The 72089-nt window shown below is 38.9% G+C and overlaps 2 protein-coding genes across 4 annotated transcripts in view; one reads left to right on the forward strand and one right to left on the reverse strand.

The window, feature by feature from the left end:
• On the reverse strand, positions 25451–32892 carry LOC109233010 (dihydrolipoyl dehydrogenase 2, chloroplastic-like). 3 transcript variants are annotated; one of them, XR_002069023.1, is made up of 16 exons: positions 32430–32892; positions 31706–31852; positions 30975–31109; positions 30780–30882; positions 29814–29938; positions 29516–29641; positions 29357–29437; positions 28136–28198; positions 27969–28043; positions 27817–27895; positions 27632–27732; positions 27104–27217; positions 26829–26942; positions 26470–26541; positions 26069–26161; positions 25451–25880 (listed from the first exon to the last, which is right to left on the reverse strand). XR_002069023.1 is itself a non-coding variant. In XM_019398738.1 (15 exons), exons 1-15 carry the CDS (start codon positions 32757–32759, stop codon positions 25833–25835), a joined length of 1713 nt encoding a protein of 570 aa, XP_019254283.1. In that variant the 5' UTR covers positions 32760–32892; the 3' UTR covers positions 25451–25832. The 3 variants fall into 3 exon arrangements, 1 of the variants encoding a protein (XP_019254283.1); XR_002069022.1 differs by having other exon boundaries at positions 26069–26218; XM_019398738.1 differs by lacking the exon at positions 26069–26161.
• LOC109233011 overlaps positions 62707–72089 on the forward strand; it is an 11609-nt gene continuing 2226 nt past the window's right edge. Inside the window, exons 1-3 of the mRNA XM_019398739.1 lie at positions 62707–62993; positions 68506–68635; positions 68747–68862. Coding sequence (XP_019254284.1) covers positions 68516–68635; positions 68747–68862 — 236 coding nt within the window. The 5' untranslated portion in view covers positions 62707–62993; positions 68506–68515. The remainder of the gene's footprint in view (positions 62994–68505; positions 68636–68746; positions 68863–72089) is intronic.

Genomic DNA, 72089 nt, shown 5'->3' on the forward strand with positions numbered 1-72089 from the left:
TCTCTTTAGATGGTAGGCGTTAATTATTCCCTAGGTTTATAGGTCTAGGTACTATTATATANTAAAAGAGTAAAAATAAGTTGAAATAGCTATATTAGGCCTAAATAAAATATTTACGTGCTAAATTATAAAAAAATCTTGGGGAGGGTCAAAAATCACACGTCTACAGCGGCCGGCGGCCAAATGCCACTATTTTTACACCAAATACTCCTCTCCACCACCCCATCCCAAATCTCCAATCACCTTTCCTCAAATCCACCCAGAAAGCCTCGAATTTTCCAAACCCTAGCGCCGCCCTGATATTCTCTGGTGGCGGCGCCACCACCAATCAACCCCAAACTAACACCATATGACCTCCAAGCCCCCCTCGTTCCAAATCTGTGGTTCTTTTCCCTCGAATATTCCCCGAGCTCGTTGAATCTTAAGTCGAAGTTGAGACCTAAACTGTCAAAATCTAAAATTCGGCAGATTTGGTGACGATTTGGACCAAAATGGACCTTGGTCATGTGTTTTCGTCTGAGAACGCATGATTGAGACCCCTTTCGGTCAAAATTGAGAGATTGAGGAAGAATTTCAAGTTTGGGCCCATCCGATTCTAGGTATTTTCGGTTTTCTGTTCTTTTCCTGCATTTCTTTTTCCTTCTTTCTTCTTTTAGCTTAAGCTCGTTTTCGTCTCTTTTCTCTCCCCTCTTTGTTATGTGTTTGTTTTCATTGCATGATGCAGACTAATAATAAATCTAGTTCATTTTGTTTTAGGTTTTATTATATAAAACTAATTAGTTCGTCTTACATTTCGTTTAGGTTTGGTTTCATTTTAATTAGTTTTCTGGTTTGCTTTTAGAATTTTGGATAATTCTTGAATTTATGAGTTTTGATATTGGGTTGAGTTAAGTTCTGAAATCATAAGCCCAAAGGGATTCAACCGGTTTGGCAAGCCCAGTTTTTGAAATTGGACCCTTGGGTCAAATTCACCCATGTCCGTTTGGTTTAAGGGTAAAAACAGAGGGTCTGAGGGCTAATTTAGCAAACCCAAGTAAGGGAATCTGATATAACTAATCTAGGAAGCTTCCTAGAAGCTGAAAAACAGCCTTACTTGGCAAGCAAGTCAATAGTTCAGGGATTAAGTAGCAAAAATGAAAATTAGAAAAGGTCTAATGGGCAAAAACTTAGCCTATTTCTGCTGCCCTACTTCCTTGCCTATAAAGGCATCTCTATCTTGCATTTCAAGGCAGAGCTTGAGAGATAAAAAAAACCTGAAACACTTAACGGCAACCTCTCTTGAAGAAATTCTGGAACAGCTTTAAATTCAGGGCAATTTCACGAAATCTAGTGAAAATTCTGCTTAGTTTTTGGTTCTTCTAATCTTATTATCTTAGTTCAAATCATCAGAAAACAAAGGTTTTACTTTCTGGATTGAAAATGGATTGAATCGTGGTTGTTTAAAGCTGGGTTTGAATTTGAATTGGAAATACTGTTTCATTGCTGGGTGCTGGACTGTTTCTGCTGCTGACTCTTTACTGATTTTCCATTTTTGCTCTTTCAATATCCAGGTACATGATTCTCTGAATTTTTCCTTATGTGATGGCCTGATTTGAAGATTGAATGGAAAACAAAAGTTCACAGCATGTTTTCAGTTTCTTTCTGTACAAGCCTAGTTCTATTTTTCTTTTGCATGTTTTTTTTTAGCTTCAGTTCTTTGTCTCCTTAGTTAATGTCTAGATTAGCTGATGGGATTTGTTGTTCCTGCATTCAGTTTGGGGAGTGTTTAAGATATTGTAGATAAAAGACTCATTCTAAAAGCATGTTGTCTTCAGTGTCCTTTAGTTTTGGCGATATCAATCAAGGTTACCTGGTTTGGTAGTAATCTCATGTTAGAGCTAGCTGTAAAGAGGTTAATGTTAAAAGATGACGATGTGTTCTGTTGAAATATACTGTGAGATATCTTCCTTGCCATGAACATTGTGTATTGTAGGAGTGTTTGAAATGAATCTTTTACTTTATAGTTTCAAGGACTGCTTTTAAAAGAGAATTCAGAGTCATGGTGTGGGGTTTTTCTTTTCAGATTTCTTAAAACGCTGTCAATTGTTTGTTTAAATATNATCTGTTGCCTGCACACAACATCGGGCCAATAGTCGGGATGATTTGTGAAGATGAGTAATGTGATCCGGCACTGAAGGCCATTGCATCCATGACCGAAACTGAAGAAAAGCCAATAAACGGTCGCCAAGCCTGATAGTTCCCCATCAGATGGGAGTCTCGGTAGCCAATCTTGCTGTCCTTTCTGCGTTCGGATTATCTCAGGGTGTGATCCGGATGTTTTACTTTATTGTCTTACTTTCCGATGTAAACCCTTCTATCTTCAAAATTGAAAAAGAAAAATCAAAAAATCAAAAAATCAAAAAAAATCAAATGAAATTAATATTTCATTGTCCAGGAATGTCTCTTTTCTTAATCTTGTCATTTTTCTTATTCTCTTTTCAGTTCTGTTAAATGCAGATTTCAATAACATGACATGCTTGCGGACTTCATGCCCAGACCCCAAAACACTGTCAGACTTCGAAATAATGAATCAAGAGTCAAAATGCAAAGAAGATTATGTTTAAAGGAAATAAAACAAAGAGTTGGAACAGTTGAAGGAAAATTGGCTCCAGATTGGAAAGGTCCATACATTACAACAAGACTAATGTCAAAAGAGTGCGTTGTATTTGGGATACATCAAAGGAAATGTCCCTAAAACAACTGTCAATGCAAATGCAGTCAAAAGGTACTCTGTTGGATCCTCTATATATCGTTAGTGTTCTCCGATTGGGATGAAGAAGGCTTCCTTTCTCACTATCCAAACACTATCAACCCGTTGCAAACCCTTTGAGCCGGTTACTTTTCTTCGATTACCCTCTTTGGAACCTGAAAGTGTTAATACAAAAAAAATGAAAAAAATGAAAAAAAAAAAGAGAGAAGAAAAAGAAAAATACAAAAAAAAAGGGAAGAAAAAACAAGAAAATGAAAAAAAAAGACGAAAAAAAAAGAAAAAAAGGAAAGGAAAAAGAGAGAAAAAACAAAACAAAACAGAAAAACAAAAGAAAAATCAAAAACAAAGTTTCCCTGAACTACGTTCGACTTGATTTCGAAAGGATACGTAGGCAGCCTCTCTCTGGGGTTCAGTCACACCAAAATAAAAATCCAAAGTCCCCCAAAAAGTGAAACTGGGGCAGATGTTATAATGGTTCGCCGATTATCCCGCCTGAATGGTTCCAAAGTTGTAATTCAGTCCAAATCCTTTATACCCAAACCCTGTTCAAGTCCTTCCGATCAATCGGTAAGAATGTTCAAGGACCGAAGAATACAGTTACTTGGATCTGATACAACAAAATGAGAGAAATGAAATGAGAGAGTCTTATTGGTGAAAACCCACACGGGCACCATGAGGCGATGGTAAGCAGAGAAATGAAAAATGAGAGAGTCTTGTTAGTGAAAACTCGCAAAGGGCACTATAAGGAGACGGTGAGAGGAGAAATGAGAGGTCAGCTCGTGAAAACTCACAAAGGGCGCCCCTGATTGAAAAGAGGATCCTCACAGCCATCGGCGACGACAAAGTCCTGGCAAGGTTCCTCGAATATTAAAGCAAAGTTGTGATGAATTTCTGAGAGCCGGACGGTTTACACAGATCAGGCATCCAGTCCAAAAGGCATGTCATGTTCATTGAAGTCCGCATGTACTCCAGATAAGTCCTTCTTTCCTTTCCCCGAAAGGGACACTTCTTGTTTTAAACTCATTCTCCATTCCATTGTTTGTTTTCTTTGAATCCCTTTCGGTCTAACACTGTTCCGAAACTAAGATAAAGAAAGGATGGCAAGACTGATTTACAGGGTTCTCATTTGGCGCGAGCAAATGTGAAGAAAGGCACCCAGCCTCGTCACGGGCATCAACTCGACCCCGACTAGCCATGGCAGCCGATGCTTCGAAATCAAAACTCTTGGAAGGAGAAAATCAAATTGAAGCGCCTATAAAGGCAATTGAAGTTGAAAAAGGTTGAGTCCCACGTGGCTAACCGCCTCGGCAAAAAGTTGAAGAAGCCAAGGTACCCCAAATGCTCTGAAATTAAAGTTGGAAGAAAGAAGCCAGAAAAGAAAGGCCTACAAAGGCGAAATAAAGTTGGAAGAGGTTAAGTCCCACGCGACTAGCCGTTGCAGCAAAGTTTGAGGAGCCAAAAGTTCCCCAATGTTCCGAAGAAAGGAAAAGAAAAGAAAAAAAATGATGGAAAAAAAAATCAGAAGGTAAAGGCCTACCAAGGCAAGATAAAGTCAAAAGGTTGAGTTCCACCGACCAATCATCACGACAAAGTCTGGAAAAGCCGGAGCTTCTCCAGAGACAGAAATGCAATCGGTGTTCAGGAAGCAACCAGTTGCAGCTGAAAGGGCCGAGATCAAGTGATCAAAAACAATCAAGGCCACAAAACCAACCACCGTTTCAAACTAACAATTGTTCTTTGTTTGAAAAAAAATTGAAACAGGTGTAATCCGAAGCAACCGCGCAAGAAGCAGGTGCAACCAAAAAGAAAAAAAAGAGATGCGCAAAAGCTAGCAAACAGCTTTGCAGCAATAATCAACCCAAAAGGGAAGTTTCCTCCAAATTCTTTCCTGCATTTTACTAAAAATGAAATGAAAAATTAAAAAAAAAAGAGAGAAAAGAAGAAAATTCAAAAAAACGGTAGTTTAGGACCCCAACCTCTACTTTTATGCTTTTCCAACATTAGGGCTCCAATCCCTGAGTTGAGATTTTTAGACATAGGGCCTCCATTCCCTAGTCGCCTTTTTTGCCAACATTAGGGCTCCAATCCCTGAGTTGAGATTTTTAGACATAGGGCCACCATTCCCTAGTCGCCTTTTTGCCAACATTAGGGCTCCAATCCCTGAGTTGAGATTTTTAGACATAGGGCCTCCATTCCCTAGTCGCCTTTTTTGCCAACATTAGGGCTTCAATCCCTGAGTTGAGATTTTTAGACATAGGGCCTCCATTCCCTAACCTTTTCCCTTCTAGATAGACACAATTCTTATTTTTATTTTCTTTCAAAAAAAAAAGAAAAAAAAAGAGAAAGAGAAAATAAATGAGACAAGAAAAAAGAGAATAAGTTCAGACTTTTGTCACAAATAACTCACGAAATTTTCCTAGTGGAAACTGGGGTAGAAAAATTTCGTTCGTTTGTTTGTTTTGGCACTGAGCAGGTTCGACCTCGAGGCACAGGATCCGAGGTGGCCGAAAGAAGGATCCTTAATCCGGAATAAAGAAAAGACAAAAAAAGAAGTGAATTCAAAATGCTGAAACAGACAAAGATGCAGACTGCTCATGATATGATTGAAGTCACAAGCTCCACATGTCCCGCCTTGATCCAATGCTGAAGAGAGAACCAGCACCTACAGCTTGCGAGCATCAAGATTCAGGTCGGAGTCCACAGCAAAAATCAGCTAAGACTCAAGATCAAGCTTCAAGAGATTTATAGATAGGAATCTTGTAACTCGTAGTTGATAGGCCTAGCTAGCTTAGCTTTTGATTTTCCTTTTTGGTGTAATAAGGAGGTCGGCAAGCAGTAGCAGCAGCAGCAATAGTGAAATCACAGCTTCTCGATAGTCCCAGCTACCAAAACTTCTAGAACTACACTGACCTTATTCCTTTATAGCCAAGGATATGTAGGCAACCTCTGAAGCAAGGTTCGGTGAGACGCTTTTCAAAAATGCTTCTCATGGAGTGTCAAGCAGGCAAAAATCCCTCATCGTTGCTCAGTTTATCTTTGCCCAAAAACCCTTCGTGTCTTCGAGCAAAGAGGGGCAGCTGTGAGCACGTGATTTTTGCCTCGCTTAAATTACTCCTACAGAATTCCCCAAATTAGGATTTTTCTTTTAATTATTTGGTTTTTTAGGATTACTGCATAATTTTCTTGTTTGTTTGCATTCTGTGTGCATGTTTAATTTTGTTTGATTAATGAAAAATACAAAAAAATATGTTGCATTTGCATTTAGGATTTAATTCGATATTTTAGGATTAATTCCAAATTAGGTGTTTTATAAAATCGGAAAAAATCACAAAAAATAGTTATTTTTGCACTTTTAATTCTAATTATGGAATTTTGGTAGTTTTTCTCTTTATATTAGGTTTTTTAACAATTTGTGGTAACTGTTACTTAAAGTTGGTTGATTTAATTTGATTAGGTAATTTGGATTAGGAATTAATTTAGGTTTATTTTAGTTTTAAATTAAAAAAGAAATTAGAAAAAAGGAAGAAATGGAAAAAAAAAAAGGAATTAGATGAAGGAATAAATTTCTGGGCCAAAATTAGTGATTTCCCTCTCAGCCCAAATGAATCCCCGCCCGAATTACCCCAATCCGGCCCAAAATCCTCCCTAGCCCCAAGCCATAGCCCGGTCCAGCCCCATTCTCTACCAAACGACCCAGTTTTGGTTAAATGTGATCTAGGCCGTTGATTTCATTTCATCCAATGGACGAGAACTAATGCTTCATTTGATACATATATGTCCGAACAAACCCCTATCCCCCCCCCCCCCAAAAAAATCAGTCCCTCACACCCTCAGAAGCCCTAAGCAACGCCGCTTTGAACCGCCGCCTACCGCCCGCCGGAAATCGCCCACGGCGGCGGCCTGTGGCCAAATGCCACTGTTTTTACACCAAATACTCCTCTCCACCACCCCATCCCAAATCTCCAATCACCTTTCCTCAAATCCACCCAGAAAGCCTCGAATTTTCCAAACCCTAGCGTCGCCCTGATATTCTCCAGTGGCGGCACCACCACCAATCAACCCCAAACTAACACCATATGACCTCCAAGCCCCCCTAGTTCCAAATCTGTGGTTCTTTTCCCTCGAATATGCCCCGAGCTCGTCGAATCTTAAGTCGAAGTTGAGACCTAAACTGTCAAAATCTAAAATTCGGTAGATTTGGTGACGATTTGGACCAAAATGGACCTTGGTCATGTGTTTTCGTCTGAGAACGCATGATTGAGACCCCTTTCGGTCAAAATCGAGAGATTGAGGAAGAATTTCAATTTTGGGCCCACCCGATTCTAGGTATTTTCGGTTTTCTGTTCTTTTCCTGCATTTCTTTTTCCTTCTTTCTTCTTTTAGCCTAAGCTCGTTTTCGTCTCATTTCTCTCCCCTCTTTGTTATGTGTTTGTTTTCATTGCATGATGCAGACTAATAATAAATCTAGTTTATTTTGTTTTAGGTTTTATTATATAAAACTAATTAGTTCATCTTACATTTCGTTTAGGTTTGGTTTCATTTTAATTAGTTTTCTGGTTTGCTTTTAGAATTTTGGTCAGTTCTTTAATTTATGAGTTTTGATATTGGGTTGAGTTAAGTTCTGAAATCATAAGCCCAAAGGGATTCAACCGGTTTGGCAAGCCCAGTTTTTGAAATTGGACCCTTGGGTCAAATTGACCCATGTCCGTTTGGTTTAAGGGTAAAAACAGAGGGTCTGAGGGCTAATTTAGGAAACCCAAGTAAGGGAATCTGATATAACTAATCTAGGAAGCTTCCTAGAAGCTGAAAAATAGCCTTACTTGGCAAGCAAGTCAATAGCTTAGGGATTAAGTAGCAAAAATAAAAATTGGAAAAGGTCTAATGGGCAAAAACTTAGCCTATTTCTGCTGCCCTACTTCCTTTCCTATAAAGGCATCTCTATCTTGCATTTCAAGGCAGAGCTTGAGAGATAAAAAAAACCTGAAACACTGAACGGCAGTCTCTCTTGAAGAAATTCTGGAACAGCTTTAAATTTAGGGCAATTTCATGAAATCTAGTGAAAATTCTGCTTAGTTGTTGGTTCTTCTAATCTTATTATCTTAGTTCAAATCATCAGAAAACAAAGGTTTTACTTTCTGGATTGAAAATGGATTGAATCGTGGTTGTTTAAAGCTGGGTTTGAATATGAATTGGAAATACTGTTTCATTGCTGGGTGCTGGACTGTTTCTGCTGCTGACTCTTTACTGATTTTCCATTTTTGCTCTTTCAATATTCAGGTACATGATTCTCTTAATTTTTCCTTATGTGATGGCCTGATTTGAAGATTGAATGTAAAACTAAAGTTCACAGCATGTTTTCAGTTTCTTTCTGTACAAGCCTAGTTCTATTTTTCTTTTGCATGTCTTTTTTTAGCTTCAGTTCTTTGTCTCCTCAGTTAATGTCTAGATTAGCTAATGGGATTTGTTGTTCCTGCATTCAATTTGGGGAGTGTTTAAGATACTGTAGATAAAAGACGCATTCGAAAAGCATGTTGTCTTTAGTGTCCTTTAGTTTTGGCGATATCATTCAAGGTTACCTGGTTTGGTACTAATCTCATGTTAGAGCTAGCTGTAAAGAGGCTAATGTTAAAAGATGACGATGTGTTCTGTTGAAAGATACTGTGATATATCTTCCTTGCCATGAACATTGTGTATTGTAGGAGTGTTTGAAATGAATCTTTTACTTTATAGTTTCAAGGACTGCTTTTAAAAGAGAATTCGGAGTCATGGTGTGGGGTTTTTCTTTTCAGATTTCTTAAAACGCTGTCAATTGTTTGTTTAAATATTTTTGGATTGGATTAATGAATGAAATCGGGCTTAGGCGTTTGTTCTACTAGGGAGTCCAAATGTTTGTGTACTTGGTTCTCATGACTTTGAAGAATGTTTGTGTACACGTTTTGGTGTTGGTCTACAAAACAGCATTTGATTCTAATTTAAAGCAATGAGCATGACTATAATTTGGTGCTGGATTTGGCAATTGGGCCTTTAATATTGGCCCAGCGTCTTCTTCACGTCCAGGACGCTTTACAGGCTTCATTTAAGCCTTTGCCCTTTTTGTTTTTGATATGCAAGCTCACAGAAGGCTGATTTGGGCCTCTTGTTAACTGGGCTTTGCGCATAACCAAACGCTGGATCGTTTATTCTACTGATTCTTGAGGTTAAATTATTTGTTTGCCTAGATTAATCTCAAATCGCGTTAAGCTTTTAGCTAATTAACTAGACTTCTTTAATAATTGGGGTGAACCATATTAGATAACACAAATAGCTTATGCCCCCCCCCCCAAAGCTTAGTTTGAATTTCCTTTTAAAAATTGGAATCGAGGTGCGCCGTGCCGAACAAAATCTCAATTGCATGGCCCTCGTTTAATTAATCTTGTCTATCCTTAGAAATCGAGGCATGCCATTTAGCGAATTTTCATGGGCCTCGCAAACTTGAAAACGCGTAGTTGCTTTAGGCGCGTTATTTTAATAATTTGCCTTCCTAAACTCGAGTGCACATTTATGTGACCCAAATCCAAATCTCAACAATGTTATATAAAATGTGTTGCGGACTGCGGGTGCATTTATGTGACGTGGTTCAAGAGATATTTTAAATGACGTTGCAATTTTCCTTAAAAATGAATAAAAGCGGTTAAAGGTTTAAAATTGCACCATAGGCTAAAACATGTATTAAAATCATAGGCCAATTATAATAGTTTAAGCGACCGTGCTAGAACCACGGAATCCGGGGGTGCCTAACACCTTCCCTCGGGTTAACAGAATTTCTTATTCAGAATTTCTGGTTCGCAGACTTCAAAAGGAAAGTGGAAATTTCCTCGATTTGGGATTTAAAATAAACTGGTGACTTGGGACACCAAATAAACTATCCCAAGTGGCGACTCTGATAAATAAATAATCCCATTTCGAATAATGTCACTTAAAGTGGAAAAACTCCCTTATATACTATCCTTCGGGTTGGTGTGTAAAAAAGGAGGTGTGGCAGGTGGCACTCCATCCAGGTTCTATGCCTTCCCATCCAGACCAGATGCAGTAGCCTCAGATGTCGTGATCACAGGTATTATTTCTATCTGCGGTAGGGATGCTTCGGTACCATTTGACCTAGGGTCTATGTATTCATATGTTTCATCTTTTTTACTCATTTTCTGGGTGTTCCTCGTGAGTCAGTGGGTACTCCTGTATATGTGTCCACGCTAGTGGGTGATTCTATTGTTGTAAATCGGATCTACTGGTCCTGTATCGTGACTTTCTGTGGTTATGAACTAGAACGGATCTTCTGTTGTTTGATATCACCGACTTTGAGGTCATCCTAGGCATGGATTGGTTGTCTCCATATCACACCATTCTCGATTGCCATACCAACACTGTTACCTTGGCAATGCCAGAGTTACCTAGATTGGAGTGGAAAGGTCATCTATCAGTGTATCTAGTCAGGTTATCTCTTTTCTGAAGGCTCAACACATGGTCGAGAAGGGTTGTTTGGCTTATCTAGCTTATGTTTGGGATACTACTACAGAGGCTCCGGCGATTGATTCAGTGCTCGTGGTCTGGGAGTTCTCTGATGCGTTTCCTTCTGATCTACCAGGCATGCCACCAGATCGTGATATCTATTTCTGTATTAATTTGGCTCCAGGTACCCAGCCTATCTCTATTCCACCGTACCGCATGGCTCCAAAAGAGTTTAAGGAGTTGAAAGAACAGTTTGAGGAGTTGCTAGCAAAGGGGTTCGTCAGACTGAGTGTGTCGCTTTGGGGTGCACCGGTGTTATTCGTAAAGAAGAAAAATGGGACTATGCGGATGTGCATTAATTACCGCCGGTTGAACAAAGTTACCATTAAGAACAAGTACTCGTTGCCGCGTATTGATGATTTGTTTGACCAGTGCCAAGGTGTTCTCTAAGATCGATTTGAGATCGGGGTACCATCAGTTGAATATTTGTTATTCGAATGTTCTGAAGACGGCTTTCAAGACTAGATATGGCCACTATGAGTTCCTAGTGATGTCCTTCGGCTTGATTAACTCCCCGGCAGCATTTATGGATCTGATGAACCGGTATTCAAATCATATATTGACTCGTTTGTCATTGTCTTCATTGATGACATTTTGATCTACTTGCGTAGCATGGAGGAGCACGAGCAGCATTTGAGAGTGGTGTTTCGAACCTTGCGGGAGCAAAAGCTATATGCTAAGTTCTCCAAGTGTGAGTTTTGGTTAGATTCTGTGGCATTCTTGGGGCATGTTCTATCAGGTGAGGGTATTAAGGTAGATCCCAAGAAGATCGAGGCAGTTCGGAGTTGGCCTCGTCCTACCACAGCGACCGAGATCAGGAGCTTCTTGAGGTTAGTAGGTTATTATCGTTGGTTTGTGGAGAGCTTCTCATCTATTGCAGCACCTTTGACTAGATTAACCTAGAAGGGTGCTCCATTCCGATGGTCCGATGATTGCGAGGCGAGCTTCCAGAAGCTCAAGACCACATTGACCTCAGCACCAGTGTTAGTGTTGCCTTTCGGTTCAGGGATGTATACTGTGTATTGCGACGCTTCACGCATTGGCTTGGGTTGTGTATTGATGCAGGAGGGGCGAGTTATTGCATATGCTTCACGTCAGCTGAAGCCCCATGAGAAGAATTACTCCGTACATGATTTGGAGTTGGCTATGATAGTTCAAGCTCTCAAGATCTGGAGGCATTATTTTTATGGGGTGTCCTGTGAGGTTTACACCGATCATCACAACTTGCAGCATTTGTTCAAGCAGAGGGATCTCAATTTGAGGTAGCGCAGGTAGCTTGAGTTACTTAAAGATTATGATATTACCATTCTTTATCATCCGGTCAACGCGAATGTGGTTGCGAATGCCTTGAGCAGAAAGGTGGAGAGTATGGGTAGTTTGACATTCATTTCAGCAGAGGAGATGCCATTAGCTTTGGACATTCAGTCCTTGGCTAACAGACTTGTGAGGTTGGATATTTCAGAGCCCAGTCAAGTTCTTACATGCGTCGTCACCCAGTCTTCACTATTCGAGCAGATCAAGGCTCGTCAGTACGACGATCCGCACTTGTTGGTTCTCATAGAGACAGTACTACAGGGTGGTGCCAAGGATGTTACTATCGGTGAGGATGGTGTTCTATGACTCCAGGGTCGTCTATGTGTTCCTAATGTTGATGGATTGAGGGAAAAGATTCTAGATGAGGCACACAATTCTCGGTATTTTATTCATTCGGGTGCCAAAAAGATGTATCGCGACCTGAGGCAGCATTATTGGTGGTGGCGGATGAAGAAGGACATAGTTGAGTATGTAGCGAGGTGCCTGAATTGACAGTAGCTTAAGTATGAGCATCAGAGGCCAGGTGGCCTACTACAGCAGATGGTTATACTCGAGTGGAAATGGGAGTGCATCACTATGGACTTCGTAGTTGGGTTGTTGCGGACCTTGAGGAAGTTTCATGCAGTTTGGTTCATTGTCGATAGGTTGACCAAGTTGGCACACTTCATTCCGGTTGTGACAACGTATTCTTCATATAGATTGGCCTAGATTTACATTCAAGAGATTGTTCGGTTGCATGGTGTACCCGCTTCCATCATATCAGATAGAGGCCCTCAGTTCACTTCACATTTCTGGAGAGTAGTACAGAGTGAGTTGGGGACCCGGGTAGAGCTTAGCACAGCCTTTCTACAGCAGACCGACTGGCATTCAGAGCGGATGGTTTAGATCTTGGAGGATATGCTCATAGCATGTGTGATTGACTTCGGCGGGCAGTGGGATTGATTCTTGCCTTTGGCCGGGTTTGCTTATAACAACAGTTACCAGTCCCGCATCGAGATGGCTCCATTTGAGGCTTTATATGGTCGGCGATGTCGTTCACCCATCGGATGGTTTGAGCCCAGCAAGGCTAAGTTATATGGTATTGATTTGGTGAAGGATGCCTCGGAAAAGGTAAAGTTGATTCGGGAGAGACTTCGCACAGCATAGTCCAGACAGAAGAGTTATGTGGATCAGAAGGCGCGTGACTTATCATTCATGTTGGGCGAGAAGGTTCTTTTTAAAGCCTCGTCGATAAAGGGAATCATGAGGTTCGGGAAGAAGGGCAAGTTGAGCCTAAGGTTTATAGGCCCATTTGAGGTGTTGAGGCGAGTTGGGGAGGTTGCTTATGAGCTTGATTTGCCTACCAGTCTATCGGGAGTTCATCCGGTTTCCCACGTGTCTATGCTTCAGAAGTATCATGCTGACAGGTCGCATGTGTTAGACTACAACACGGTTCAGCTAGATGAGAGCCTGGGTTATGAGGAGGAGCCAGTTGCCCGTTCGAGGATGAACGTTTATTTAAGAGGTGGAGAATGTAACGACCCGACCGGTTCTTTTGCTTTCTAGATCCTCGTTCCCCTAATTAAGACTATGTGATTTTACTCTTTCATGGCTTAGGAGGATGGTTAGTTTGGGTTTGGAAGGGTTCTGGTTGAAATCGAAACACTTAGTTCCTTAATATTGGCTTAAAATGGTTAAGTTTAACTTGAGCCAACATCTTGAGTAAACGACCTCGAAACCGGTATTTGACGGTTCCAATAGATTTGTATGATGATTTTGGACTTGGGCGTATGTTCAGATCGGGTTTTGGATGACCCGGGAGCGTTTCAGCGCTTAATATTGAAAGTTGGTGCATTGAAGGTTTTCAAGATCTTTAAATTTGGTTTGAAGTAGGGTTTGGTGTTATTGAGGTCCAATTGGGATTCCGAGCTTCGTAATAGTTCTGTATGGTGATTTAAGACTTGTACGCAAAATTTGGTGTCATTTCGAGTAGTCTAAGTATGATTCGGCGCGTTCGAAGCAAATTGAAAACTTGAAGTTCATAATTTGATTCAATTTGGTTTTGGGGTGCGATTCTTAGTTTCGTTGTTGTTTTACGCGTTTCGAGAGTTCGAGCAGGTCCATATTATGTTTATGGACTTATTGGTGCAATTGGACGGAGTCCCGAGGGGCTCGGGTGCGTTTCAGATCGCCCGGAGCTAAGTTAAAAACAGTAGAACTTTATGTTCTGGTTTGCTTCTTCGCGAACGCAGAGAAGTAACCGCATTCGCGATGAAGGAATGGGATTGGGTAGAAAATTTCCCTAGGAGACCGTGTTCGCAGAGCTCTGTGCCACTGGCCATTTCGTTCACGCTCAGCCCTTCGCGTTCGCGAAGTGAGAGACCAGCTGGGGTGGGAGTCAGTCATCAGCCTTCGCATTCGCTTTGAGGCCATCGCGTTCACGATGGGAAGGTCAGCTAAGCTTTCGCGTTCGCGTGGCCTTTCCCACATTATCGAAGGGCATATTTTCTTGGCTTGGCTTTTTGGGCTTCGCGATCACGGATAGCCTATCACCATCGCGTATAAGGGCCCCTGGGCAGAAATATTTTTTTAAAAACGGGACTTAGACCGATTTTCCTCATTTTCTCACCTGTGTGGTCCGAATTCGGAGCTTTTTGGAGAGGGGTTTCCAACCTAGCTATTAAAGGTAAGTAATTCCAACCTAATATAAGTCTAACACATAGATTATGGGTAAATTTAACATGTAAAATTGTGAAAATTATGGGATTAGTTGAGAAACCTAGGTTTTGATAAAAATATTTAACTACAAAAATAATTATGGAGTTCGGTGAAAATTATATTGAGTTTGTGAAGTTATGGGTAACATTTATCTTCGAAAATTTCCGGAATCCGGACACGTGGGCCCGGGGTGAATTTTAGAAATCTTCCAATTTGGGTTGAGCATTTACTCTAATAGCTAAATTATGAACTTGTGAGTGTATATTGATTAAATTATATAATATTTGGCTAGTTTCGGGTTGTTTAGCACCAAGTTGAGGATTTAGAGCGGATTTGTAGGCCGGAAGCCCGGAAGTGAGCTTTGAGACGAGGTAAGTCTCTTGCCTAACCTTGTAAGAGGAAATTTACCCCATAGGTATTTTAAATTACTTTTGCTTCTAATTGTGGGGGCTACGCACGCACGAGGTGACGAGAGCCCGTGCGTAGCTACTAATTACAATTAAGTACGGGTAGTTTTAGGATCCAATCATGAAATACATGTAATGTTTGCACTCTACTTGTTAATTTAAGTGCCTAAATTATATTGAAACTTGATAAAGGGTTCGTAAGGACCGAATTTCACTTACTTTGAGTTTTGGCGGGTTACTTGACTGTTAATAGAATTGTGCTTCCGTGTGTATTAGTCTTGTAATGGCTTTTAAATCGGATGTTCATAGAGTATTCCCTCTTCTTGTGTAGCTAGCCGCACGCCTCGACAGTATAATAGATGCATCTATGATTTGTGTCGCTCGACCCTCGGCAGTGTACACATTATTCTGGATCGAACCGTATGACCTCGGTATAAATCGTGCGTGTTAATGCTTGGAGTCCGAATACACTTGATATTATTTTTATCAATTGAGAGGTTTTAATTTATTTATTGGTCCTAAATCTATTTGGAGTTAGTATGTGTTAGTTGAAGACTTCTGAAATTTACTGTTAGTTAAAGAATCATTTAATCACTGCTTGCTATTGTGTAATTATTATTATTATTCACATATTGCATGCCTATTTAGCATTCCTGTATTTTATTGTTGGCACATAGTGAGTGTCGATGTCGACCCCTCGCCACTACTTCTTTGAGGTTAGACTGGATACTTACTAGGTATATGTTATTTATGTACTCACGCTACACTTCTGCACTAATCGTGCAGGATCTGAGGTAGGTGTATCTGGCAGTCATTCTGGCACGCACCCCCGCTACCCCGAGGCTTAGTGGTGAGATGCTTTTTGAGTCTGTTCTGCAACACCTGGAGTCTCTCTTTTGTATTTACTTTCTGTCTACTCTATTTCAGACATTAGCTTAGTGTTTTGTATATTCTACTAGTTGCTCATATACTTGTGACTCCGGGTCTTGGAAACATGCTATTAGACGTTTGATGGTTTTTGGATATTTGTATCACTGTACTTGTTCCTTTATGAGCTTACGCTTACTTTATTAAATTTTTCACTTCTTATTTACTTAATAAATGCAAATCAACTATTTTTAAATTTATTAAAGAAATAGATACATGGTTAATTCACCGTTGGCTTGCCCAGCGGCGACGTTAGGTGCTATCACGTCCTATAGGAGAAATTGGGTCGTGACAGGCGAGGACGAGAACGAGCTCCCATTTTGGGTACGAAATGGTGACCAGTCTAGGTTTTAGATTCCCGAAGGAATATTCTAAGGATATTCCCTTTCGTTATACTTTCTAGGGTTTCATGGCCCATGTGCCCGTATAAATAGGAAAAGATGTAGGTAAGAAAAGAGATTTGGACCTTTTGTAAAGAATTTCATCAACGTTCTCTGTACAAGATTCTCACTTTATTGAATAGAAACAAAGCTTGACTTTACACTTTTCTTCTTTTATTCCTCTCTTCTGATCTAAGAAAGATCGGAATATACGATTGTTTATCATCATCCATCATTATCAGAAAGACATCTGGAGAACTCATCATTGTTGGGTTATCTTTGTCTCATCTACAATTTGAAAGTAATTTATTGTCATTTATTTCTCTCTTTTATATTTTCAAGTCATTATTGCTCCATTATTATCCCAAGTTTTCTTCTTTAACGCTATACATTAAATACTCATTGTAAAATACTAGATTTATCCTTGGATATTAATATTGACTATGATTAACCCTATTTTTCTAGTAATCTAATTGTATAAAACCAAAATCTATTCTTTGAGTCATACAGTTTGGCGCATGTGGGCATTTTATAATCAAACTATTAGTTTTCATTCAGATCTACACCATTCTTAGCTTTCTAACCTAGTGCATCTATGAGGTTATCCTTTCTTTTTTCATACGAAGATTCCATGGCAAGTAACCAGGGAAGAAGTGACCAAGGAAAGGGAATTGGAGCAGCAGACAACACCCCGATCAATCTACTGAATGTCATCGACAAAGGGTATGAGACACGGGATGAAGAAACGACCCCTACGCCATCCCCTGGGCTAGGGAAGTCGTCGGTATGCTTCTGTAGCACGACCAAACCCAACAAAAAAAAAAAGCTTCCACGTCCGCGGAGGAAGGGGCACCACCCGCCATAAAAAAACTCCTAGAAGCCTGGCTAACTGATACTTTGGTCAGCGTGAAGAGTAAGCAGGTCCGGTGCACGATCGCAAAAACCCCAAAGACCCATGCAACCCAGCATATGAGTGGGCGGGATGACCAACTAAACTCTCAAACTTCAGTTAATACCCATATGACTGTTGACAGTGCAGGTGATGGCGTCCTCGCCACTGTACTAAAAAGAATGGAAGAGATGGAGAACGAGAACTGGGCGCTCAAGGAGTAGATGAAAGAGCACCAAGAACGGGTAGACAAGATACCAGGTGCCCCCAAGCTAATACCAAAAAGAGATGCCAGCAGGTTCATAGAGCAGCCATACAGGGAAGAGGCAGCCCCACACGACATACAGAAAACCTTCAAGATGCCCCCGTACCTCAAAATTATGACGGGCCAACTGACCCTGAGGACCATGTGACCCATTATGTCACTACTATAAAGGGCAACGACCTCATTAAGGAACAAGTGTCCTCTATCTTGCTAAAGAAGTTCCGCGAAACCCTCACTGGGGGAGCATTGATCTACTGGGAATATAATCAAATCAGATGAAAATGTGGTTCCCTGCAAGATCTATTCAAAATTTCTAACCACTTTCGAAGTTGCTTCCAAGGTGTTGTTGCCAAGGCTCACATAGCTCTCCCGGGTAGGACAGATTTGGCAGCCCAACCTCTTAGCAGCCTTTTCATAAATGAAGTTGTGAGTACTACCTCCATCAAGGAGGATTTGTATTGGTCTCTTTTCACTATATCCTGTCACATGTATTGTCTGGGCCCCTTGCAATCCACTTAAGGAACATAGGGAGATCATAGGAGTATCTTTTTCCACAGTTGACCACTCTTCACTAGAAGGATTTCTTTCAGATTTTGGGCTAGCAACTTCCACACCTTCACCTTCTGAGAATCCCAGATCCATCATAAATACCTACTTAGGTAGGTTACATTTGTGTCCTATAGTATACTTCTCATCACAGAAAGAGCATAGACCTTTGGCTCTCCGAGCCTGCATTTCTGCAGGAGAAATAGTTCTCATGCTTTTAGGGTCAATGGCATTAGTCGGAGGAGGTAAGGCTAGTCTAGGAGCAATAGTAAATGTAATAGGATTAGCTTTGGTCAGTTTAGTTCATAGGATGGCTTTTTGAGGTGTGTGGATGACATAGGTGCAGTGTTATGCCTTAGTGCTCTAGCATTAGTAGCTAAGGTGGCTTCAACTAATCGAGCTAAGCGATATGTTTTAGACAATGTTTGAGGCTCATGCATTTTGACAGGTTTCACTAGTTCATCCTTCAGTCATCCTAAAAAGTAGGAGATAGCCTGGCTAACACTTAAGTCACATTGAGCTAGCAGCCTGGCAAAGGAAAATTGGAACTTCTTCGCATAACCAGTTTGTTTCAGTTTCTTCAACTCTAGCATAGGATCTATATATTCTTCACTAAATATTTCAACCAGAGCTTCAATATACTCTTCCCATGGTGGAAGAAGAGGACTTCATGTATGACTGATGCCAAGCTTAGGCATCATCATCAAAATTTATAGATAATACGTTCAGTCTCTGATTCACAACAGTATTATCAACAACAAAATATTACTCAATCCTATACAACCAGCTTTTCAAATTTTTCCCATTAAATCTAGGAAATGTCAAATTGTGGCCTCCATTGTTATTAGCATGGTAAGGATTAGGGCCTAAAATTCCAAACCTGATTGCAGCACATTATCTCGAACATTGGAGGTAGAACTACTGTACCTCGATTGTTGTTGAAGTTGCATTCCATCGATCAAGTTTTTGACGGTTCTGACCATCTATAGCATCTCAGCATGTCTGTGATCCATATCAACTTGCAATTCCTGCATTTTTTGATCGATAATGGAATGCAGATCTATTTGCTGGGCAGCTAAGTCCTTGTATTGTTCCTGCCAATCTAGAACTGGATTTCCTGATGTAAGATCAACAACTTTGCGTGGTCCCATGGTATAGCTCTGATACCAATTGATACCAAAATTGATATCGATTCAGCAATAAAATAGTAGAAGAGGGCAAAAGTGAAAAGTAAGAAGGAAGAGAGATTAGAGAGAAGTGAGAAAGAGGATCAGAAACTCATTTAGCATATCAAAAGTGTGAATAAGAGCTTACAACTTGCTATTTATGCTACTGAGACTGAAATGCAAAAAATGCTGAAAATATATTTAACTGAATTTTTCGCCAAAATAGTAAAATTTTAAAAGTAACAGCTATTCAAACTATCCTACTCAGCAACTGAAATGGCATCCACTTCTGGCATCTCTGAATTATGTGTATCAGTATACACGCACAAGATATACATCGGATACATGTACGGATATACATAAGAGAATATAAGTTGCTCTGTCATGGCAGCTTAGGTGCCGCACCTATATCGATACAACATTAGTATGGGTGTGGTATGAATTTCGTACCGGATTTGGTCAAACAATTCATGTACTTTGACCACGATGGACGAAAAAATTCGAGACGAGATACAATTTGATTCCCGAAATCATAACCAAAAACTAGGGTAAATTTGAAAAAAATAACATATCTAGGAAATCAATCGTTTACTTATCTACAATTTGATTTAGAAAAATTCAAACTTTACAAGCTATATGTAGGTATTCCATGAAATTCTCATAATTTAAAGATATTTTTATATTTTTGAATCATTTTTAGACGGATTCCCGCACTCGTATCCGTACTAGGATCCGTATCCTCGAATCTTAGAATTACATCTCGAAGGATCCGACCTCTAGATACGCACCAGTATCGGACATACACACCCGTGTTCGAGCAACTTAACTGATAAGTATACTTTTAGGGACTAGCTAGATTTTTGACTCATCGCTAAAAGTTAGTCGCTATTAAGCCATTTTCTTCTAGCGCGCGAGAGGATGGTGGTGGCAGTTGAATTAAGGAGATGGGTGAGGAAGAAGTGGTTCAGTTGCATGACAATTATTTATGGCTAGCTAGAATGCAAGAAAAATGGCTAAAGCGGACAATAATTGGGAGTTGGGCTATTTTGTGCCAATTAGTCATCCGAATGGCCATTTAGCGAAAAAGCATAAAAGCTTATTTTCCATGACTATGTGCTTGTTTTTGCCTCGTAATTTGCTTCTTAGAATAACTTCATCCAGTTTTGATCCTAATCCTCCTTACCAGCTCCTTGTTTAGGATCACTCATATCTTGTCACTCTCCTTTCTATCTAAATGATCACATCTGCAATTCAGTGCACTGTGCCTCCATCTCTCCTTAATCTTCATATATGTTCTTGTAGATTCCTTGCTTTCGAATATCTGATAGTAATCCTTGACTAGTTCAGAGTGTTGCATGTGTGCATGAACGTTCATATCAATAAGTTACGTTGTTTTTGAACTTACTTGCTCTAAGAGGAAATGAGAAAAGAATTTGAAACTTTGAAAGCTAATCAAGTATGGTATATAGTTGAACTAGCTGCCATTGTAAAAGAAACCGATTAGGTGCAAATGGGTCTATAAAATCAATCGTGCAGCTGGTAGCATCACGATATGGAAGGCAAGACTTGTGATAATATGAGACACTCAACAGGATGGATTTGATTACACTGAGACTTTAAACGACCACATCAAGTGTATTATGGCTACAATAAAAAATAAAGGAACATTATTTTAGGTAGATGTAAATAATGCTTTGCTTTATAGGGATCTCCACGAAGAGGTCTACAAAGTAGTTTCTTCTTATTCTCCATATCTACTTGTATATAACATAAGCTACAATTAAAAGTCTCTTTAATTTACGGCCTTAAATAGGTTTTCAGATAGTTGCTCTCCAAGTTGCAGTTTATGTTGATAATGTTTTACATTACAAGGAATGACGTTGCATAGATTGCTTGCTCCTTGATGAGCAGTTCAATATCCAAGAAAATATTTGGGGACCTTACATTAATTTCTTCCGTGAATGACTAGGTAGCATGCACTACTTCTGGGAGGTTCATTACTGGCCACTTTATCATGTTACTCCAGTTCAATTTATTGGAAATCCAAGAATAGCAACAATATTCTTTATCTTCTGCAAATGCTAAATATAGGGCAATGGAAAAAAGTTATGGCTTAAATTTCTAGGTTTAGAGTTAACAATTCTTTCAGTTGTTATCAAGCTCCGGTTAACATATATATATTCCGACAATCGCTGTTACGCACATTGTCATGAACCTGGTTTTTCACAAGTGTACCTAGCATATTGAGTTATGCATATTTTGTCATAGATAAGCTTACTAATAGGTTAATTCATATTTTATGTGATCACCCAAAAGGTCATCTCTTGTTTTAGAAGTCAAATCTGTGTTTCGAGGCCTTAAAAACCTCTTTTTGTTTCACCTCGATTTGCGTATGCAGTCCGGGTGCATTTCCGGAAAGCTTTTGTGTGAAATTTAAGAAAAATATTGAATTTGGCCTTTAAAATTGATTAAAGTTGACTTCGGTCAACATTTTTGATAAACCGACCCGGAACCGTGATTTGACGGTCCCGTAAGGTCCGTAGTAAGATATGGGACTTGGGCGTATGCCCGGAATCGAATTCCGAGGTCCCAAACCCGAGAAAAGAATTTTTAAAGAAAATTGTTTGCTGGAAAATATAAGGATTTTTGGAAATGAAATGGTGTGTGATTTTGATGGTATCCGGCCCGTATTTTGGTTCCGGAGCTCGGTACAGGTTTAAAATAATATTTAAGTCGAATCTTTGGTAAGAATCGGAGTTGGTTTGATATAAATCGGGCCCTAGGTTGAGAAAATGGGAATTTTGAACTATCTTATGAATTTCATGAATTTGAGGTTAAATTCGTAGTTGTTGATGTTATTTTGATGATTTGATCGCACGAGCAAGTCCGTATGATATTTTTAGACTTGCGTGCATGTTTGGTTTGGAGCCCCGAGGGCTCGGGTGAGTTTTGGATAGGCCACGAAGTGAGTTTGGACTTAGAGAAATGGTTGTTGCAGGCTCTGATCTCGCAATTGCAAGGTCAGGCTTCGCAATTGCAAGCCTGTCAGGATTTTTGGAATTTTGATGATTTGATCGCACGAGCAAGTCCGTATGATATTTTTAGACTTGCGTGCATGTTTGGTTTGGAGCCCCGAGGGCTCGGGTGAGTTTTGGATAGGCCACGAAGTGAGTTTGGACTTAGAGAAATGGTTGTTGCAGGCTCTGATCTCGCAATTGCAAGGTCAGGCTTCGCAATTGCAAGCCTGTCAGGCTTGGCAATTGCGAGGGACTTTATCGCAATTGCGAAGAAGCCCTGGCCAGCTTTATTCGCATTTGCGAGCTTTTCTTCGCAATTGCGAAGGAAACAAGGCTAGGAGGGACTTCGCATTTGCGAACAAAAGGTCGCATTTGCGATTGCAGCAGAGAGGGTTCGCATTTGCAATACTTTCCTCGTATTTGCGAGCTTCGCAAATGCGAAGCTCAGGTCGCAAATGCGACATCTGCAGTTGAGTAAAAGGGGCCTTGGACGGGATTTTCACTTCATTCTTCAAAATTTCAAAACCTAAACTCCTAAGGGCGATTTTTCTAGAGCAAGTTCTTCCCCAAATCATAGGTAAATGAAGCTTAACTCTTTTTCTTCAATCTATTTCATTTCAAAATCTAGGGTTTTTCATGGAAAATTGGGTGTTCTTGGGTAGAAATTAGGATTTTCGAATTTTGGGGATTTGAACCTCAAATTAAGGTCCGATTTCAAAATCAATTGCATATTTGAGTTCGTGGGTGAATGGGTAATCAGGTTTTGGTTCGAAACTCGAGGTTTGACCAAGCAGGCCCGGGGTCGATTTTTGACTTTTTGGGGAAAATATTGGGAAATCTATATTCATGCATTAGAATTGGTTTATTTAGCATTTATTGATGTTATTAAGTAAATTATGACTAGATACAAGCGGATTGGAAGTGGAACCGAGAGGTAAACCGGTAATTGAGGCTTGATTTTGTCCGTGGAATTGAGGTAAGTGTTTGACCTAACCTTAGCTTGAGGGAATAGGTGTTGTGGTCTTGTTTTCTACGTGTTAGTGTTGAGTACGACGTATAGGTGTGGTGACGAGTATCTATACGTTGGTGTCGAGCATACAAGTGAATCTTATATTATGACCGTTATGTCTCTTATCATGTACTGTTCATGCTTAAAATGATGCTTCTCTATGTTGAGCAAGCTTTATGATATTGTTGACTATTTGATCATTGATGAGTATTGACTCAAGTTGAGACTTATTTCATAGAATTAACTGTTGAAACGAGATTGGTTATAGCTGATTCCCTTGCCGGGATGTTATTGTTTCTATTGTTGAATCCCTTATCGGGATGTATTGTTTCTATTGTTTGGGTGAGGAAGAGTGTAATGCACGAAGGGTGATGTCGTGCATGATATTGTGAGTGAGTGTTAATGCACGAAGGGTGATGTCGTGTCGATATTGTGAGAGTTAATGCACGAAGGGTGATGCCGTGCCATGATTATGAGAGTTAATGCACGAAGGGTGATTCCGTGCCATTTCTGTTGTTTTCTTATGGTGAGGACGAGAGTAAAAGCACGAAGGGTGATGTCGTGCATGTGTTATTGTTTCATTATTACTGTTGAGACAAATATGGTGTTCATTATGCTTCTCTATTGAATTACTATTAGAATTTGATATTCCCCGCAGCAGATTCCTCTTCCCATCTTTATCTGTTATTTCCTGTTATTATTGTTCTGTTCGTATATGACTTAACTGCACAGGTTTATATGGTTGTCGTGTCCTAGCCTCGTCACTACTTCGCTGAGGTTAGGCTCGACACTTACCAGTACATGGGGTCGGTTGTACTGATGTTGTACTCTACACTTTTTGTGCAGATTTCGGTGCCGGACCTTGTGAATAGCTTGAGGTAGCTGCCTTCAGTCCAGGGAGACCAAGGTAGATCTGCTGGCGTTCGCAGAGCCTAAAGTCCCCTTTCCCCGTTTTAGTTTTCTGTTGTCTCTTCTACTTCGAGAACAATTGTATGTCTTTTAGACTTGTATTTGTAGTAAATCTTAGTCGTTCATGGATTGTGACACCAGGTCTATGGGGTAGTTATGTACTTGAGTTGTGGCACTGTTATATCATTTTCCGCACTTCTTAATTATCTTGTTTTGACTATTACCTGTTCTTGTTTGGTTAATTATAATGGTAGCAGAAATTGAGATTGTCGGCTTGCCTAGCTTTCACGAGTAGGCGCCATCACGATTCCCGAGGGTGGGAAATCCGGGTCGTGACATTTTCCCTTGATGGTGTTCAGGGTACAACCTTTTTAAGCAAGTCGAGAGTTCATTCATCCTCCAACTTAAGAAGGATATGTTGGAGTTCCAACTGAACCACCTGGACACAGAGGCGTATCCAAGTTGAGGGGTATGGGTTCACGCTCCCCTCCCTAAACCATGAATAAGAATGTCATATTTTTTTCAAAATTACTTAAATATATGTACGTGAACCCATGCTCAAAGACTATTATAGTGCAACTATTATTGGGTGCACCTCTACAAGGAGAATTGACAGTTCAAATCCCACTCTGAACGGTCTCGTTTTTTGCACAGAGTATAGATATATATATGTGAAAATTACAAAAATTTCAAAAAGTATATAATTTTGAACCTATAATTTTAAAAGTGTAGTGGGTCATGGTAAATGACTAAAGTTAAACTAGTCAAATATAAATTCTAAATCTACCACTTCACAATAGTACACTCATCCTTTTGAAAACCTGGAACCGCCTCTGGCTAGCTGGACATTTAGTTAGTCCAAGTCCAAGAAGGCTAGCTTTAGTCGCTATTCCAATTCAGCGTTTAGCTTGTATGTAATGCCTTGTCGCTTGTGCCTTAGGCCCTCAAATTTGGGAGGCCCCATTTTTAAAAATAATATATATATAATTATTTAAATAAAATAAAATTTAGAGTTTTTAGTACAAAAGTAAACTTTTTAAAAATGAAAGAATTTTTTTTTAGATATGTAAATAAAGTAATCGTTTGGCTTACTTAAAATAATGGGTAGTATGAAATTATTTTCTAAAGTGTGAATTGAAATTGATTTGACAAGAAAAAATAGTACAAATAGAAGATACTATACACTCAATCAAATAAAAAGGGTTTGATTCTTTTCCAAATGTTTATATTGCTTATAGAATAGTGTTATTAGTTCCTATAACAGTTTCCTCAGCGATAACAAGTTTTTTAAAATTAAAATTGATAAATCTTAGCTAAGATAAATAATGTCTCAAGAAAGATTAAATGGGTTGGCTATAATATCAATTGCAAATAAATTATTGGAAGAAATCGATTATAAAAAAAATTATTAACAACTTTGCATCTCAAAAAGCTATAAGAATAGACTTCAAATAAAATTATATATTATAATTTATTTTAAAAAAATTAGGCCTCATATAAATTTTGGCTTTAGGCCACATATGAGCTTGAGCCGCCCCTGGGACAGCGAGTACGCATGCAAAAAAGAGGGGGCTGGTTTGTGTAGCAACAACCATGGCAGCAACCTGTGCAGAACTCACTTGAAACCCTCTAAAATTTCAACTATCGTATCTAGTACGTACTAAATCCTCATACAATATTCGTACAGTACACAAACAGCAGCAGTGACTCAAAGTTGTACACTGCCAATGTCGATTTAAACAATACAGATCATCTTTCATATTGATATCGTTGCTCATTTAAAAGCAACTAGACCTAGCACAAATCTAAGCTAATAAACTTAAAGAAGACAAAATTGAATTTCTGAGACACTCATTAGGCATTTAATGATGTCTACAATTCAAAAAAGCTAGAAAAAAGCACCTCTTTGAAGCGGTAATGCACAACATGAGAAGATAGAGCCAATAAATTCTATTGGGGAGCTTCTGCAAAATCCTATTAACTTAAGTCTCAATTAGAGCGGCTGTTGAAGCTTATGCTGCAACTGGCTCAGCAATTGGACTAGAAGCGTTAGTTTTAACCTGCCATAAAATGTGTACATATTATTGCAAAAGCTTAAAAATCAATTTCCAATCATACCTGACATAAGAGAGACACGAAAATTTGTAGACTACCTAATATGTTTGAGCATGCTCTTGAGAGAAATAGATGATTTAATACACCAGTGAAGAATAAGAGAATCTCACTCCACAACCTAAGGGAGATTTACCTCCCCACCTGCAACTTGTACATGCGGCTCTGGATTCTTGTAAGCACCCCGCCATTCATTAGCTTAAGATCTCCATGCTCAGGACAAAAAGACCTTAATATCACCCCGCCATTCATTAGCTTAAGATCTCCATGCTCAGGACAAAAAGACCTTAATATATATAAGCATCAGACCTTCTACTGAATCTGGAGATCAAAGAATAAGCCAAGCTTCCGGGCAATTTTACGATAACCATAGAGGTCCCCCCAGATCACTTTTAACAATCAAAGGAGGACTAGAATGTCCTAGTCTAATACCAATTCTTGTGAGGCAAATGCACTATGACCCCTTTAACATCCCTAAAGAGGTACTATCTTGTTCAAGACATTCTACCAGCATTACACAGGACACAAAGAGATTACCTTTGCTGATTTAAAGAGTTCATCAATCACTTCAGACAAGGTTGGATGTGCATGAACAGCGTACTTAATGTCCTGTAAAATGCAATAACAAATGTAAAACACATGAGAAGACTCTTGACCGAATAAATGACTTCTCACATGAGAGATCGGATACAACACTCATTGAAGCTTGCAAGGATCTACTAAAGCTCATAATCCAAAGAAAACATGTTAACTCCATCTCCCATTGCCACAAACCAAAAAAAAAAAAAAAAAAAAGAGAAAAAGCATCAAACATACTGCAGGTAACCATTTACTTGAGCCTTTCCAACAAATGGTAAGTACTGGGAGGAAAACGCAATTTGCAGGGCAATGCATACCTGTATGCGTGATCCCAGAGCTATGGCATTGGATGCTTCATGTATTAGATCAGCAGCATGCATTCCAAAGATGTGGACTCCGAGGATCTCACCGTTGTCAGGCCTATAAATCAACTGCATTTAACAAGAATTTCAGTGATCACATAAGACACTACTCTGCAGGGGAGGAAACATCTTAAAACGATAGGAAAATGGAAACAACAAAAGAAGCAGCTGGTAACATATAGAATAAATCATGTAACATCAGCAATCCTTGAAAAACGATAATGTGCTACCTTTGCAAGTCCTTCCCCTTCATTTTCAGCAAGAGCTTTTGTGTTAGCCTTGAAACTAGTCTTGGCAATACTAATTTCAAAGCCCTCCTTCTCAGCTTTTTCTCTCGCTTGAGGCTGCATAATTGCAACTATACAATCAAAACTCTATATTTAAGTGCTATCACAAAGAAAACAAAAAATCGTTCACTCAGGAAATATTTTTCCGTCGTCACAAGCATGCGTACTTCTCTAAGGGTACAGAAGCATTGTGTGACAAAACGAGGCAAGCATGAGAACAAAAACATCCAGCAGCAGAGCAATTTACAAACAGTCCCAGAAATGGATGGCATGATCTGTCTCCAACCTATAATGTAACTACATTATCAAATCTGTGTGGAGGTTTCCATGCAGCCATGTTCCACGTGTAGATATTGTTAGGGAATTAAATTTCCTTATAATTACTAAAGATTATAAAAGAAGAAAAGACCATACCCATAAGAAAAAAGGGCAACATCAAACAAAGAGGAATATTCAAAGAGATGATAATACCTCCGTCAATCCGACCATACTGATTTCAGGATGGGTAAAGCATGCTGCTGGAATACTTAAATGATTCAGGATATGGTCCTTTCCGGTAACTTGCTCAACAACTATGAAAGAAGGCAAGGCCACAAGTTAAACAACTATCAAAAAATTGCTCAATTACCGTGTCACGATTGATAATTTCATTTTACCAGAGATTCCTTGTGCACTTGCAGCATGTGCAAGCATCATTTTTCCATTTGCATCACCAATGCAGTACAAGTGAGGAACCTATCAAGCACAAAGGGTTAAAAGCGGAAAGAAAACTGTCGAGAAATGCAAAAAGGAATAAAATAATGCCTACCAGCTGCCCATTTGCATCAATGACTTGCATGCGTTCATCAACAGGAACAAATCCACGTTGTGTTTGAACATTTATCTGTTGACAAGTGATAACCAATACTATAAATTGTCATCAAATCATTCAAGTTAGTTTCCCCAGGGGCTTCAGTTAACACTAATGCAACTAACATTTTCCAGGCCAAGTCCTTGCGTAAACGGAGCCCTTCCAGTTGCAATAAGAGCAGCATCTACCTGCAGTAAAATAATGTAATTCAGGTTTCATGTAAGACACTAGTGACAGCAAGAAAAGTCATTGTTAGGGGATAAGACATGTGGGCAACACAGTCCTTTTGATTGAAAATATTAAAACTGTCTATAGCTCGGATTGCAGCAAAAGTCTCCCTCTTTAGAGTTTATTAGGAGTACAACTTATCAATAACACCTAATCTCCAAATTTGCTGCTTAACCTTTCAGATGTTTGATCCCGTTTTCACCTTCTACCATTTACGTAAGCTCCAGCGTCTACCATTAAGCTCTGATATTCATTATACTTGTACATACAACAGTGTTCTTTAACAATCAGAAAGTGCTTATGAAATATCAACATTTTAAGCGTAGTCGTGTAACGAAGTCTCTATGTTACAGGCAATACTACTGATGAATCTTAGATTACAGTTCCTTATAGGACTTTTAAGTTGCAGGAACCAAGGACTTTTAAGTGAAAAGAGAAAAAAGAAGTTACTTGTTGAAATTTACAAGATTAGTTCCTTATATAGAACTTTTAAGTTGCATTTGTCAAGTGACCCACTTTGGTTGATGGAATGGTTGTTATCTCCTTATATTATTTTGGGCAATCCTCATCTCATGAGCTAACTTTAGTGGTTCAGTTAGGCCGAAAATGATATCAGAGTTAGGCCCATTTGAAATCTTAATTTACCTCACGTTGGGACCCTATGTAATGTTGTTCATGCTCCAAATGTCCAGTCTTGGGCGTGCAGGAGGGTGTTAAGTGTTACAAAGAAAAACTTTTGCATGCTGCTAGACTGAAGCCACACAAGTCTGAATCAAGTGAAAAGTGAAGAAAGAGAAAAAATTTCTTATTGAAAATGATGGTGAACACACAAGGGAGCTCCTTATATAAGAGTTTTTCTTTCCGAGAAGAACTCCTTATAAAGGAGTCTTAAATTAAAATTTCCTAATTCTTGGGTTTCCTAGCTATTATGACATATATTATAATTCCTAATTGATATGATTGTCTTGACTTTTCCTGAACTAAAAAGTAGTTAACCATTTTAAGAATAATGATCTTAATCATGTTGTAGCACTAAAAAATGTACAACCTCAGTCGACAAGTATATATTAGATTTAACAATGTTAAAGAACTCGTCAAACCAAAGAGCTACAACTTACTTCCAAAGTATCCTTTGGTTCCTTCGTCTTTGCATCAATAAGCTCAATTAGCACTGGCTTTCCATCCCTTGCTGGAGTTATCTGAATAAGGTGGGACAAATTAAGATAACTTGCTCTCAGAATGGCATTCATATTAAACTAAGTTGTGGCATATATTACCTTGCTCGCAAATACACCTGTATGATAGTCAATCTTCCGAGGATTGATAAGAACCCGCTGCGCCAGTTTCCCAATCTCAGGATCAAAGCCAGGCATGAGCTGATCTAGAGCTTCAACAAAGGTAACCTGTAAATTCATCCCATGGTCAGCATGGGGAGACAAAACCTCTCCATTTTTCCATTATCTAAAAGAAAATCGGAAAATGAAATGATTGAAGTTGTATTGCATATGCTAAATATCTTTTAAAACAATAAATAAATAAGAACCGCTAGATGCATAATGTAGAAAAGGTTCATACCTCACTTCCAAGTGCCGTGTACACATCGCTAAATTCTAGTCCAATGTAACCACTTCCAACAATAGCAATCCAGTTGGGTACAAATTCTAATTTAAGTGCATGGTCACTAGTTATTACAGTCTTACCTGCAAAGCAAGCATTGGCATCAGTCAACGATACAACTGAATGTAAAAGCTCTAAATGGTCTAGGGCAAGCATAATAATTCTCAGTGATGTTCTGGATAGAAGGAAGGGAGGAAATAATAAAAGGGAAAAAAATGAAATGTGTATGCCAATTTCAGTTCTCTTTCTTGATCAGTTCTCTTTCTTGATGCTAATGCTGGTTCCTTTATCTTCGAAACCGCTGTATCTGTTTAACTTAACGAATGACGGGTCAAAATCTCTATCTCCAATGAACTTAAATTTCCAATTAACTCATGTAGTTACAGAACAACAAAAATTTCCAACTGCTGAAGCGAAATGTTCTGCACATTGTCAGATCATTTAACTTAATGGGGCAGGTAAATACACATCCCGATGCTTAGGCAATACCACAAAATGCGTGAACACTCTTATCACAAAAGAGTCTTAGAGTTTTGAACCAATTTGTTTCATCAAAAGTACCGTCCAATTGTATGTGCATAAGAAACAATAGCAGAGAGTCAAACCCAATCTCGTTGACAAGGTTGTTCCTCTACAAGCAGTATCTTTGCTATTTAACAGGAGCATTGCATAACAAATGGACAATAGGCTTCAACTTTCATTACTTCTTTTCATTTGAAAGCATCAACAGTGAATTTAAATAGTGTTCATCCCATTAAGCAGTGTCTTGAAATTCAAACACTCAACCCGTGATTTAATAGCACTATAAAAGGTTCAGCATGCAGCCGGTGAACAGAACAAGCTAAACAGCGTTGCATTGAGACTGGCTAATGCAGTTGGTGGGTGCTTTATCAAATAGATAATAATGGTTATGAAAGCACTTACCATCAACCTCAATGCCTTTGGGCACAGAAGGGACAGAGCCAGTAGCAATTATGATATCTTTTGCTGTCATTACAGTATCCCCGTATTTGACTTTTTGTGGACCCTGAATATTTAAGCACAACCTTCATTTAGTTGAATACAGACGAATAGGATAGCTGTAGTACACTACAATAATTTATAAATATCTAGACCTACCAAAACTGTCCCAAAACCAGTCAATATATCCACGCCAAGGGCTTTCATAGAATTGGTCAAGTTACCACGTATCTTGGAGGCCAAATTATTTGCATGATCAGCAACAGCCTGTCTATCATACCCAGCAGCAGCAACCTTTCATGGAAGGTTGGATACATTACGTCAAAATTAAGACTGAGAAGAGTAAAAGAACATGCATACACAAGATGAAGTTAAAAAGTGTACTATAAGCTTTCACAAGAGAACTTCCTCTCTAGATGACAATTACGGTTAACAACAATTCATAGTGTTAAGTTCATTAAATCACAGTATCTAAGGAAGAGAGAAACACAAGTGTCTAGTCTTTAGCTAAATTATATGTGTTAATCCTTCAAGCCTGATTTTGAATGGTTTTGTGTGCATATTCAGTGAGCATTTAGTACGAATCTATTTTTGTTATGAAGGAGGATTCAGTCACAAAAGAAAAAAGGACAACATGGGGTGCAATAAACCATTATCAGGCTTTCTCTCTTAAACTACTATGAAGGGTAAAAGCTAAAAATTAGAGTTTCAAATTTGACATGTGCTTTTAAACTATTCCATTTCGCATTATTTCATGAGGTGTAATGTTCTAATTGGACAACATAATACCCAATGGATCAGATCATTTTACCAGCATACAAATTACATAAAAAGATCATGTAGAATGTGAATATTATATGGGCTTGTAGAGATGCAAGAATAAGAAGTACCTGTAAACCGAAAGATTTCATATGGTGTTCATTCTGAAGCTCCCGCATGCGGCCACTCACAGCTAGGAGGGCTTTGGAAGGAACACATCCCCTATTTACACATGTTCCTCCAACAACATCCCCTTCAATGATGGCAGTTTTTAAGCCCTACAAATATTTATATTAAGTAATTATTCGCTCATATACACTGGCAAAAGAAAGGAACCACGTTGTTGTTTGAACCCAAATTCCCATTCATTCGTCTTTGCACAAGTAATCATAAAAGAGATTGCATCAAGTTGGAAGTAGAATTATCATTTCGTACAGAAATAGACGCTCAATCAGCAACAAGTATCAGCATGTTTTCTGTTCTTCTTTCAGTTATTTCTTGTACATTTCCATTTTCTATTCCCTGCCCTTAAGTAAAGTGCTTTGACATAGATTAGGAATGATCCAAGACCTACGTCCACGAATATAGCTGAATTAAGCCTCTATTGCTTAATAAAGTCAGTAATCATTTTATGTAAAAACTTGTGTTTACACCAAATCAAGTTAAGCAAACTCCAATGAAACTATAGCCAGCTAGGTATACGTGTAACTTCAACTGAAAGGAAAGCCAGACAGCTTCAGGTTTCCACTAATTACATTTGGGATCACCAATTATAAATTCCTTCACCAGTTTGAACAAACATATACCCCCTCTCAGCTACGAGTAACACAATTGAATAATAGAAAAGTAATTTACCTTCTCGACGGCGTGAAGAGCAGCACCATGACCACCAACACCAGCTCCAATGATAACCAAATCATAGTCAAAGCCCCCCTTGGCCTTGGAAGAAGAAGAAGGAGCTCCATTTGCGGAAGAAGCCGATATTCTGTTGTTATTCGAACAACAATGCCTTGTAAGACGAATGGGATGGCTCGAATTCAACGACTTAAACGCCTCTTTTCTCAGTCCGCAGAATCGAAGCGATCGCGGCGTGAGAAAACTGCCGTTGGCAACGGCAGCTGTGCTGCAGTCGGATCTGCAAATTGTGGAAGGCGAAGAGAAGGAGAGGGAAATTGAAGACTGCATTTTATTAGATTTTGAGAAGAAATGGGCGGAGGAGATAGATATAGCAGAATGAATGTTTGAGCTTCGAAAGATCCGTTAGAAATGGCGGAGTTAACAAAGCGACTATATGTACTATCTTGTGTCTAATAAATTGTGTATGTTTTCCTTTGTATACAGTGTGCTCTCTGCCGCGTGTGTTTTTTTCTAGTTGGATGAACTAACTACTAATCATTCCTATTATTTTTGGTTTTGCCTTTGGGTTGTTTTTACTTTTTGTATTAGTAATTTTAAATTTTTACCGATAATATTAAGGCAATTTAACTAGCCAATCATTATTTGAATATAAATTTCTCATACTGTAGGATACTCCGACGCGGGTATTTTATAACAAATATTATATGAAAGATAGAGGCTTGTTCATAAGTCAAAATTTAGCTGGCGAGCTCAAAATGACAACAACAACAATAACGACCCAGTAAAATCCCATAAAGTAGGGTCTGGCGAGCTCAAACAAGGCGAAAGGAGCTCGTAGCTCCTCACCCTGTGAAGATAGTTAGTCTATAGAATGTACTAGCTATGAACTAGCAGATGATTCGACACGAATTGCATTAGAGGGCCCATTTTCTTTATTCTTAACCATATTTTTTGAACTCTACAATTTGGAATGATTAAATGAAGTTTCCTTAATTGTGGTGGGATCATAAATAATATCAAAGGGAAGAGTCATGGTGAGATTGGAACTAAAATAAAACGGATCAACTTTTGATTTTGGTCAATATCCATTTTAAACTTAGCTAAAAGTAGCATTGAACGGAATGCACTTTTAAAATAACCCCACAGTAGTTTAATTTATGTAAGAATAAGATAGAATTTAAAGTGATAAATTCCTAAATCTAAAAATAAATATTAAAAAAGAATTTGGAGACAAGGGATGCGAATAAAATAGAAAATGCATGACTTTTGCGACCAACTCGTCCCAATTGTCTAACTTTTTATCTGCAATGTGCAACAATCCTCAACACAAAATTGTGGAATACTACTCCTCTCATATATGTAGTAGAACTAGTAAATTTATCTGTGCTTCGCGCAATTGTAAAGAAAATAAAATATGAATTATAGCACTATAAGACACATTATAATGACCCAGCCGGTTGTTTTGAATATTAGAGACGCATTCCCCTATTTCATGTTTTCGTATGTTTATTTGATGATTTATGACTTGTGGGGATAGTTGATTTGGTTTCGGGAAGGTTTGAGGGTGAATTGGAACACCTAGTTTTATTTTGGAAGCTTAAGTTGAGATAATTGACCAAGGATTGGGTTTTGAGTAAATGATTTCGGAACAGGATTTAATGGTTCCCATGTATTCGTATGGTGATTTTGGACTTGGGCATCAGGGCATATGTTTGGATTTGATTTTGGATGTTCCTAGAAGATTTTGACTCTATTTGTCGAAAGTTCGCAATTTGAAGAGTTGGAGAGTTCTTAAGTTTGACTGGTAGTTGACTTTTAGGCTACTGAGCTTTGATTGTGGTTTTGAGACCCTGAATAAGTCTTAATGGTTGAAACAAACTTATGTTCAAAGTTTAATTGTAATCCAAAATGTCATAGTGTGATTCAGACGCATTCGGCGAAGTTAGGAAGTTTGAAAGTTAAGAAATGGATTTGATCTTTGATTCTTGATTTTGTTATTATTTTTCATGTTTCGAGCTGTGGGACAAGCTCGTATAAAGTATATAGGCCTATTGGTATAATTAGACGGGGTCTCAGGGGATCGGGTGTGATTCGGAGTGGTCTCAGACCATTTCTATGTGTTTTGCAGGTGCTGATTTTCTAGTACTGAGCAGTGCTTCGTGATCCCGGAGCTGAGTCTCGCAATCGTAGAGAAGGGAGTCTAGCAAGCGCAATTTGCGATCATAGAAAAGGATTTCTGGCCATACTGGTGCACTTTGCAGCCGTGGGTGAAAGGATGCAATCGCAGAGAAGGATCGAGGCTGAGGGTTGTTGTTCTTCGCGATCGTAGGTAGTGGTTCGCGATCGCGGAAGGTCGGGAAGTCGGCTAGCATAGCTTTCACGTAGGTGTTTTCGTGTTCGCGTAGAGTTAGCATGGGGGTCGGCCAGATAGTCTTCACGGTCGCGAGGGTTGAGCCGCGATCGCATAGAAGCACTGGTCAGCTGCCCTCCGCGATTGCGAAGGCTCAAGGGTGATCGCATATAGGATCCCTGAGCAGTATATTTAAGTGGTTATTTCGGGATCTTTGCCCATTATTTTATATTTTAAACTCTGGATTACTTGAGGGGTTGTAGCGACCCGACCAGTCATTTTGAGCATTAGCATTTTTTCAGTAGTTTAAGGTATTGAGTAGCTTCATATAATGTACTACGAATTTGCATGCATGGTTGGTTTGGTTACAAGAAGATTTCGGAGTGATTTGGAATACTTAGTTCTTAACTTGGAAGTTTAAGTTAGAAGTATTGACCAAGTTTGGCTATTGTGTATTTGACCTCGGATCGGAGTTTTGATGGTTCCGTTAGGTCTGGATGGTGATTTTGGACTTGGGTGTATGCCCGGATTTGAATTCCGGTGTTCCTAGATGATTTTGAGGCTAATTGACGAAAGTTGGAAGTTTGGAGAGTTGATAAGTTTGACCCATAGTTGAATTTGTGGTTATCGATGTCCGTTTGGGCATTCGAGCCTTGAAATAAGTTAGTATGATAATTTATGACTTGTGTGCAAAATTTTAGGTTATTCCGAGTTGTTTAGATGTGTTCGGCAGAAGTATGAAATTTGAAATAGTTCATTTTGCTTGAATTGAGGTGTGATTCGTGGTTTTGATATTGTTCTATGGGATTTGTGGCCTCGAGTAGGTTCGTGTTATATTTTGGTACTTGTTGGTATGCTCGGATGGGGCCCCGAGGGCTCGGGTGTATTTCGGGGTGGTTCCGAACCATTTCCCCCTTGTTGTTGATTGCTAGTTTCTTTGATTTTCTAGTGCTGAGAGTGTTCTTCGCGATCGCGTGAAGAGGATTGTGATCGCAAAGTATTCTGGGAGCTGGCTGGACGTTATTATTTGCATTCACGGCATTGGAGTCGTGTTCACGATCGTTGAGGCTTTTAGCCTTCACGTTCATGTGTAGGACCACGCGTTCATGTAGTGTTGAGTTAGGCTGGGAATGTCATGTTGGTTGACCTTCGCATTCGCGTAAGTATGTGAAGCCAAGTATCGCGATGGCATACCTAGGGCTGCATTCGCGTACGGGTCTTTGAGCAATTGAAGTTTTGTGCTTCGTGATCGTGAAGCTGTTCCCGCGATCGCGAAGGGTTTACCTGGAGCAGTGCTATAAGGTTCTATTTTTGGACTTGGACCTCATTTTATCATATTTTGAGATTGGAAACTCGGATTGAGATGAGTTTTTGAGGTAATTTTACCCACTTGGATTGGGTATGTTTTTTAACTTGGATTTGATTATTATTCATAATTCTATCTTTGATTCTGGCATTAGATTGGTGAATCTAAAAGAGGAAATCGGGGGGGGGGGGGGGGGGGGCAAAACTTTTCAAAAGTGAATAATTTAGTTTTGAACATCGATTTAGAGTCGGATTTGGATGAAACTTCTATGGTTGGACTCGCATTCGTATGAGTATCATAATTTGTGACCTTTGTGGGGGTATCGGGGTGCGGGTCCTAGTTAATGTTATGGTTGACTTTGAGTATTTGATTAAAGATCTGATCGTTATCGTTTGGGTTTTATTTCTATGGCATTATTAATGTTTTTGAACTACCTTTGGCTAGATTCGAGTCGTTCCGAAGTCAATTCACGTAGGAAAGCGTTTTTAGATTATTGATTAGGCTTGTTTGAGGTAAGTATCTTACCTAAACTTGGTTGAGGCACTAGTTGCCTTAGTTATTACTGATAGCTACGTGTTATGGGTGGCACACATGTGTGGGGTTGAGCCCATGTGCGTGCACCAGGGTATTATCCTTGCTTAGAGTAGTGCTTAGACTACAATATGTCTTTAATTGATTGTTAAGCCTCATGCTATTATATTTCTTATATTTGTACCCCTTTGTGAGCTAATTGGATTGTCGCGACCCAAAGCGAAAGGCCGCGACGGGCACCCGATGTCTTACTCAGCCGAGTACCAATGTAACATATCTTTCTTATCACACTTCATAGGTAAATGAGCCGGAAAGGCCGTCATGAGAAAAACATAATAAAACATAAGGGAACACTCGACATAGGACGACCCAACATGATATACAAATCTATACATGTGACATAGCCGACATGATTATTTGTACACTCAAAACATAGGCCGACAAGGACATACAAGTATCCATATATATGACATATGTCCACAAGCTTCTAAGAGTACATAAACATTATAAAGGTCGGGACAGGGCCCCACCATACTAATCAATAGATGTCAAAAGCATACTGATCAAATAGGCAACTCCGGAGCAAGTGGAGTGCACCAACACCTTCCGCTGAGCTGATAGCCTACTAAGAGGACTTTCAACCTGTCTATCGGGACATCCGAGCATGAAATATAGTGTTCCAGGTAAAAGGTACTCAGTACGAATAAAGTACCGATTATGCAAGGCATGAAAGCACAAATAAGAACAGTGATGTAAAGAGAGATAGAGAATATACAACATGTAACATTTGAGTGCCTCTGAGGGCGATTGACATGAAATGCATGGTACATATATATACATATACTTTTAAAAATATATGCCTCTGTAGGCATCATCATATCGTACCCCGTCGTAATAGGCTCGGTAAAAATATACTCTACCATCATAAGTCTTGGTAGAATCGTACCCAGCCATGTGGAACTCGGTAAAACCCAAATGATCAGTGATTGCACAATAGGTGTCGTACCCTGGCCGACTATAGCACAGCTCGGTAGAGTAAAATAGATACATATATATAATGCATGTTGGACTCATGGAATCATGTTCTAGTCCTTTTGGAGTGACGCAAGGTCGTCGCACCTTCGATTAACATTACGGACATCCACACCATCAATATGAACCTCAATAGGATTCAAGGATCATACATACTTGTTTAGAATAACTTTATAAGAAAAGAACAATATGGACAACCTTAGTTGCTAAGAGTAGATCTGTTAAGAAATAGTGTATTATTTAAGTTTGTTTTACTTTAGATCATGCCAAAAGAAAGAAGAAAGTACCTTAACATACCTTTGCAATCTTCTCTCCAATCGTCAACCAAGCTCAATATGATCTTCTTATGTCTCCAATGAGTAAACCGACTTCGTCGTCATCACATAAGCGTTGTAACTCTCATATATTATAACACATATTCTACAAGAAAATGGACAGCACCTCCCCTTTTTGTACTACATTCCATAAGTTACTAAAGGTCACCAAACAACCCAAACAACAACCAGTAGCTATATGGAACACAACCAGCACAATAACACGTCGAGCAGCAAGCTCGGTTCATGTCTAATAATACTATATTTTGAACATTTTCCCTCTTACATATATTCAGGAAAATGCTGATAGTAACAACAAAATATACTCAGGTTATTCCATAAATTTTCCAGCCATAAAACACTGCAAGAACACCTCCCAAACAGTCTAACAATCAACAACATCAGTAACAAGCCTTTCGATCGATATCTCACAAGTTCTAGCTCAACGACTTAGCCGTAACTTGGATAAGATTAAATAGATGTAGTTTAAGAGGTTACTTACCTTCAAATAGATAGAAAAACTTCAATTTGAGCTTACTTAACCAGGAAATATCCTTCTAACGTGGCTACAAGAACAAGGAAGCAAAACTAGCAATCAATTCGGGTTTCTCGACACTAGAATCACTTTGGAAGACTTGAAATTACCTAGGGTTGATATGTAAACTTTGGGAGAGTATTTTAAATAACTAAAATCACTTTAAATAACTCCCCACATGATTTGGAACCACACCAAAATCAGCAACCATAAGAAGAACAAAAAACTCACTAGCGCCACGGGATTCCCGACACTTGATTTGTATTTTTTTCCTTGGTTTGGGTCTTGGATCATGAGAGAACTTTGAGAGAAAGTTTTTAGGTGTTTAGGGTCTGAATAGAGTGAAAAATAATGAGTTAAAATGGATTTTAGGCGTCACACGCACATATATATATCAAGATATCTCAACCGCCTAAGTGGTCCCATAGGGAGTTGCTTGCGCAGTCTCGCAAAAATACAAATATCTATGTACTCCGATATCTTATCGACGAATGGTTTAATGCATTGGAAACTATAATCATAGACCTTTGATTTGATAAGTGAGAAAATCTCATCTATATTTGACTTAATATTTAGCACATTTATGAATGTAACTAGATAACTTTTTCCGACTTTTGCTCACAACTCACTTGACTTCAAAATGTAACATACGACTATCATACGACTAAAATATCTCATAGCATAACGTCCTTATCATATTGAGCAGCCTAGTCTCACCCCCTAAAGTACATGTTATAACATTCCCAACTTGTTGACTTTCGACGAGATTTATTTTCTTCGATTGGTTTAGCTTCTAAGCCTTCCAACCCTCTCGGTACTTGCCATTAATGATCTTAAATATTTTTAAGCCCCATGGTAACAAGATTAACTTACTTTATATACTTTTAAATATAATCTCATTTCTGAGTCTACATCAATTGAAGTACGACATACTCTTATGTACGAAAATATAGGGTGTAACATCATTCCCCCTTTGGAACATTCGTTCTTGAATGCTGACTGATGCACTTATCCATCTCTTAAGCAATAGCTCATATGAATACTTTAATATTTTCCTTCCCATCTAGGAAACTGTTCTGTGAATAAATCCAAAGGCTGGGGCATTCCCCCCTTTGGGCCTCTTTCTCACACCACGACTTATGGTCGGAATTCTTTCAATATCGTAATTGTTGCTACCTTCTGTCATATAGCATATACGTTTATGACCTTGTATGTGCGCCTATGCGAATCTTCTCTCTTTTTTCCTCCAGCTTTTAGCCATTCTGTAGGCCTCACTTTGTGAACATATATAGAACTATAAAAAACTGTCCTTTTGGGCATCTATAGGTGTACTGAAGTTCTTCGCTTGGTACTATGTCGAACTTACGACAATTTTTATATCTTGTTTCATAGCCTTGGTTATCTATCCTTATGGATTTACTGCATTTAGGTAGGTCATACTATACCATAACTCTTACTTCGGTTTATTATTACTGAGGTCTGCTACCCAACTCTAGGGTTCTCTCGTTGCTTATCCTATGTGTATAAATCTACGTCCTTTAATGCTTCCTTATTACTGTTCATCTTAAGGACGGCATCCTAATCTCGTATCATAATTTGTAACTTTTATCCCTCCATTGTTGATTCACCTTAATGTTGATATATAATTTACCATTGATAACTTGAAACTTCTTACCTAATACATTGTCACTAGGGCTCACGTCTCATTGGGGAACATCTAAAGTTATTTGCTTGATCCACCTAGGGATGATACTATACTTCAATAACTGTATTTCATAGCATCCTAACGTAATTCATCTTATGGGGGGGGGGGTATTCTAATCCCATGCAATTTATGAAATCTCTTCTTTTTGAATCATTACTCAATCGAAGGCCGAAGCATCATCCTCTTATCATTTATCACAATTACACCCTTAGATTACTACTAGGACAGCATTCCATCCCTTCTGAATGCTCCTAGTTTTAAACTCCTTTGAGTTCATTCAGGCTATATTGAGCTTTCTATAACTTACGGAAACCACCAGCTTTCATGTTTTGATGGGCTTAATTCTGAGGCCTTACCTATTCTTGTCACCTTCTCACTCACCTTTTCTTATCCTTACTCATATCTACCTAAGAACTTATCGCTCTACTATGCTTTAGCTTGCGACCTACATATATCTATTTATACAACTCGCAATCTTCTTTTAAATTGCTAGCACCATTAATTTTTTTCGTGCGTTCTCAGTTATCTTTAAATGTAATCAATTATTTTCCCTAGTCGTTCTGCCACTTTTTGCATAAATACTTCACTTATCTTAGTGCCCACACAATATTGGAATTCTTTGCAACCCATATGATCTCGAATATTACTTTTAGTTTTACTTCCCGTTCATTAGCTACGATAGGTGCCACTTTCTTATGGAGTGCATACAATATTGTAGTGAGACTATTGTTACAAGACCATTTCTTCTTTAGGTCACCATGCTTAGGTTGAAGCCTTCTTCCTTATTTCCTCAGCTAGTCTTTCGTTGTAGTACTTAGGGGAGACCATCTGACTCCTGTAAAGCTGCGTGCTTATTACATCGAATACCCAAAGGAATTTTTGATGTTCTTACTGTCCTATAATTATCCTAAGTTACTTACATTCGTGCCCTTATGCTCGTAGGGTTGCTTCTGAACTGATATTTTGACTATCTCACTAGTGGCACTTTCTTTTAATTTCGTAACACTTATATCGTACCTTTAACTACCCTAACTCCTATCTAAATATTTCTCAAGGATCACGATGTCATCTTATCTGCCAGACTAAATTCCCTATGTCGGGTTTCACTACGTTTATCTTGCATGATCTATTGATTTATCTATATCTTCTTGTCTAGCCATAACTAGAATCTTCCTGAATCAACTACTAACTACTCGTTGGTCCATTCTCATATCTATATTCTGCGTAATCTCTCTTGGGTTATTTCATTTGTCTTAGCTTACCTCTCGTACTGGCTCCTTATGTATCAAGTTTCCATTCGCACTTATTTATCAATAACATCCGGGGCAGGAACCCTTACTTCCTCTCCCCGGCATCGTGCTTGCATAATGTTCTAGAGTTGCAACATATCTGTTGGATTTAAATAAATACAATCTCATTCCTTTTTCCTTTTTACCGCATTCTTCTTTTACTATTCCATAGTTACCTCTTCATCTTTGGCATTTTTTTCACATCTTCACGGACTCTTACTCGCCTTGCGGTAATCCTTCTTTACCAAGGATAACTGAATTTCTTATGCACGTGGGTGACACTTAATGTAATTGGTACACTTAGTCCCTTAAGCTTAACTCTGCTCACAGTGCTTGCTTTAGGTAAGAGTCTTCCTAAATGACCTTTAAATGTTCTTCTTCTATTGTCCATTCTATTATAGTCGTAACGCGATCTCTGAAATTCACACGATGCAGACTATTATCAAATCCTTCGGTCCCTAATTCATGTTCCGTTTATCTTGTTCACTATCCCATTTCACGAAATGAGAGTATGACTTTTGGCTTATACTCTTTTATTGTCTCAAGGCGAATCACCTCTTGTCTTTTCCTTCATATGACAATAGACTCTGTCATATTTTGATTTATCGTTATCACTCATTTATCACATCTTACTCATAATGCTTCCTTTACTCTCTTCTTATTCTCCTGCTAGTATTTCCGTCTGTCACCATATTCTGATAACTTCAACAAAATATTCTTTCGCTTTTATCTCCCCTTGCACCATCTCACGAGCTCTCGGGTCGCCTAACATTCTCTCTTTACTAGGGATGGGAGCCATACAAAGGTAAATATTTATCTCTTCTAGTACTCACATTTACTCACCATAAGCATGTTGCAAAATCGAGTTCCTCTGACTCAACTCTTCCACATCCACATTCAATCTCTTAGCAACTGTCTTTTTGGATGTAGGAATCGTTGTATTACGAATAAAATAGAACTTAGGAGTTTGAATTCTTACAACTGGGCTCTACCACATTATCTAGAGTAAGAAGAAAGAGTGACAGTCCTAAATGCTCAGTAGCCTCCTGCTTATAAGTGTGGTGCACAATATACCCATAAACAAAACTATACTAGACACGACTTGTAGACTTCCTAGGATAGAGCTGCTCTAATACCAAGTTTGTCGCGACCAGAACCGAAAGGCTGCGACGGGCACCCGGTGCCTTACTCAATCGCGTACCAACATAACGTATCTTTCTTATCATACTATCATGAATACATGAGGCGGAAAGGCCATTATGAGATAACCAGCATAAAATATAAGGGAATACTCGACATAGGACGATCCAATATGATATAATAACATATACAGGTGACATACAGGCCTATAAGGTTGACATAATTATTTTTACACTCAAAACATAGACCGACAAAGCCATACAAGTATCCATATAAATAACATCTTTCTATAAGCCTCTAAGAGTACATAAATATCATAAAGGTCGGGACAGAGCCCTGCCATAACAATCAATATATGTCCAAAGCATACTGACCAAATAGGCAACTCCGAAGCAAGTGGGCATCATCATCATCATATCGTACCCGACCGTAATAGGCTCGGTAGAAACATACCCGACCATCATAAGGCTCGGTAAAATCGTACCTAGCCATGTGGAGCTCGGTAAAACCCAACTGATCAGTGGTTGCACAATAGGTGTCGTACCCGGCCGACTATAGCGCGTCTCGATAGAGTAAAATAGATACATATATATAATGTGCGCTGGACTCATGGAATCACGTTCTAAACCTTTCGGAGTGACGTAAGGTCGTTGCACCTTCAAATAATATTACAGACATCCACACCATCAATATGAACCTCAATAGGATTCAAGTATCATACATACTTATTTAGAATAACTTTAAAAGGAAAAAACAACATGGATAACCTTAGTTGCTAGGAGTAGATCTATTATGAAATACCGTATTGTTTACATTCATTTCACTTTAGATCATGTCAAAAGAAAGAAGAAAATTCCTTAACATACCTTTGCAATATTTTCTCCAATCGTCAACCAAGCTCAATATAATCTTCTTACATCTCCAATGAGTAAACTGACTTCGTCGTCATCACATACGCGTTGTAACTCTCATATATAAAAACCAATATTCTACAAGAAAATGAACAACACCTCCCTTGTTTGTACTACATCACCAAACAATAACCAGTAGCTATATGGAACACAACCACCACAATAATACGTTGAGCGGCAAGCTCGGTTCATGTCTAGTAATACTATATTTGAACCTTTTACCTCTTATTTATATTCAGAAAAATATTGATAATAACAACACAATATACTCAGGTTATTTCATAAATTTTCCAGCCATAAAACGTTGCAAAAACACCTCTCAAATAGTCCAACAATCAACAACATTAGTAATAAGCCTTTCGATCGATATCTCACAAGTTTTAGCTTTAACGACTTAGTCGTAAATTGGATAAGATTAAATACATGTGGAGTAAGAGGTTCCTTACCTTTAAACAGATAGAAAAACTCCAATTTGAGCTTACTTCACGGTGAAATATCCTTATAACGCCGCCACAAGAACAAGGAAGCAAAACTACCAATCAATTCGGGTTTCTTGGCACTAGAATCACTTTGGAAGACTTGAAATCACCTGGATCAAATAAGATTGATGCATCTCTATGAAAAACCGGAATAATACATGTGATGACTGAGTCAGATGCAACCGCCTCTGTCCCAGTAGGAAGAGCTTAACATCTGATCTAGCCTCCCTATATAGGGCGACCTCTACCCACTCCTCCACCTCTAGCTGACTGTGCAGGTGGAGTGGCAATTGGTGCGGTAACCACAACCTGAGAAGCATGAGGACCCTGTGGAATACGTGGAGCCTGAGTAGTCTGTGATGGTGCACCCCTCCTGAGTCTGGGGCAGTCCCTCACCATATGACAAGTGTTGCCACACTCAAAATAATCTCTCAGAGTATGTGGCTGTTGGAACTGACTCGGGCCTGGTCGGCTGGACTGACCGCTGAAAGCACCTCGTGCAGAAGGTGCACTAGACAGTGGCTGTGCATAATGGGCGAACTGAGACTTGGGAGTGGCCGAAACACCGCTGGAAGCTGTGAGTGCTGAATGAACATGACGGATCACATAGCCTCTACCATGATGGGCAATAACTGGGGCACGGGCACCACTATATGTGCTAGAATCCTGAGGCCTCTTGCTTTCCCCCTCCTCTCTCTCCTGACTCAACATACCCTCCAATATCCTAGTGATCTCCACTACCTGCTGGTATGGGATATAAGTCTCCAACTCTCGAGCCATGTTGAATCTAATACCAGGGTTGAGTCCCTCGATAAATCGACGAACTCGCTCTTTGACAGTGGAAACTAATGCAAGTGCATGACTGTAAAACTCGCTGAACCGGACTGCATACTCCGATACAGTCATAGCACCCTAGCACAACTGCTCAAACTTCATGCGCCATGCATCCCTAAGACTTTAGGGAACAAACTCCCTCATGAACATCTCCGAGAACTGAGCCCAGGTGAGTGAAGCTCCCTCGGTCGGGCTACCCAACGCATATACTCGCCACCACTGATAAGCCACTCCCTTAAGTTGGAACGTAGTGAAAGCAACCCCACTCGACTCCACAATACCCACAGTATGGAGGATACGGTAGCACTCCTCAAGGAAACCCTGTGCATCCTCTGAAACTAATCCACTGAAAGTATGAGGGTGGTACTTCTTGCACCTCTCAAGCCTGAGTTTCTCCCCCTTAGAAGATGTTGCCCTAACCTCGGGCTGAACTAGGATAATCGGCTGACTAATATGACCTCTAGGACCTGGTCAACCTGGATGTGGCCTCCCCCGGCCTCAGATGTGGCAGGAGCAAGTGGAATCAAGCCTGCCCGAGCTAGAGTGCCAAACATGCTCAAAATCTAGGCGAGGGTCTCCTGAAGTGCAGGGGCAGTAACAGGCATTTTGGGTGCCTTCCCTCCAACTGGAGCTACTAGTTTCTCCTCTATAGCATCTTGGGCAGGTGCTCTAGCTGCACCACATTTCCGTCCTCGGCCTCTACCATGACCCCGGCCTCTCGCGGCTCTAGCGAGAGGGCACATGTGTCTGATCATCCGATCCAGCTATGCATGTCCTCATCTTCATGAGAGAACAGAAAGACAGGGATTTAGAATTTCGAAGTCAACATTTCGCACGATAAGAAATCAAAGAAGTGAAGCTTTTCCTAACAATTTTGTCGCCTCCCAAAGACAAGTACAGATTTCTCTGTACCGATCTGCGAGACTCTACTAAACTTGCTTGTGACTCGTAACACCTGTGAATCTAGAGTTCTGATACCAACTTGTCACGATCCCAATTTTCCTCCGTAAGATGTCGTGATGCACCTAGTCTCTAAGACTAGGTAACCCTAACAAACATGCGAAATATAACTGAAGTAATAAATGAACTCTCAAATACTCAACAATTTCAATAAAGAAAACTCCATAACGCATCATTTATAATTTCCCCAAAACCTGGTGATAACGAGTCACCAACTCTACAAGAGTATCATAATCATCCCTATACAACTGTATCTAATAAAAGAATGAAGAAATAAAAGTAGATAGAGGGTGACTCCGAGGCCTGCGGACGTCAGCAGGTGTACCTTGAAGTCTCCAAGTATGAACTCAACTCACTGGTGCCTAGGCTAGTAGGAGGTACCTGAGTCTGCATAAAAGATTACAGAAGCGTGGCATGAGTATACCACAATGGTACCTAGTAAGTGTCAATCCTAACCTCGGTAGAGTAGTGACGAGGTCAGGTCAAGGCACTACTAGAATAAATAAGAAACCGAATGAATAATTAACTGTGTAATAATAATAATGATGAAATTGAAAAAGGAAGAAGTATACTAAGATTGGCTACACTGAACAAGAAAAATAATGCATCACAGAAGAAAATAAGGAATCTTATGGCTCAGAATAAGGCAACAAAACACAAGTGAAGTACTAGAAAAGCATATATCAACAAGAGTCACTACCGAGGTACCACCTTATAGTCTCAAATCACAAATTATTTCACAATCTTTCCTTATATCACCGCGGGAACCTTGCATTTAGTTTTGAAAATTATTTTCCCAAAATAGCTTCTCGCGTTTTAGTCCACCTTATCACACCGTATGGCTTCAAATAATTCCCCTACTAGCAACATGTGTATCAAGCCCACCTTATCTCACCGCATGCGTTTCAATCCCAAAACCTTATACCACTGCATGCATATCAATATCACAACATATCACAATTCGCATCTCAAGTGCCCAATATCACAACTTGCCAAGAGACCAACAACAATAATACTTTCACAACAAGTTGCCCATGGCTCAACCACAATATGCACAAGAGTATCAACAATAACAACCGGAAATGAGTAACTCAACAAGAATAGTATTTCACACTTTATAACCTTGTCTCAGTATGAATCACGACCTTTATAACCAAATACCAATCCCAACAATAAGATATTCCAAAAATGACAACTCCAAATAAAGAATTCACGGTTAAATAATGAATAAGGATTGGAGGAAACAACAACCTCAACTAAACATGTAGAGCAATTAACAAGTAAGAGATAAGACAATTAGCGCATGTGAAGATAGACTAATGATGATGAATATAACATGTTAAGGTAACTCAATTAAGTCATGAAAGGAATCTACATAGTTAAAACCGGTCAATTCCCATATTTAGCCCGTGTACACACTCATCACCTTGCGCACACGGCTTTCACGTAGCACAATTAGCACAACCCAACACCAATCCTGAGGGGTAATACCCCCACACAAAGTTAGTCAAGACACTTACCTCAAAACATGCTAACTCAATCCACTAGTAGGTCTTTCCCTCAATTATCCAACTCCGAACAGCTCGAATCTAGCCAAAATAACTTCATACCATAAATATAGATTATAGGAAACTATTTCGAACAGTATAATTACAAGCTTTGCGAAGAAATAAAAAGTCAACCCTGGTCCACATCTCAAAATCCGACCAAAATTATAAAACCGAATACCCATCCGATAACGAGTCCAACCATACAAGAATTTCTTAAATCTGAATTCAAATCGCCTTTCAAATCCCCAAATTTTAGCGTAAGGAGTTTCACAAATTTCCAACTCAAAACACTAATTACATGATAAAAACAACAATAGATTCGTGTAATATAGCCAAAATCGAGTTAGAATTTCTTACCCTAATGATTTCCTTGAAAATCTCTCGAAAAATCGCCACAAACCGAGCTCTCTATGTCCAAAAATGGAAATGAGATCAAACCCTCAAAATTAGGCCTTTTCTGCCTAGTTATTCCACATCTGTGGTCACTCAGTAGCTTCTGCGATGCCGCACCTGCGGAAAAACCATCGCAGGTGCGATTCCCACTTAAGCCAAGGCTTTCCACTTCTTCAGTCCAAAACACACTTCTGCAAACTCGCTCCTGTGGGCAAGGCTCGCTTCTGCGACAATAGGCCAAGCTAGCTCAGTCCACATCTGCGACCTGTCCTCCACACATGCGGACTCGTAGATGCGGATATCTCCTCGCACCTGTGGTGCAAAGCCTGGGTTGCCCACTTCGCTTCTGCGGCTCGAGAGCCGTTCCTGTGCCGCTGCACCAATGACCCAAAATGTGCAGGTGTGATTGCAATAGAAGCAGCAGTGCTTCAGCAATGCACCAAGTCCAAATTTGATCCGGATTCAATCTGAATCACACCCGGGGCCTTTTGAACCCCGTTCGAATATATCAACAAGTCGCAAAACACATAACGGACCTACTCGAGGCCAATAATCACATCAAACAACATCGATTCTATGAATCGCAGCCCAATTCAAGCCTATGAAACTACGAACTTTCAAATTCCAAAATTAATGCCGATTCATACCAAAACGACTCAAATTGACTTCAAACTTTGCACACAAGTCATAAATGATATAACAGACCTATTTCAACTTTCAAAATCTAAATCTGACCCCGATATCAATAAAGTCAACTCCCAGTCAAACTTTCCAACCTTCCAGACCTTCAACTTCCTAGCTTTTGCCAATTTAAGCTGAATTGACCTACGGACCTCCAAATCAACATCCGATCACACTTCTAAGTCCAAAAATACTATACGGAGCTATTTAAACCATCAAAACTCTATTCCGGAGTCGTCTACATAAAATTCAAACTACGGTAAACTCTTTCAACTTAAAGCTCCGACTTAGGGACTATATGTCCCATTTCACTGCGAAACTCACCCGAAACCAAAACCAAACACCCCCGGCAAGTCACATAACCATAAAAAAACATAAATGAGGCAATAATAGGGGGGAAGTCGGGGCTAAAATACTCAAAATGACTGGTCGGGTCGTTACAGTTTAGGTGTGCCAGTATCTAGGTGACACCAAAAGGATCCATGGATGACTAATATTTCCTGAAACAAATTGAAAAAGACATTACTAACACAAATTCACATACTAAAGTAGAGCATAAATCATCGAGAGAGCTCTTCTTTCTAAGGGATAATGACAATATTATCAGGTTAAAGGATTGTAAATATGATACCAAACTGCAATGTCATACTTGAGATTCAATAGCATAAAGAATAAAACACTATAATTAAGAAATGCCTTCCTGGTGCCGAGATAGAATAGTTACACGTAAGAAATCCTGGGTATTATTAATTAAAATATTTAACCCAAGAAAAATATGCCACACTTCATTTGTTGCATGATTAAAGTTACATTCGCCTATCGAAGAGTAAAGAAGAAAGTCAACCGAATGACTATAATATTCGACCAAACGTAAGAAAAATGATAGCAAACCAATGTGATAGAAACCATTATTATTTTTCTCTTCATATCACTAAAAGCTCTCAAATAGTTCCCCGACCTTAAGATCCAAAATAATGTATTCATGCACATAACACATTCTCAGAGGTAATCCCACATATTTCATGATCACAAGCTTAATCTATATCGGTACAGGCTTCAGCCTAGACGAAAATACCTAATGAGCAAGTGTTTGCACTCTCAATAAGTGAGTTAAGAGGTGTAACGATCCGATCGGTCGTTTTGAGCTCTAGCGCGTTGTTCCACAGTTTGAGGCCATGAGCAACTTTACTTCAAGTATTATGACTTGTACGCATGGCCGGAACTGAATTTCGGGGAATTCAGAGTTGATTTGGAAAGGGAATTCTCATTTCGGAAGCTTTAAGTTGAAAGAATTGACTAAGATTGGATTTCAGAGTAAACGACCTCAGAATCGGGATCTGAAGGTTCCAGTAGGTTTGTATGATAATTTCGGACTTGGGCGTATGCCCGGATCGGGTTTTGGATGACCCGGGAGCGTTTTGGCGCCTATTGTGGAAGTTAGCATTTTGGAAGAAATTTCATAAGTTTGGGTTGAAGTACATTTTGGTGTTATCGATGTCCGTTTAGGATTCTGAGTCTGGAAGTAGCTCCGTATGGTGATTCTGGAGTTGGGAGCGCGATCGGAAGTGAGTTCGGAGGTCCGTAGGCTATTTTGAAGTCATTTGGCTAAAGATAGAAATTTGAAGGTTTTTGAGAAGTTTGATCGGAGGTGGACTTTTTGATAGCGGGGTCGGATTCCGATTCTGAAAGTTGGAGTAGGTCCGTAATGTCGAATATGACTTGTGTGCAAAATTTGAGGTCAATCAGGCGTGATTTGATAGGTTTAAACATCGAGAGTAGAAGTTTGAAATTCTAAAGTTCATAAAGCTTGGATTGGAGGTCGATTCGTGGTTTTAGCGTTGTTTGATACGATTTGAGGCCTCGATCAAGTCCGTAATGTATTTTGGGACTGGTTGGGGTTCCGAAGGCCTCGGGTGGATTGCAAGTGGTTAACGGAGCCGTTATGCTCATTACTAAACTTGTTGAAGAGATGAAATATAACCAAGGTATATCTTTTTGATCAGAGGTTGAATCGATCATCAGAAGAAGAATTAGGCCAAAAATTAGGATACATTCTGGGAAAATCAAACTTCCATCGAAGAGAAGCAAATGAAAGGCTTTCATAAAAATTCTCGTAGAATCGAGAATGAAGTTTTCATTCTGTACATGCCAGATCATGAATTAGTAACTGCTTCCAATTTCCAAAAAAAATCCCAATTGTGTCGAACTTTCAAAAATGGAATTTTGGAGAAGGCTGAAGTTGTTGGTTGCTGGTGTAACCGCACCTGCGAAACTAGGGCCGCAGGTGCGGAGCCGCAAAAGCGGCCTTCGTGCCGCAACGGCTAGGCTGGGACCGCAGATGCGGTCATTTTGCCGCAGATGCGAGACCACACATGCGGAAGAAGAAGCGCAGATGCGGAAGTTGAAGGCTTGGGGGAAGACTGCAGAAGCGGCAATCGGTCCGCACCTGCGGGACCGCAGGTGCGAAAGGACTAGAGGCAGTGAGTGTTTTAAAAATCGGGATTTGGCAATTTTCTCTCATTTTTCTCTTGGCTTGGGCGATTCTTGAAGGTTTTCAAGAGGGGGGGGGGGGTTTCATCATCAACGATAAGGTAAGCTATCCCCACCTATCTTGAGTTAAATACATTGATTATGTACTGATTTGAGCATGAAATTTGTAGAAACTTGGGGTTTGAGGGAAAACCTAGAAAAAAAGGGATATTTTGGATTTTGACCACGATCCTGGGTATGGAATTAAGAGAAAATCATATATTTGAGTTCGTGAGTTCATGGGTAAACTTTATCTTCGAAAAATTTCAGAATCCGGGCACGTGGGCCTGAGGGCAATTTTGTCAACTTTTCGATCGGGGTTAGGAATTGTTATAAATTGGATTGTAATGAGTAATTGAACATATTTTAATGGATTTGCATGATTATTGGCTAGTTTTGGAGCATTTAGCATCAATTCGAGTCTTCGAAAGGGCGTGGAATGCCGGTTATGTATCTTCGGAACGAGGTGAGTCTCCTTTCTAACCTTGTAAGAGTGAAATGTTCTCATAGGTAAAATAATCGGTTGTGTGCTCCTATTTGTGGGGGCTACGTACGTACGAGGTGACGAGAGTCCGTGCGTAGCTATAATATGTGTAAGTCCGGATAGTCTAGGACCCTAAAGCATGCTATACTTGAATATATGTAATCTTGTTGGCAGTTGAATTGCTTAAACCCTATCGAATTGGTAAATGAATTTCTAAAAGGATTAAACTTCATTTTTTTAAATCATTAAAAGAGAATTGGCTTTTATTTGGATAAATGTTCCCCGATAAATTCTTAATTGGTTGTTTGAGAATGTATTTCTATGTATATCTGCGTCGCATGTATGATTCGCGAGTAGGGTGATTGGTTATTTAAATTTGACCGCGTCGCATGTATGATTCGCGAGCGGGGTAATAAATGCATCTATGGTTCGCGTCGTTCGACCCTCGGCAGTGCACATTTTACATTTCTGTTGGATCGGGCCGTACGACCTCGGCAAGATTTGCGCATGCTTGTATTGCTTGCCTTGAAACTTATTGAAGTTGTTATTGCCTCTTCCCGGCAAGAATATATGTATAAATGATAAAAAGAAATTTGGAAATTTCCTATAAAAGAAAGAATTGTATACTTGCTTCAACCTATTGAATAACAATCATGTTTATAAAAATTCACGATTTACTATATTATTAATATAACATTATTGGACCACTAGCAAGTGTCGAAGTCGACCTCTCGTCTCTACTTCTTCGAGATTAGGCGGGATACTCATTGGGTACACGTTGTTTTCGTACTCATACTACACTTGCTGTGCATTTTTGTTGCACAGGCACATGCATCACTAGTGGCCTGGCGGGTGTAGCAGCATGGTCGATGCGGAGACTTAGGTGAGCTGCACTTCTCGAGATGACCCGCAGCCAGCAGAGTCTCTTCCAGATTATTGTAGTTATTTTCTGTCCAATTTGTATTCCGGACGGTTGTTGTATTGTATTGCTTCCTAGAAATAGCTCATGCACTTGTGACACCGGGTTCTAGGATAGTTATGGGGTATTTTGTATTGACTTTTTGACATGTTTATTTAATTTGAACCGAGTATCTTGTACTAGTAAAAATTGAAGAAAAATCAAAGTTTTTCACAATTGTTTGAATGAGAATTTAATTAAATATTTATGGTTGGCTTGCCTGACAACGGCGTCCGGCGCCATCACGACCCTTAGTGGAATTTGGGTCGTGACAACATGGTATCAGAGCACTAGGTTCCCTTAGGTCTCACGAGTCATGAGCAAGTCTAGTACAGTCTCGCAGATCGGTACGGAGACATCTGTACTTATCTTCGGGAGGCTACAGGGCTGTTAGGAGTACTTCCCTTCTTGATTCCTCATCGTGCAATTTGATTCCTTGAGGCTTATGCCCTTGTTCCTTCCTACTCAATCTTACGCGACTCGAATTGCTTGTTATAAATCGAGAATTGAAGAATCGTAATGGTACTACAGATGTGGTGCGAGATGTTTCTCCCGGTATAGTCGATTGGGCTATTGTCGTCACCTTGTGGAAGGATTTTTCTATCATTTCGGCTCGGTAGTAGTGCTTCTAAGAGCTAGGAGGCTATGCACAGGTTGCTGTGATGCTCACAAATGGTTATCGCACAGTATTGACTTGATAGCATGATACATGCCTATGTGTTGGGGTAGTGAATGATTTGAAAGGAATCCTACTCAGTGCACGATTCAGAGATCTGATATTTCATTTCCGGCAGAGGAAAGGGATGTCCAGATTTGGAGTGATGGAGTAACAAGACTGGGTGATTTCAAGTGTGATGGGATTGTCATTTGCGATTGAATGTGTTAAAGTTTGCCGGTGTTATGGTCTTCTGCAATTCGCCTACGGGGTAAGATATTGTAAATAATATTGGAGAAACGGTTGTAAGATATCGCGGGGTGTGGTGGTTCAGGATTGAATCGGTGTTTCTAATATCGACGGCTCGGGAAAGATGATCTCTGGAAAGGTTTATAGTTAGTAGCGATTTGTGGGTTCAAGTGCTGCGAAGATAGATTTTATTAAGGCAACAACCGAGCAGCAAAGGATGAGGAATGACATGTGGGAAGTGTCAAGCGGTGGTTGAAATTTCTAGAAGGCCAAGTATAAGAAGCAAAGGTCGAGTGGTCGACTAAAGGGGTGCGTTTCGCCAAAGTGGGAGAGTGGCGGAGTTGCATATGGGCTTGTGGTAGGATGACCACGCACCTTAAGCAGAGTTTGGAACGATTTGGGAATTTTAGTGATAAGTGATGGTCCTATGGGTTTAATTTGAAGTATGGGCTATTATGCGACAAGAGATTTGATATAACGGAAAGGAGCTGCTCGAAATGAAGAAAGATGCAGCATAACTTTGAATTGGAAGGATGTTGCCGCACATCTGATTGATATCCAGGAGGGGTGAATGGACTTGTGCAGCTAGAGAGTGAGCTCGGACTCAGGGTGGGTTATCTCTAGTGAGCAGATCGGCGGTCGCATGGTTGGCGAAGCTTCTGCGAAGAATTCTATTGGTTATACGGCAAAGAGATTGGTCGTGCGAATGTGGTTGATGATTCAGAGTATAAAAAGGGGTTTTTACAAAGAGATTCCGAGAATTTTTGCGGTTGATTGCGTAAGGTTATGTCAATAAGAGATAAAGAATCTTGGTGAATTTCAGAGTTGTGTAATAGTGGCTTCAAGCTAAGTGGGAGAGTCCCACCGCCTATGAATGGGTTGCATGGTTGACTACTTGCGAGGTTTCTGGTTATTAGCATATTGATGGGTTATTTCAGCTACGAGAAAAGAACATAAGTGGTAATTTGAGCAAAGGGATTGTTAAAGCTGTGCTATGGTTGGCCTTATTGGCTCATGTTCAGACTTGGGGAAGGATTCAGGATTTGTGCCTTGTATAGATGCGGGTTTCAAGGAAAGTGATTCTGTCGGGTGCTTCGTCGAGAGGGTAATCATGTGCTAGAAGATTCATGGAGTAGATTATATTCGGGGCCAAGTCAGAGCGGGTGGCTCTCAACAACGGTCCTGGTGGATTCAAAGGGGTAAAGTGTGGTGCCTAATAATTTCGAGCCTATAGGTACGGTTAAGGATCAAGCTTTGTAGCAGCTTATGAGAGGAGGCCCAGAATGTTCTATGATGTTTTGACTTGCAGTGCAGCATTTGGGAGGAAAATCAAAAAAGACTTTGGATTCGTAGAGAGATTACCAAATGGGCATACCAGTTGAGGATGCGAATGTGCGCACAAGGGAGGTATGAAATAGTTCGTGGGATTTGAGACAGCATGGTCTCGTGATTCAAGGTCACTTGGGATGAGTACGGATGGAGTGAGCTATGTGTTGAATGGTGGTATTATTATTTCAAAGGCAATCAAGGATAAATTGGATGAAGATAGATTGGCTAGCCATCGTTGAATTGGCATATTGGTGGAAGTGATCAGTTCCTTCAGCGTGATCAGGTTATGCAAGTGATTTGTGATGGTACGTGTAAGGCTTGTCGGCCGCCGTAATTGATGTTATTCGGAAGTATTCTTCTGTTATGGCCTGTTATGTGTAGGTGGATCCTGAAAGGTCTATGGTGGCTTAGACTACTACTTAGAGATTTGCATATTCTACGGTTGTGAGAATTTACCTGTGTGTTGCTACGGTTCTCCTAAAGTGAGTTAAGTGAAAAGTTCTTATACGACGAAGTGTTAATCTATTAGTGGTTTCGAAGTTATGATAAAAATCGTGTTCTACCGTAAATTGGCATGTTGGGTGCAATGAGCGGTATGGAATTTGAAGTGAGGATCAAGGTTGCGGTTCGGTGTTGACAAGGATGTCACGGGCTCGGATGAGTAGGAAAGGAGTTTCGATGTTTAAAGTAAGTTGGTATTGTCTTCAGTGTCACCTGAGATCGGTGTTTTGTGAAAAAGGCTTTGCATCCCGATTAAGGATTCTTGATCGCTCTTCAGTATTAGTGCGGCCGGTGGTTTGGGTGTACAGACCTGTTATCCGTTATGGAAGGATGTGGGAGCGTGCCCCACGGGAAGGTGGTATAAGTGTGGCGTGTAGTCACTTGATGGATTGAAGAGTTAAACCAAGTATGAAGCTTGTGGTGATATCGTTAATTTGAGGATTTATGCTTGGAGGGCACCCAGCTTATTGGGTTGTGGACTATGGAGGATTTCTCCGGTTATGATGGTTGTTCTTGTGTGTTATGAGAAAAAGGGGAGTCATTATGGACCATTGAAAGGCTATTAGCCTAGTTCAGTGTGATCGGAATCAGCTTGGGGTCTGTGGATGGATTTAAATGTGAATATGGGCTTTATATCACGCCAGATGTGTTCATCTCAGCAATGCGCTCCTTATGAAAGAGTAGTCGGAGTATTATTTCGTTGTCAGCTATTTCATGTAATGATATATTGCATCGTGTGAGTTGTGAGACGACTTGGTGAATATCTTATGTGTTGAGGTTCCGCATAGAGATGATGTTATATGAGCAGAATGGCTCTTGAGATTCAGATCGTATATCGCACCTTAGTTGTGCTTGAGTTTTTGTAGTTTATGGCGCTATATGTCTCCCCAGGGATGGTATTATGCACTTAGCGTGCTTATGACCGACATTCGGTATTTTGTTGTAATGAGCAATCTGGCTCGGTGTGTATCTCCTTACGTGAATTTTATGTGTGGATCGGGTGGCACGCCGCCATGGGTATATTGTTTGGATCGGGTTGCACGCCGCAACAGTGTGATGTTGAGTACAGTTCCCTATATCTGTTTTTATGTGTTTTGTTTCCTATTTTTCTGAGGAAAGCTCATATTAGCTGTGTGCCCGTGTCGCATGTATGATTCGCGAACGGGGTATCTGTTTAGTATGTTGATCGCATCGCATGTATGATTCGCGAGCGGGGTAATTGGATTTCCTTTTAAGATTTCGTTTTCCTTTTGTATCGCGTTCGAATTGGTAGCCTATAGGCATATTGTGGCATCATATGAGACTTTCGATTATGTTCGGGTGGCTTATTGCCTGAGCAGTTCGTACTGGGTGAGACGAGATCATTGGATTTAGGATAAGTGCAATCTGATTATATGAAGTATATTGAGAAGCTAAGACCATTATTTGGTTCAGAATGAGGTGAGGGTTCTTGTCAGGAGTATAGACCCAATGAATTGTTGATTCGGCAGTTGGTTATGAATTTCTACACATATCTTTCATCGTGGCGGTATTGTAAGAGTTAGAGCAAGAGCTATGTATGTCATGAGGTGCAATGGGAGCATCAGATTCGTGGAATTTTGACTAATTTAATCGGAGAATGTTATTGTGGTCCTGTAAGTAAAGTGGTGCAGGGTGTGAATTCAGCTAAGGTATGCAATCATGTTTGGTGCTGCGTGTAGTTATTGATACGGTGAGCGTATATAGGAAACAGCCTGGCAGAGAGTTCCGGATGTTGGAATTGGGCTCTAAGGCTTACTTGCTTGAATAAAAAGGGAATATCTTCAGAATTGATCGGGCTAATGTGCTCAATTGAGTGGTGGTAGCACGGGTAGGTGCACGAGGTATTAAACAGTGATTTCAGACTACTTCAGTGTAGTTCTCATCACGTTCAAGGACGATCGTATGTTTAAGTGGGAGAGAATGTAACGACCCGATCGGTCATTTTGAGCTCTAGCGCGTCGTTCCGCAGTTTAAGGCCATGAGCAGCTTCACTTCAAGTATTATGACTTGTACGCATGACCGGAATTGAATTCTGGGGAATTCAGAGTTGATTTGGAAAGGAAATTCTCATTTCGGAAGCTATAAGTTGAAAGAATTGACTAAGATTGGATTTCATAGTAAACGACTTCGGGATTGGGATCTGAAAGTTCCAGTAGGTTCGTATGATGATTTCGGACTTGGGCATATGCCCGGATCGGGTTTTGGATGACCCGGGAGCGTTTTGGCGCCTATTGTGGAAGTTAGCATTTTGGAAGAAATTTCATAAGTTTGGGTTGAAGTGCATTTCAGTGTTATCGATGTCTGTTTGGGATTCCGAGTCTAGGAGTAGCTCCGTATGGTGATTCTGGAGTTGGGAGCGCGATCGGAAGTGAATTTGGAGGTCCGTAGGTTATTTTGAAGTCATTTGGCTAAAGATAGAAATTTGAAGGTTTTTGAGAAGTTTGACCGGAAGTGGACTTTTTGATATCGGGGTCGGATTCCGGTTCCGGAAGTTGGAATAGGTCCATAATGTCAAATATGACTTGTGTGCAAAATTTGAGGTCAATCGAGCGTGATTTAATAGGTTTAAACATCGAAAGTAGAAGTTTGAAATTCTAAAGTTCATAAAACTTGGATTGGAGGTCGATTCGTGGTTTTAGCGTTGTTTGATATGATTTGAGGCCTCGAGCAAGTCCGTAATGTGTTTTGGGACTGGTTGGTATGATTGGTTGGGGTCCCGGGGGCCTAGGGTGGATTCCGGGTGGTTAACGGATCAAAAATAGAATTTTGGAGAAGGCTAAAATTGCTGGTTGCTGGTGTAACCGCACCTGCGAAACTAGGGTCGCAGGTGCGGAGCCGTAGAAGCGGCCTTCTTGCCGCAGAAGCGGAAATTAACGGCTAGGCTGGGACCGCAGATGCGGGACCGCACCTGCAGAAGGAGAAGCACAGATGCGGAAGTTGAAGGCTTGGGGGAAGACCGCAGAAACGGCAATCGGTCCGCACCTGCGGGACCGCAGGTGCGAAAGGACTGGAGGCAGTGAGTGTTTTAAAAATTGGGATTTGGCCATTTTCTCTCATTTTTCTCTTGGCTTGGGCGATTCTTGGAGGGTTTCAAGAGGGAGTTTTCATCATCAACGATAAGGTAAGCTATCCCCCCCTATCTTGAGTCAAATAAATTGATTATGTACTGATTTGAGCATGAAATTTGTAGAAACTTGGGGTTTGAGGGAAAACCTAGAAAAAAAAAGGGGGATATTTTGGATTTTGACCACGATTCTGGGTATGTAATTAAGAGAAAATCATATATTTGAGTTCGTGAGTTCATGGGTAAACTTTATCTTCGAAAAATTTCGGAATCCGGGTGTCACACCCCAACCTTGGGAGGCGTGATTGGCACCCGGTGCCGCACTGGCCCGAGCGAACCACTCTGTAACTTATTCATTCCTTTTGTAACTATCATGGGCCAACATGGCCGCAACTCGTAATGTATAACTATATGTGGGCAACATTGTATCACTGAACTATTTTTCTTAAATCATGAATACATATGGGCCGTCAAGGCCTCTGACATACTGAAAAAAATGAACCTCTGTCTACAAAGCCTCTAAGATAGCCTGACATCAAATGGGACAGAGTACCGGCCTACCCATAAGTCTGTAGCAAAACTCTGACATGATGACTCATAGACTCGGCTGTACTCCGAATGAGATGGAGTCTTACCGATCCTTCGCTGAATGCCAATCTCGTCTACGATGAGGGCTCGTCAAACGGATTATTTATACCTGCAGGCATGAATGCAGCGTCCCCAACAAAAGGACGTCAGTACGAATAATGTACTGAGTATGTAAGGCAGAACCTAAATATAACAATAAGTCACCATTAATTAATGACATGTAATAATCAACCTGCATCTCTGAAGCGCCACCGTATATTCATACTTGCATATATAATGCTTCATTTTGAGACTATTATTCATATCGTATGATGCATGACTGCCCAACTGATCAGTGGTAACTGTCCGACCGGCCGTAGCGCGGTGGTAAATGCATGACTGCCCGACCGGCCCGTAGCTCGGTGGTGAATATGTAACTGCCCAACCGGCCGTAGCTCGGTAGTGAATATGTAACTGCCCAACTGACCGTAGCTTGGTGGTAAATGTGTAACTGCCCAACCGGTCGTAGCTCGGCGGCAAATTAATATGCATGTCTGCCCAACCGGCGGTAAATAATGATACGTAACTGCCCAACCGGCGGTGACTGCCCGACCGACCGTAGCACGATGGTAAATACATGAAGATGCATGTACATGTATCACTATATTATAAACATTAACTTCTCCATCATATACCATACACAACTTCATTCAACATTTTAATCATATACCTCAATAGGGACTTAGGAACATACTTAGACATGCTTGAATATCACTTTATAGGAATGAATAATGTATATATCCCTAACTACTAAGGGTAGAACCACTTATGAAATAGCATTACTTTTACGTATCGTTACTTGGATTATACCAAAAAAGAAAGAAGGAATAGCCTTAACATACCTGAGTCGGTTCTCTTAACAATCCCTCCAATATACTTCTTTTGCGAAGAACACGTAACGCCGAATCAAAGTAGGGATATAAAAATACTTCCTGTGCACATCCTTCAAAGACTATCATTTCTGCACAATATTTCTCTTTTTCTCTTGATGTCACGACTCCTAACAACTTGGTACTAAGAGTAACTTTCGTATCATCCTAATGGTCCAAAGCTTGCTACTCTGAAAGTTGGGAGTTAGGAATTTTCTAATATGATGCCTATTGTTGAGAAAATTTCACCGAAAGAAAATTTTCTACTCATATGTTGTCTTTTCCAGACCTGTAAAGCCAAGTCCTACTTTTAACATAGCTTTTCTTTGACCTTTTCGTGACTTTAATTTAATACCCGAATGAACGAAGGGATAACATATCATTTTCTTTTAATCAATCCATAATTATACTAATATACAGTTATACACAAACCTGGTGTTTGGCAAATGGGCTAGACATGTCATAGTAGTATGAGATAACAGCTGAAATGTTTTTGGACTTACCAAACATCATGATAAAACCTTAAAAGCTTTTGGAAGATGCGGAGACTTAGGTGAGCTGCACTTCTCGAGACGACCCGCAGCCAGCAGAGTCTCTTCCAGATTATTATATTTATTTTCTGTCCAATTTGTATTCCGGACGGTTGTTGTATTGTATTGTTTCCTAGAAATAGCTCATGCACTTGTGACATCGGGTTCTGGGATAGTTATGGGGTATTTTGTATTGACTTCTTGACATGTTTATTTAATTTGAACTGAGTATCTTGTACTAGTAAAAATTGAAAAAAAAATTAGAGTTTTTCACAATTGTTTAAATGAGAATTTAATTAAGTATTTATGGTTGGCTTGCCTGACAGCGGCGTCCGGCGCCATCACGACCCTTAGTGGAATTTGGGTCGTGACAAGAGGTCTACTTATACTTGCACTTGAGCACTTGGACTTCTTCAATTTATTGAGTACTTTTATCAGCACAAACGGTATTAATGCTGAAAGTTTTTTAAGTTAAATGATTGTACATTCAATCAAGTACAACATAAACCACACCAATTGATCATAGAGACTTACCATTAACAAAATCAATTAGAATTTAGAGTTGCAATCAATAGTAGAAATTAAGTTTTCATCATTCAATGTACATTGCTATGTCAAGAGCTGATTGATTAAGAGAAGAGGTTAACAGACTTGCTAGAACTATCTTCCTTTTATAGAGAATTTCATCAAGGGAAAAGGGTCAAATTTATCCCTCTACTTTTATAAATAGTTCATATTTAGGCTTCGTTATACTTTGTGAACAAAAACATCCCTACCGTTAGCAAAGTTATTAGAAATACCCCTATTTCTAAATGATGTTCTACGTGGCAAGGACGCAGCTTTTAAAATGACACGGTGTATTACATGTGTGTATTTATTTTTTTCATATTTATTAGAATAATAAACCAATCCATTGGAACTCCAATTTTGAAGCCGAAGAACTTGGGAGTTCAAATTTTGAAATCTGATAATTGAAGTTTGTTGGTCACCCACTGTTAAAATTATTTGAAAAATCATTCCTTGTGCTTCAATTTAAATTTACTTACTGCTTTTGGGGATGTATTTGAAAGAAAACTAAAATCACCATTAAAGAGTTAGCGAAAACTTCACACACACAGAAACATAAGGCTAAAGAAATCACACAAGTAAAATAACTATTTAAGATGGAAAGGTAATCTAAGAAGTGAATCCAGAAGGCATCAAATTCTACAATGGTGTCTTCAACGATTTTATCTTTTATAGTAATTACGAAGTGTGTCATTCTAATACAGATTTCAAAACTGATACTCATCTTAGGGTAATTAACTACACTTAATGAAAATTATTGCATAAATGTATAGTACTACATTTTGTTTCTTGTGCGTATAAAGTTTTGCTGGTAAAAGTTTTTGTCTCATTTCGTTTTTGGGGAAATGGGTTTATATAATTGGAGTTTTTCTTACATTTTTCCAAAATAAGTTGTGAAAATAATCTTGTTTAGTGAGTAATTTTAATGTAAACATCTGACCAAAAGTTAAGGTTCAAAATCGTGTCGAGGTGATGGGTCTAAAAATAATCTCTGGAAATGCTCCTTTGCTCCAACCTATTCACATGAAAGGAGAAGATAAGGAATTTGGGAGGGGTAAACTAAGGTTTGGTAGTGAGATGGATCGCCATGTAGCATCCACCCCACCCAAAATGTCATGTCACATACAATTTTAAAAGTTAAATTTTTGCCACGTTGCACATCTGTTAGAAATAGGGGTATTTTTAACAAGTTTGATAACGGCAAGGATATTTTTGTACGCATAGTATAACAAAGGTTATATATGAACTATTTTTGAAAGTAGAAGGACAAATCTGATCCTTTTCCATTTCATCAAACACATTGGTTGCATCAAAGCTCTTCCCTTGTTGTCATTATTTTATTTTAATGGTTGTGGCCAGTGTGAGCACGTGATTTTTGCCCTATATGAAAATAACTCCTAAAAATAAATCAAATATGATTTTTAAGGGATTTTAGAAGTTTTTCTTTATTTAGTTGCATTTCGTGCATTTTTAATATTTTAAAATCATAGAAAAATGATAAAAAATGTCACGTTTTAATTTCATGTCATCTTAGGTCCAATTGCATGTAGGAATTAATTTTATTAAGAAAAATCACAAAAATGATCATTTTTACATATTTAGCTTTTAGTCTTTAGAAAATAGTATTTTATTTAATTTTAAGTTAATTAGTTATTTTAATAGATAAAAAATTTTAATTTTTACAAATTAGATTGATTTAAGATTTTATTAGATTTAAAATCAAAGAAAAAAAAAAGAAAACAAGAAAATAAAAATAGGAATAATATATTTTTGGTCTTGTCTCTTTTAAAATTGGGCCAATTCTTAAAAAATGGCCCAAGTTAGCTTTTAAACCCCAGCCCAATCTTCCCTTTCCCCACTTTTCCTTTAAATCACTAGACCTAACATAAGATATCTAGAACAACGGAGAGCTCCATTTTGGATTTTACAAAACTGAATCTGAAAGAAAGAAGCAAAGAAAACGAAAAAAGAAAGATTGAAACCGCAACTTTCTGCAATTTTTGAGCTTTTCGTTCATGGTTCTGGTATTTCTCAAGCGACCGAGCTGTTAAAATTGATGGTCTGTTGATTCTGTTTGTGTCTGGATCTGCTGAGCTTCTTCGGACCTTTATTTGGTCCTTGATTGCCGTGTTCTGTATTTAATTGCTACTGAGCGCAGAATAAGCACTGTAAGCATTTTATTATGTTAATTTGCGGTGATTCTTCTTCACCTCTTTTGTTAATTTAGATGCATTACTCTGTCTTGAACTGCTAGTTTTAACTCTCGATTGCATAAGAAATTTGAACAATTGCTAGCTGCCTTTTCTTCTTATGGGGATTTGCTCGGTTCCTAAAAGTTTGCTTTTTTTGGGAAGAAACGTAAATTTCTTGCTAAAGTTCTGAAGCTTTAGGACGAGAGAACAATTTATTTTGAGATTTCTCATTTCTTTTTTTTCCGTACCAAAACAAAGTAACTTTTCGAAAGTGGAAAAAATGATATGAAGGTTTGATGCTAGCAAGTTTAGGTAAAGGTTCCTATACCTAAAAAGTTTTTCCACCCACTACAGTATATAGTTTTACCACATCGAATAGAAGGAAAAACAAATGCATCACTTGCCATTTAATTAATTAAAGAGCATATTCGTGATTAGTGGATTCCTAGCTATACCTAGATCTATGGTATAATTAATAATGATATGTGTCCATTCCTTTCTTATCTTTTAACACCATTTTTTTTGCAAAAATCTACGAACTTATTGTCCGATCTGCCCAATATTTGGATCTTTGAATATGTTCCATATAAAGTAAATTTGGATTAAGCATCAGGTGCCCGGAATCGAATTTTTACTAGTATTTGGCTTGTAACATGTATCATTTATCTTTATCTGTAGCTAGTTCTTCTCCTATGTCTTTACTCTACTGCTTCGTTACATGATTTAGTTAAATTGATGCAACTTTTTTTTATTTTGTTGAGCAAAAATTCAGATTAGGCCACACCTAGATTTGAAATTGTTGTTTTGTTGCTTCTGTAATATTAATCTGCTTGTACATGTCAAATGCAAACCCCTTTTAGTAAAAATAGTTTGAGGCGTGCCATTTTCCATTAAATAACCTATGGCCATCATATAATTATTAACCTAGTATTAAAATAACCCTAAATAATCGTAGTTTGCTTTAGGCTCAATTTAGACTAGTATTGTGATTATGTATACGTTCGCGTAACATAATTGCAAATTTAATTCTAAAAAATGACTTGAGGGATGCATTCGCGCAACTTCAACCAAAACTTTTCTTAATAAAATAAACAAAGCGTTATTAATTGTGGACACGTTTGCGTGACATGATTTTTGACGCGCCAAAGGAAAAGAGTATACGTATGCGTAACTCAATTCCTTAATTACGAATAATCAAGTGATTTAAAAGCGGTAAAAAGATAATTGCACATAGGTCTAAAAATGAGTAGTTAAACAATTAAGCCAAGTATAAATTGCTAAGCGACCGTGCTAGAACCACGGAATCCGGGAATGCCTAACACCTTCTCCCGGGTTAACAGAATTCCTTATCTAGAATTTCTGGTTCGCAGACTTCAAAAGGAAAGTCGAATTTTCCTCGATTTGGGATTCAAAATAAACCGGTGACTTGGAACACCAATTAAAATATTCCAAGTGGCGACTCTGAATTGAATAAATAATCCCATTTCGAATAATGTCACTTAAATTGAAAAAACTACCTTATATACCTTTCGGGTGTGTAAAAAGGAGGTGTGACAGCCAGTACCAAGCAGAAAATTTTCGAAAAGACATTTTACCAGGTAGCCACATATATGACAGGATTACAAAGAATGAAGAAAGAGAGAAACAAATTATTAAAAGCAAACACACTTGGCTAAAGAAAAATAAGCATAAACACAAATACAATTTCAGAGGTAAAATGAAGATGGTAAATCACATAATCTAGATTCTAAATCAATTTATTTCAAAAAAGAAAAAGAATAGAATCAAACTTTCACATACACATCAAGAGAGCAGCATAGAAAAACTAAGCACATAGAAAAATGGCACATACAAACAGAAAAATAATTTTTTTTAAAATGAATCCAGAAGCCAAGGGGAAGAAAACAAAATACAGAGGATGAATTATAAAACGAGAAAAATAATTCAATACCTGAAAATTTTGAATATGATGAGACCAAAAATTTCCATTGAAGAAATTTAAATCTAGTGGAGTTTATATTTTAGATTGTCGGTTCCCAATAGAGTTGTTCAAAACAAAGCACATCTTTTTGTCAATTCAAAAGTGAAAACATAGACAAGGCAGAATGTACAATTTGAAACAGTCGTGTTCGTCCTTCTCTTCCAATTTATATATGGTAGTAATATATTTACTCAATGGAGTTCAAAATCAATTTAACTATTGATTGGAAATGATTGGAGGTGAAATTTGTCGAGACCTTCATTTTTGGCTTTTTGAGAGTTCGAATTAGTTAAAGGTGAATTGAGTTGGATAATTAAGATAAAAATATTAATTGAGGCTCTTTTTTGTTTATGAATTTTTTTTAGTTTTGATATTTGGGTTCATATCTAAAGAAATATTAATGGAATTAGAGGATAAAGATTAGGAGCTTCTAGGAGAAGAAGAGAGGTAGTTGAAAAGGCGGTATGAAGAGATAGAACAATGGGGGGGGGGGGGGCACTTTCTTTTTATTTTTATTTATTTTTTGCCAATATCAGATTTTAAGGTGTTATTAGTTCCACAAAAATAAGGATAAGAGAGTATTAGGTCACCCTAAAGGTTAAGTATATAATTCCCAAAAGTCCTAATAAAATGATTCTTTTAGTTTCAGTTCGTGTTGTCAAATTGAACTTGTTGAGATAATGCAGAAGACAAAACAGAAAAAATAACAAACTTACTCAAGTTCTTGCCGGAGTGCATCAAATAGCTCTCTTTTGGTCTGCTTTTCAGCACCAGGGGTGTTGAGAACCCTGCTTTGCTCAACCATCTTTATGGTGGTATTTTTGAGCTCTTCCTATAATATCATACAAACACAAAAAAAAAAAAAACATAGGAATATCAATGTAATGACAACAAATAAGGGGCTAATGCATGTTTACGCGCAATGGATATATCCTCACTCACGTACATACATTAGCTTTGAGGTGAGTAATGATTTTCAACCTCATGGAATCGATTGTTCCATCGTTCATCAAAGTCCCCATTACATCTTCTGGCGTTATCACTGACGATGACGAAGGTGATGATTCCATCCTCAATCACTTGTTCAATTTATCTAGAATCAGCTAACTATATATAATACCACTAACAGAAAGTATATACTCCAATAGATTAAACCAAATTAGAAAAAATTGATATGTTACGAACAATAAGATCGATGAACAGAGAGACTGGTGGAGAAGTAGTGGTCTCTTTATCCCATAGAAGTAGATCTTTTACACAAATAGTTGATTATATTCATTATTTTTTTTTGGCAGAATAGTCTCTTAGACACTTGTACTTATTTCGGTTTGTCATCTCGGTTCCTATAATCTACAAAGTTTCATCCAAACACTTTAACTTGATCAAAACCTATATTTTAAACCCCTCTGACCGTTGACCAAGCACATGTAGCAACAAAATGGTTGAGCTGGACAATACGAGTGTAGTTCACGCAGACAACGAGCGTGAATATGACATTTTGAACAAGAAATAATTTTAAAATAAGAATAAAAAATAAAACATAATAAAATATGTAAAAAAACAAAATTCCGCGCACCCCACCCCATTTTTCTTTTTCCTGTTAGCTTCTTCCCCCACCCTCCCCTTTTTGTTTTCTTGTTTTTCCTATATACTTAAACTTCTTCCCCAAGCAAAAAATAAAAGATTCTTGTTTTTTTTAATTTAATTACCGCCTGCAAATATAAATGCAAATCATTATTTGCATCGGGTAAGACCTGTCTATGAGCCAGAGAAGACCTACATCTTTCCCGCTTCTTTCAACTCCACTTATCCACTAACGCCGTCGTAATCTATGTCATCAATGGTAGACAAGAAGAAACGCCGGCGAGCAGCTCACGACTCCGACTCCGATTCTGACGCCCTCCTTTTCAAATCCAAGCTAAAACCCGATTCCGCCATCCTCCAAACCCTAAAAAACCTCAAGGCCTCCTCCGCCGCCTCCAATTCCAAAACCCTAACTCTCGCCGATGTAGGCCTCTCCACCACCTGTCTTGAAGTGACCGACCTCCCAATCGATGAAGTACAATATAGTACTCCCTCCGTTCCAATTTATGTGAACCTGTTTGACTGGGCACGGTGTTTAAGAAAAAATAAAGACTTGGAATTAGTGGTCCTAAACAAGTCAAAAAGGGCCCCAGAATATTTGTGTGGTTATAAGAGCTTCTCATTAAGGGTGGAATTGTAAGTTTAAGCTAAATTGTTTCCAAATTTAGAAAGGGTTCATTCTTTTTGGAACAGACCAAAAAGAAAATAGGTTCACATAAACTGGAACGGAGGGAGTATAAGAGTCACTGTCTGCGAAAATTCCGGCCAAAGTTCCGGATCTAAGTAGAAACATAAAATAAGAAGACAATGAGGTAAGGATAAGAGGAATCGAGAAAAGCATCGGTCGGAATAGATGATTTTTATATTTGAAATTTGTTTTTATTTTTTATTTTTTATTTTTATTTTAATTATTTTTAATCTACCATGTGACATGGCATCTACACATTATTATTTTTTGACGTGGCAGCCAACGTGGAGGAGATTGTATTAGACGCATTGATAGCCTCATGTCATAAGCGTTTATTATACACGATTTGAAGGGGTATAAGTGTTCAATTGAAAAGTTGTTAAGTTCGGGGACCGGCATGACAAAGTGGCATAAGTATAGATGCCATTTAAGTTAATCTGCCTTTATTTTTTAGTCGGTACACATAGATTATACTATAGTTATATATAGTTATACATATATAATATATATTCATCGGCTAGTTTTTGTTTAAACGGTTGAGTGAACAACTATTTAGGTTAATTCATATAAAAAAAGTGGTTGGTGACTTTTCCCATCTAAAAATTAATGTTATAGGCTAGAAAAAGAAGATTAAATTTAGGCAAATTATTCAAATATTATTTTGCACAATAATATTTGAATAATTGATGATTCCATGTAATTCTTTAAAACAAGAAGAATGAATTTATACACCAAAAATTGATTAAGTAATAAATATCAAAACTTTTCAAACTTTACCTGATTCGTATAGACAAACTAAACATCTTTCTAATTTGTTGCTTAAATTGGTGTTTCAAGTTAAAATTTTCACAACTATTTGAAATTGAAGTAGAATATTCCTTCAAAATAGTTTCAACTAAACATTTATTTACAATTTTTTTTTGCAATATTTAAAAATATATCATCTATGTCTAAACGGCTTGATAAAGCCAGAAAGTAAGAGGAAAAGAACTTGACCGGAATCGAGTTCTAGGTGAAAAAAAACAAAGTAAAAACCAGCAACCTTTTGAGACATCTGACGGAGGATAATAATTCTGAAGCTGGCATAGAAAAACCACTTTTTCTCCACCAATCTCTGCTCATCGATCTTATTGTTCGTAACATATCAATTTTTTCTAATTTTGTTTAATATATTATTATATATTTTCTATTAGTGGTATTGTATATAGTTAGCTGATTCTAGATAAATTGAACAGGTGATTGAGGATGGAATCATCACCTTCGTCATCGTCAGTGATAACGCCAGAAGATGTAATGGGGACTTTGATGAACGACGGCACAATCGATTCCATGAGGTTGAAAATCATTACTCACCTCAAAGCTAATGTATGTATGTGAGTGATGGTATACTCATTGCGCGTAAACATGCATCGGCCCGTTATTTGTTGTTATTACATTGATATTCCTATGTTTATTTTTGTGTGTGTGATATTATAGGAAGAGCTCAAAAATACCACCATAAAGATGGTTGAGCAAAGCAGGGTTCTCAACACCCCTGGTGCTGAAAAGCAGACCAAAAGAGAGCTATTTGATGCACTCCGGCAAGAACTTGAGTAAGTTTGTTATTTTTTCTGTTTTGTCTTCTGCATTATCTCAAGAAGTTCAATTCGACAACACGAACTGAAATTGAAAGAATCATTTTATTAGGACTTTTGGGAATTTGGACTTGTTAAATCTCAATATATGTGTTACGACCCGGCACCTAGGGAGTAAACTCCAAGCAAGTCTTCTAGGGCTATCCATTCAACACGTAAAACGAATAGAGTCCCCCCTACTTCTAGGGCTATCCGGTATATCAGCTAAGGATATTAAATTGACTACAACCCCAAACTAGGACTTTAGAGTACATGGGCATAACTCTAGAATCAATCTTTACATAATGCAAATAAACAAAATAACAAAAGTGCTTCCACGAAGCAGCATGTGCTCACCTATGTTGCATGGATGGTGCCGCACCCGTGGCAGATCCTTAAAAAATGCACTACTTTTGAAGGATCACACGGAGAAATTTGGAGAGTCCGAGCAACATAGATGCTCACAAAAGGACATCTTCCAAGTATGCCTGCTAATTCTCAATTGCCTCGTCTATGTCTGTGTCTAAACAAATGAAAAGAAAAAGTAAAAGAGAGGGTGAGTCCACCGGCTTAACGAGTAGTTACTAATCACCGGATCATGGATATGCTATTTCAAAAATACAAGTAAAACACATAATTGTGTACAATAGCTATTGCAAGTACATTAATGATACTCTCATTAGTGTTCACTAGTAACACAAAATTATGATTCATTATGGGTCTTTTAATCAAGTAACAAACTCTCCTAATCTCTGAGCAGATAAGGACCCTAGTATGCTGCCAACCCCAACGTCCAAACTGGCTGAATACAAATAAGCTCCACCATTATGATGAGCAAGTCAATCGGATTGTGTTTTAGTTTAGATACGTACTCTTATTTTGTACCACAAGTACAAGCTCAAGCCTTTGGCAAATATAGAATCTGATACATTTCAATATGTATAGGGAAGCATCGAATTCTGTATCGAGCTAAGGCTTGAGCCTGTACTTGTGGTACGATGAGAGTATGTATTTGAATTATATTGCTCACCCGTGTGGTGGAGCTTATTTGTATCCAAACAGCCTAATAGGGTTGGCAGCGTACTAGGGTCTGCAACTTCTTGAGGATTAGGGAAGCAGTTACTTGGTTAAAGACACATAACAAACCATAGTTCTATGCTACAGTGAGCGTTGAGAGCTTTTTCTTTTGTTTTTTTGCATAACCTAGAAATGCTCGAGGGTTTGTGGTGCGTTGTTCAAAACTCGATAGATAATGGGTCATCCCCTCTACTGTTATCCACTTAAATACTAGGTTTTCATTTGGCGGTGTGGTTCGACCTTGTGACGTGTGCATAACCCACTACATCACTTGCTGCATTCTTATCACTAGACCAAGACCTAGGGCGTGAGCAACAATGAGAGTATTATAAATGTACTTGTAATAGCTATTGTACCTAATTATGTGCTTGTATTTTGAAATAGCTTTTGATTGGGTACTCACTTAGTCAGTGGACTCACCCTCGTTTTACTTTTTCTTTTCTTTTCTCTACATCTTTCTTGCTGTAATGCACAAAACCATCAGTTTTCTTTTGGGTACCAACAAAAGTGAAATAAAAGTCTAGATATAATGTATGTTGATAGCTGTAGGACTCAATTGGTTTCACTAAAAAGAGCTTCTGCCCCCGACCCCTTCTGTTTGGGACTTGTGCATTGCTTATAAGCTACTGAAGGTGTCTAGCATATAGTCACTCTCTGCAGCCTTTATCAACCGAGGAATCAATGGAAAATTTTCAGATGATCCTTAGTAGCTTAACATTTTATTCTGGTTAATAAAAAGCTTATGTGATGACTTTAGAGTTTCTGACATATGCATGCTTATTGTCAAAAGAGAAATGGAGGGAGAAAATTCTTATATTGCATTACATGAACAACATATAGGAGTTTAGACTACTTAGAAAACAAAAAGAGTTTAGACCACGTGAAATGAGGAGTTACTAAATAAGAAAAATTATCTGAATAGTGAGTTTGATGACCTACTATTGGTGATTGGATAATGATGGAAGCTGACCGGAAGCTGGCATACTACTAACTTGATAGGCTTGCAGTAAAATACTGACATGAGATGTTATCTGTTGTACATTGATGTGTCAGTGGGGGACTACATGACACATCCTATCGAAACAATAGCCATAATTGTGAACGGTGATGCCATAACGAACATTTGGAAAAAGAGTTGTGTCATTTGGATGGTCATCCAAATACACAAGAGTAGTAAAATTAAGAATGAGAAACTTTAGTCGGACAAGTCATAACGTCACCTGCTTGCATGCAGAAACTACTTAAGTCTATACCTAGATTACAGAGGTTTTGAGGCCATGCAAAAAGAGAAGTGGGAGAGAAAATTCTTATATTGATAGCCTAGTTAACCAAGTTTTTGGAAAATTTGAAATGCTTTTATTTAAAATACCTTTGTTTATAACTAAGAAATCCCCAGTGGGTTATTTGGCCGCTCCCTAGTTGGCACATAGGTTCTGTCGGGGGAGCAGGGGCAGCCTGCCCGTTTTTCCCTACTATCACTTAAACATCAGGCTTTAGTCATCAAGAAGATTCGAACTCGGGAAGTGTACACAAGACATCTCGCTCTGTTACTTCCTTACTGTTGAACCAAAGCCTTGACCGCCAGAAAAATACTTAATTTTGAAGATTCAAGGTGTTTGACCTTGTATGAGACAAGTGATTATGAGTAATAGTCGGAACAAATTTTTCTACTGCAAGAAGGAAGAAAAATATGTAGCTTCTCCTTCAAAGCAGAAAATTATATTATTTAGAATAAAAAACCCTTATTAGAAATTTATATTGTTCAAACTATCACCCCTTAAGTTGATTCATGTGTACAACAAAAAAAAAAAAAGGCCAGTATAATCCCACAAGTGGGGTGTGGGGAGGGTAGTGTGTACGAAGACTTTACCCCTACCGGGAAGGTAGAGAGGCTCTCTTCGATAGAAAGCTGATTCATCTGTGATAAAATTAAAACAACCTCAACTAAAGTCTCTCCTAATGAATATATAAAGTTGTTATTTATTTAAATAACAACAATGGTAAAGTGAATCTTTACATGTTCTTTTGTTTGTAAAAAAAATTGTCATTTAAAAAATATTTTGAAAGATTGGCCGAACACAAATTATTTCTATAATATTGACAAAAGCACTTCTCCGATGATTTGGCAA

The sequence above is a fragment of the Nicotiana attenuata genome, chromosome 10 (assembly GCF_001879085.1).
Source record: "Nicotiana attenuata strain UT chromosome 10, NIATTr2, whole genome shotgun sequence".
NCBI classification, from domain to species: Eukaryota; Viridiplantae; Streptophyta; class Magnoliopsida; order Solanales; family Solanaceae; genus Nicotiana; species Nicotiana attenuata.

Excerpts from the sequence above, each read along its gene's own strand:
- LOC109233010 (XM_019398738.1), bottom strand. The coding sequence starts at position 32,759 with ATGCAGTCTTCAATTTCCCTCTCCTTCTCTTCGCCTTCCACAATTTGC. Across the intron at positions 31,110-31,705 it reads TGAAATCTTTCGGTTTACAG|GTTGCTGCTGCTGGGTATGA; the intron begins GTACTTCTTATT and ends CTTCCATGAAAG. Across the intron at positions 26,943-27,103 it reads AAGGGGAAGGACTTGCAAAG|TTGATTTATAGGCCTGACAA; the intron begins GTAGCACATTAT and ends TGTTAAATGCAG.